This window comes from Schistocerca cancellata, chromosome 8, assembly GCF_023864275.1.
Source record: "Schistocerca cancellata isolate TAMUIC-IGC-003103 chromosome 8, iqSchCanc2.1, whole genome shotgun sequence".
Lineage (NCBI taxonomy): Eukaryota > Metazoa > Arthropoda > Insecta > Orthoptera > Acrididae > Schistocerca > Schistocerca cancellata.
This window is the reverse complement of record NC_064633.1, coordinates 304,356,197-304,428,285: the sequence shown is the minus strand read 5'-3', so window position 1 is coordinate 304,428,285 and position 72,089 is coordinate 304,356,197. Positions and strand designations below refer to the sequence as shown.

Below are 72,089 nucleotides of genomic sequence, written 5' to 3'. Positions count from 1 at the left end.
ACGTAATCAAGCGCCTGAAGATGGGATTTAAACGATGAAATACGGGTCATGTGTGTGGAATCACAGATCGATACCACCCTCACCTGGGTCTCACAGTTAGCAAAGGAAAAGAACGATTCCTACAGTCGCCGACAGCGGTCGTACGGGGCCCGGCAGATCCAATGATGTGCGCCCGCTGGGTCACGCCTTCAGCACCTCCGACTTTGATTGCCCTCTGGCGCGGCGATATACGCTATGTGATTAAAAGTATCCGGACTCAAGGCTGAAAATGACTTATAAGTTCGTGGCACCAACCATCGGTAATGCTGGAATTCAGTATGGTGTTGGTCCACCCTTAGCCTTGATGACAGCTTCCACTCTCGCAGGCATCAGGTGCTGGAAGGTTTCTTGGGGAATGGCAGCCCATTCTTTAGAGTGTGCTGCACTGAGATGTGCTATCGATGTCGATCGGTGAGTCCTGGCACGAAGTCGGCGTTCCAAAACATTTAGAAGGTGTTCTATAGAATTCAGGTCGGGACACTGTGCAGGCCAGTCCATTACAGGGATGTTATTGACGTGTAACCACTTCGCCAAAGGCCGTGCATTATGAACAGGTGCTCGATCGTGTTGAAAAATGCCATCCCCGAACTGCTCTTCAATAGTGAGAAACAAGAAGAATCTTAGAAAGTCAGTATAGGCCTGTGCTGTGATAGTGCCAAGCAAAAAAACAAGGAGTGCAAGTCCTCTCCGTAAAAAACACGACCACACCATAACACCATTGCCTCCGAATTTTACTGTTTGCACTACACACACTGGCGGATACCGTTCAATGGGCATTCGCCATACCCAAACCCTGCCATCGGATCGCCACGTAGTGTAACGTCATTCGTCACTCCACACCACGTTTTTCCAATGTTCAGTCGTCCTATGTTTACGCTCCTTACACAATGCGAGGCGTCGTTTGGTATTTACCGGCGTATTACGTGGCTTATGAGTAGCCGCTCGACTATGAAATCCAAGTTATCTCACCTACCGCGTAACTGTCGGAGTACTTGCAGTGGATCCTGATGCAGTTTGGAATTCCTTTGTGATGGTCTAGACAGATGTCTCCCTATTACACATTACGACCCTCTTTAACAGTCGGCGGTCTCTGCCAGTCAACAGACAAGTTAGGCCTGCATGCTTTTGTGGTGTACGTGTCACTTCACGTTTCCACTTCACTATCATGTCGGAAAAAGTGTGCATAGGGATGTTTAGGAGTGTAGAAATCTCGGGTACTGACGTATGACACAAGTGACACCCAATCACCTGACCACGTCCGTGGAGCGCCCCATTCTGCTCTCTCACGATGTCTGATGACTACTGAGTTCGCTGATAACGAATACCTGGAAGTAGGTGGCAGCACAGTGCACCTCATATGAGAAACGTATGTTTTTGGGAGTTTTCGAACACTTTTGATCACTTAGTGTGGGATGGCTGGCGGCAGCTACAGAGCCCAGTGTCAATCGGAGTCTTCAACACTCTTAGCCGCGAGGGATTAGCCGAGCGGTCTGAGGCGCTTCAGTCATGGACTGTGCGTCTGGTCCCGGCGGAGGTTCGAGTCCTCCCTCGGGCATGGGTGTGTATGTTTATCGTTAGGATAATTTAGGTGAAGTAGTGTGCAAGCTTAGGGACTGATGACCTTAGCAGTTAAGTCCCATAAAATTTCACACACATTTGAACATTTTTTTCTTCACTCTTAGTCAACCTTCGACAGTTCAAACAATGGTTCAAATGGCTCTGGCACTACGGGACTTAACATCTGAGATCATCAGTCCCCTAGAACTTAGAACTACTTAAACCTAACTAACCTAAGGACATCACACACATCCATGTCCGAGGCAGAATTCGAACCTGCAACCGTAGCAGTGCGCGGTTCCGACTGAAGCGCCTAGAACCGCCCTTAGACAGTTCACTCGTGCCTTAGCAATGGGACCCTCACTTTGCACGACGCTCTTTGCCTCTTATAATAGCTGAAAAATACTGCTATGCTTATGTAAAGTTCTATCGCAACGCTTGGAACAAGCTACAAGTTGAGTAAAACTTCTGGGTACTGTATTTACATGTTCACTAATCGTTTCTGCATCTGTCCAGCTTTCCTTCGACGACACCTGCTGCATCACTCCATACTGTTGTGTATAAAGTACGATTTTATCCAGCTAAAGGTTTTGTTAGCTACAAGTGGAGTGACTTTATTCATCATGAAAAATTTTAGCAACTGTTGTTAATGTCCCCCAAAGAGTATATTACACCTCATAAGTCTTCCTTGTAAAATATTGCACCCTCTGTGTTACGCCCCCTTGCAGGGTAACTCTAAGAACATTAAAAAGTCGGCGATAGCCCATTCGATCATTTCGCCTTTCAGACAAAACACCTTCAACCGTTTCCTTCATTACTTTCTCGGTCCACTACCGTCGACAGTCACTGGCACGTTTCTTCCTTATAAATCTGGAACTATATCCCCATCTGTTAAAAGAACGTGTTTTGAAGACTACCGGAAGCCACCACAGAAACTCGCTCATGAAATACAGAAACAATATAGGAATTTGTGTGAGGAAGATCGAATAAGAAGAAATTATCGATGCATGAAACAAAAAATGAGGATTCTTGAAAATTGTGCCAGGCTGGAGCAAGGATAGAAATTACGTCGGAATAACTGAATAGAGTTATGTGGGAAGTACTGAACACTGTTTGCACTACACACGCTGGCAGATGACGTTCAATGGGCATTCGCCATACCCACACCCTGCCATCGGGTCGCCACTTTTTTTTCCACTGTACCCTCCTGTACAATTTAGCAAACCGGATTCATAATCACATGCACATTGTTTAGGAAATGAAGTGAAATGTATTAATCTTCCTCATAATTTCCATTCTTTAAACCAGACACCAATAACAGTAGTCCCCTTTTGAGGATGGCATTTTCCAATTACTTTTATATTATTCAAATATTAAACTAAACTATGCTCCGCCCGAACAGGCCATGAAGGCGCAACGGTACCAACCGGCCACCGTATCATCCTCAGCCCACAGGCGTCACTGGATGCGGATATGGAGGGGCATGTGGCCAGCACACCGCTCCCCCGGTCGTATGTCAGTTGACGAGCCAGGAGCCGCTACTTCTCATTCAAGCCGCTCCTCAGCTTATTTTTCGAAAGTCTTTAGGCTATAATAAATAAATTAGAAAATTGTTACAATTTAGGGAATTTTCTCGTTCTTAACTTCAAAAGTCTAAACCAGTGATGAAAATTACACCGCTCACCAGCTTCGACACTCAAAATATTAAATTTTATTTCTGACAGAACCCCATCAGCTACATCACTGATGCTCTAGTAAACGGTGGGATGACGTCTGCAGCCGGCCGCGATGGTCTAGCGGTTCTAGGCGCTCAGTCCGGAACCGCGGGACTGCTACGGTCGCAAGTTCGAATCCTTCCTCGTGCATGGATGTGTGTGATGTCCTTCGGTTAGTTAGATTTAAGTAGTTCTAAGTTCTAAGGGACTGATGACCTCAGCAGTTAAGTCCCATAGTGGTCAGAGCCATTTGAACCATTTTTTTTTTGACGTCTGCAGTCTACTACAGGCACTTCATACGTCCGCTGTTTTGAGGCAAAACCAAGAAATATCAAGTGGTCGAGACTACTCGCCGACCCACACAAACCGTAGCAGGCCTCACAGATTTCTGCGAAAAGACCTCGTAGCTAGATGTTTCGACTATTTTTACTTTCGCGCAAGTTTATCGTGGATTTTTCAAACCTGAGCATTCTCTGACTGACCAATAGTCATGGGAAGACCTCTTAAGTAACGTTCGGACGTCGGACTCTGAAGGCCGTTGTATGTTCATCTGCCCGTACGGCACTGGTATAAGTGAGTTGCTTACTTCACGCATTTAAATCACCTGAGTCGACAGTCGATCAAGCTAAATGATTATACAGAGGTAGCGTTACGTCTGTTCGGCAAACAAATGTGGTCATCTTACGTGATATTAGTCCGCCCCCGGTAGTGCGACAGACTGTCAATCCTAAGGGCCCGGGTTCGATTCCCGGCTGGGTCGGAGATTTTCTCCGCTGAGGGACTGAGTGTTGCGTTGTCCTAACCATCATCATTTCATCCCCATCGACGCGCAGGTCGCCGAAGTGGCGTCAACTCGAAAGACCTGCAACCGGCGAACGGTCTTCCCGACGGGAGGCCCTAGCCACACGACATTTATTACGTGATATTAGATATCGCAAGCCATCTGTCATCATACGTTCAGAGTCGGTTAAGTCACGGGTAGTACAATTTTTATTAAGCATAACACAAATGTTTATACAGTGAGGAGTCAAAGAATCTGGTACACCTGCCTGAAAGCGTGAAGGGCCCCGCGAGCACTCAGGAGTGCCCCAACACGACGTGGTATGGACTCGACTAATATCTGAAACAGTGCTGGAGGGAACTGACACCATGAACCCTGCAGGGCTGTCCATAAAACCTCTGAATAGGACGTTGCTCAATAATATTCATGTCTGAGGAGTTTGGTGGGCAGAGAAATGGTTTAAACTCAGAAGAGTGTTCCTGGAGCCACTCTGTAGACCTTCTTTTCGCGTGGGGTATCGCTTTGTCCTGCTGGAACTGCCCAAGTCCGTTGGAATGTACAATGGATATGAATGGTTGCAGATGATGAGACAGGTTTCTACTTGTTGATGGTCCATGCTCCGAAGTCTTCAGCAATTTCCAGAAGCGTTGCACTTCTGTCACGTTGATCGATTCTCTTCAGTCGTCGTTGGCCCCGTTCTTGCAGGATCTTTTTTTCCGGCTGCAGCGATGTCGGAGATTTGATGTTAAGCCGGATCCTGATATTCAGGGTACACTCGTGAAATGTTCGTACGAGGAAATATCGACTACATCGCTGCCTCGGAGATGCTGCGTCTCGTCGTTCGTTCGCCGACTATAGCACCACGTTCTAACTCACTAAAATGTTGATAACCTACTATTGTAGCCGCACTAACCGATTTAACAACGGCGCCAGACATTTGTTGTCTTATGTAGGTGTTGCCGACCAATGCGTCTTATTCTATCTGTTTACATATCTCTATATTTGAATACACATGCCTGTACAAGTTTGTTTGGCTCTTCAATGTATAACATAATTCTAGGATATTACATGAAAAACTGTGTCATACACTATATCTAGCTGCAACACTCGGTAGTCATTCTCAGTATATCATCTAAAAGGACATCATTTTCCATGACCTTCGGCAAATACGTTTAAAATGGATCATGTTCCTCGTTTGTCACTGAACGGGGGGAAGGCGAATAATCCACTACTAAAATTTGACTGTATTTTCTTGTTGTGGCCGTCAGTACCGAGACTGATTAAATGCAGCTGTCCATGCTACTGTATCCTGTGCAAGAGTCTTTATCTCCCAGCACCCACTACAAACTACATCCTTCTGAATCTGCTTAGTGTATTCATCTCTTAGTCTCCCTCTACGATTTTTACCCTCCACGCTGCCCTCCAATACCAAATTGGTGATCCCTTGATGCCTCAGAACATGTCCTACCAACCGATCCCTTTTTCTGGTCAAGTTGTGCCACAAACTTCTCTTCTCCCCAATCCTATTCAATACTTCCTCATTAGTTATGTGATCTACCCATCTAATCTTCAGCATTCTTCTGTAGCACCACATTTCGAAAGCTTCTATTCTCTTCTTGTCCAAACTATTTACCGTCCATGTTTCACTTCCATACAATGCTACACTCCATACAAATACTTTCAGAAATGACTTCCTGACACTTAAATCTATACTCGATGTTAACAAATTTCTCTTCTTCAGAAACGCTTTCCTTGCCATTGCCAGTCTACATTTTATATCCTCTCTACTTCGACCATCATCAGTTATTTGGCTCCCCAGACAGCAAAACTCCGGAGTATGGATGTAGATGTAGATGTACTACTTCACGTGTCTCATTTCCTAGTCTAATTACCACAGCATCACCCGATTTAATTCGACTACATTCCATTATCCTCGTTTGGCTTTCGTTGATGTTCATCTTGTGTTCTCCTTTCAAGACACTGTCCAATCCGTTCAACTGCTCTTCCAGGTCATTTGCTGTCTCTGACTGAATAACAATGTGGTCGGCAAACCTAAAATTTTTATCTCTTCTCCATGGATTTTAATCCCTACCCCGAATTATTCTTTTCTTTCCTTTACTGCTTGCTCAATATATAGATTGAAAGACATCGGGGATAAGCTACAATCCTGTCTCACTCCCATCCAAACCACTGCTTCCCTTTCATGCCTCTCTACTTCTAACTGCCATCCGGTTTCTGTACAAATTGTAAATAGCCTTTCGCTCCCTGTATTTTACCCAAGCCACATTCAGAATGTGAGAGTATTCTAGTCAACATTGGCAAAAGCTTTCTCTAAGTCTACAAATGCTAGAAACGTAGGTTTGCCTTTCCTTAATCTATCTTCTAACGTAAGTCGTAGAGTCAAAAAAATGGCTCCGAGCACTATGGGACTTAACATCTGAGGTCATCAGTCCCCTAGAACTTAGAACTACTTAAACCTAACTAACTTAAGGACATCACACACATCCGCTGCAACCGTAGCGGTCACGCGGTTCCAGAATTATTATATAGCTCTTTAAGTCAAAGGGTATTTCGCCTGTTTCATATATCTTGCTCACCAGATGGTAGAGTTTTGTCAGGTCTGACTCTCCCAAGGCTGTCAGTAGTTCTAAGGGAATGTTGTCTCCTCCCGGGGTCTTGTTTCGACTTAGGTCTTTCAGTGCTCTGTCAAACTCTTCAAGCAGTATCATATCTACAATTTCATCTTTGTCTACATCCTCTTCCGTTTCCATAATATTGTCCCCAAGTACGTCGCCCTTGTATAGAATCTCTATATACTGCTTCCACCGTTCTGCTTCCCTTCTTTGCTTAGAACTGAGTTTCCATCTGATCTCTTGATATTTATGCAAGTGGTTCTCTTTTCGCCAATTTTAATTTTCATGTAGGCAGTATCTGCCTTACCCCTATCTTACCCGTAGTGATATATGCCTCTACATCGGTACATTACTCTTCTAACCATCCCTACTTAGCCATTTGGCGCTCCCTGTCTAACTCAATTTTGAGGCGTTTGTATTCCTTTTTGCCTGCTTCATTTACTGCACTTTTATATTTTCACCTTTCGTCAGTTAAATTCTATATTTCTTTTGTAATAAAGAGAAAAAGTATAGACTACTTTTTTCTCCACGAACCTTTGACTAACTCTACATTATTTGTTTTCACCAATTGGTACTTTTGTTACGTGCCAATTTTCCTAGAAACATGTAATGTATACAACTTCACAATCAAAGACCTTGTTGCTCGAAATATTGAATTGACGTTGAGAAATAGGATAAAAGTAGTACTAGTGATTTTCGGCAACTGTTTAATGTAACCTACGTCTTAATTTTATGTTAATTCGGATTTGCATGCCCTGTAGAAGTAAGAGAACGAAAGCATTGTGGATGTTGCAACGACAGTAAGAGTTGGGCAAAATCATAAAAGCCATTTCCTGGAAGGTCTACCAAGAAAGAGGCGAGGATCAATAGTCCATGGCCCTGCTGTTCTTTGCGACGTCACCCTGGGACACATAAAATTTCATGGACGCACAGACAGGAACTCCTCTGGTGTGGTTGGATCTTGCACCACAAACATTATACAACATGGAAAGAGGAAACCATAACAGAAAGCACTATTGTGCACAAAAGTAGAAAGCAGATTTCTTTATCGAGATGGCACTGGATGCCACAGATAAACGTCTCGGAAATGCATAAAATGGTCTCAGGTTTACATCCACGTCAAGTGATTAAAACTACACTCCTGGAAATGGAAAAAAGAACACATTGACACCGGTGTGTCAGACCCACCATACTTGCTCCGGACACTGCGAGAGGGCTGTACAAGCAATGATCACACGCACGGCACAGCGGACACACCAGGAACCGCGGTGTTGGCCGTCGAATGGCGCTAGCTGCGCAGCATTTGTGCACCGCCGCCGTCAGTGTCAGCCAGTTTGCCGTGACATACGGAGCTCAATCGCAGTCTTTAACACTGGTAGCATGCCGCGACAGCGTGTACGTGAACCGTATGTGCAGTTGACGGACTTTGAGCGAGGGCGTATAGTGGGCATGCGGGAGGCCGGGTGGACGTACCGCCGAATTGCTCAACACGTGGGGCGTGAGGTCTCCATAGTACATCGATGTTGTCGCCAGTGGTCGGCGGAAGGTGCACGTGCCCGTCGACCTGGGACCGGACCGCAGCGACGCACGGATGCACGCGAAGACCGTAGGATCCTACGCAGTGCCGTAGGGGACCGCACCGCCACTTCCCAGCAAATTAGGGACACTGTTGCTCCTGGGGTATCGGCGAGGACCATTCGCAACCGTCTCCATGAAGCAGGGCTACGGTCCCGCACACCGTTAGGCCGTCTTCCGCTCACGCCCCAACATCGTGCAGCCCGCCTCCAGTGGTGTCGCGACAGGCGTGAATGGAGGGACGAATGGAGACGTGTCGTCTTCAGCGATGAGAGTCGCTTCTGCCTTGGTGCCAATGATGGTCGTATGCGTGTTTGGCGCCGTGCAGGTGAGCGCCACAATCAGGACTGCATACGACCGAGGCACACAGGGCCAACACCCGGCATCATGGTGTGGGGAGCGATCTCTTACACTGGCCGTACACCACTGGTGATCGTCGAGGAGGCACTGAGTAGTGCACGGTACATCCAAACCGTCATCGAACCCATCGTTCTACCATTCCTAGACCGGCAAGGGAACCTGCTGTTCCAACAGGACAATGCACGTCCGCATGTATCGCGTGCCACCCAACGTGCTCTAGAAGGTGTAAGTCAACTACCCTGGCCAGCAAGATCTCCGGATCTGTCCCCCATTGAGCATGCTTGGGACTGGATGAAGCGTCGTCTCACGCGGTCTGCACGCCCAGCACGAACGCTGGTCCAACTGAGGCGCCAGGTGGAAATGGCATGGCAAGCCGTTCCACAGGACTACATCCAGCATCTCTACGATCGTCTCCATGGGAGAATAGCAGCCTGCATTGCTGCGAAAGGTGGATATACACTGTACTAGTGCCGACATTGTGCATGCTCTGTTGCCTGTGTCTATGTGCCTGTGGTTCTGTCAGTGTGATCATGTGATGTATCTGACCCCAGGAATGTGTCAATAAAGTTTCCCCTTCCTGGGACAATGAATTCACGGTGTTCTTATTTCAATTTCCAGGAGTGTACATGAGCATTCAATCAATCACTCCTTGGTCATTGTCAGGTGGAATTACCAGCCGTGTTAAGCGATTTCGGCAAGCACTCCTTGGTCATTGTCAAGTGACATACCCCTTGATGGAAGGCTTGTGTAATTTTAATTACTTGATGCGACCGGAAACCCGAGAAAATTTTACTAAATGTTACCGCTGAAAGACACTTAATTTTTACATCCCGAAAATGGAAAGGGGTCCGTCAGTTTTGCACCTTTGAAGGCATGAAATATTGCTTGACATATTAACTCCGCAAAAAACGAATATTATCACAGACATTGACTTAAAAACTACAGGCAAGAGAGAAAAGTTCGGCTGTATCGGCAAAGACTGCCTCATTAGTCACAGACATATATAGAGAGAAGGCATGAAGCAACTTTTTCTGCATACAATGACAGAAGGAACATTATTGGTTAACCAAGTAAAGGGGAGGCCGAATGAGCAATTTTGTTGCTCGGTCCAGAACGCAACCAATCTGAATTCACTAAGACATAAAACAGACATTGTGATGATTCCTCGGAGCAATCATTCGAGGGGGAATCAATCACTTCTCTATCTTCATCATCAACTTCATCTGGGGCTCTGTCTCCGACTTGGTCGGCCGAGTGCCGACATCAGAGCTGATGTATCAAGGAACTTATAAAAATACGAACTTATCAAATTTTCGGAGCAGATAAATGGAAGAAGCCGTAAGTATTTCTTAAATTTCAAATGAAATTAGCTTTGTAATTTTATTTAGAGCGAACTGTGGAAAGTTTTATTTATCGCACAAGTCTCACATTTTGTATGCCAATTACCCGTCAAGATACTGCCATTAGATTTCTTCATAGTTTCCTGTGTCCTTTCAGGCAGGATGCTTCATAAGATGTACCTCGTCTACTTCCATCAAATTCCTTCATAACCTATAACGATCTTCCCTTAAGGGACAGGAAGCCACTTGGGTCACGAATGGGGGAAGTCAAGAGAGAAATAGCTCCGGGCAGTGGCACAACAGGCGCCTACTGAAGAGCTATTGTAGCCGCAGGTGTTGGTCTAAAGTACAAAGTACACGACATATGGTTGGCTAGTATGTCAGAGACAGAGAGTACATGGGAGACTGTTGAAGGGATATGACATATTGCACGGAGTTTTGCAAATACTAGAGAAACCAAACACTAATGTAGATTATGCAGGAATAGTTTTAGGCAGAAATCCTGCTGATGAGTGAGCATTTATTGTAACATAGGAAAAATATCATGAATCTGCAAGTAAGTTGCTACCAAATAATTTAGCTGGTCAGAGAAGGGACTTGAGTTGGCTAATTAGACAGGTGGACGTGAATAGCTATTTTGCAGAATAACACGGAAGAGATATGTCTTGCTTGAAGCTCTTCAACGTCAGTTGAGCTGGCTGTAGGTGCACGCAATGAAATATTTAAGCTGACGATGATCCGAGAGTTACAGTGCATGCTGTGTACGTCCTAGGATGCTGAATCATAGTAGGTATATTCCTTAGTTGATACTCTCGTGATATATACTAAAAAATAATGATTCTACTTTCTGCCATCAGATGAAAGTATATCGCTACAAGTAGTCAGAATGGGAGACGTTTCCTGTTTTGACATCAGTATACTGTTTGTCACTTGGCAATGCGTGTTGATTTCTGTCGTGGAGTGACTTGGTGAAAATGCTTAAGAATATGCCGAATGTCAAAAAAAGGCTAAAGAAAAGATGAGAAATTTAACGGGGCGAGTGAACTAAGTAGATGGTGCAACATGGAGAGAGGGGCGGTCCATTTCCATAGCAGATGTTGATGAAGTTGCAGTAGCTATAGCCGACCACGCAGCACATAACTCAAATTCTGCATCCAGTGAACAACCTTCTTACCTTTCCGGCTAATTAGGCTTCTCCATATGACCATGTACATAAAGACGCTAATCTGTGGGGAAAAGGCATCTACTCAGAAGAATAATGCAAAACTGAGAGAAATAGCTGAAGTTATAATCGAATTGCTATTGCTCAATATTTTAGCAGTTACGATTAGAAATAAAGTTCGGTTAACTTTATACATTTTCAATTATGCATACTAGTTTTTCAATTAACAATAGTTAGTGGAAAATATGGAAAAAAGGTTTTCAAGGTATGTCATATATGAAATAACCAACGGTCGCAAGTTCCTCTACGTAACAAGAAAAATTAAATTGAAACTGAACTTTATACTCGTAAGCAATTTTAACGTAAGAATAGTTATTGGCCTCATGACGTAGGAACAGTACCTAACGCACGCTTTCAAGTAGTTCACACGACAAATGTCACAGTAGTCTGATAATAATCAAATAGCAAACACATAAAACATATTAATTTTCAAAGATAAATTTAAGTAAGATTCTTTACTGGCTGTGGACAGAAAATTTTTATAACGTTGCTCACCTTATACCGAGTGTCGTAATTGAAGCAAACAGAATGATTGTCTGAATTTAGCAGTTCAGTTACTTTTTAGTGGTAGTAGCTTTATTCATCTGTAGATCTCTTTTTACAAGATATAGGACATATCAAAGTATTTATAAGTTTAGACCAATTAAAAATAAGCTTATTCGTATACATATACATTTACAAACTTCTAGTTGGAGACAATCATTAGATTTACTCCTGGTATACAACACTTTTTTACAAATAACTTATTAAATAATGTAATGCCACACTGTTCACTCATGTCTCACTTTCAGTCACTGTACACACATTGTTCCATAACACTTCACCACTTCACTCACTACACACACACACACACACACACACACACACACACACACACACACACAGGTTGTCTCTGGGCCATTTTCTGTACCACAACTTCCCATTTGCTATCCTGAAAAACCGAGTCAGCATTCCTCTGTAATGAGTGAGATATGAGCTCAGAAAGAGGAAGAGGGAAGAGATATTAGTATTGTGCAATGCATGGTTTGGGGGTAAGTTTCTCTAGAAAATGAAAAAGAAGGAAAAATACATAGTGTGAAGGTGTTATGTGAAATATTTTATGTTTTATAATCATTATTATTATTTATTTGTATAACATTTTTTTGCCAAACCCCTACTCTGTTTTATCTAAGTAATCCTTCAATGTATAAAACGTATTGCATAAGAGGTACTTCTTAGCTGCCTTCTTAATTATGTGCATTTTTTAAATTTCTTTTATCCCTTTTGGTAATTTATTGTACAGTATTATTCCTTGGTAGAAAATGCTGTTTTGAGTTTTATGTTTATTTTTTTCTTGTCGATTGTAAGTTGCGCTTAGCTCTTGTTCCATTGTCATAGACAGAACTATTTGTGCAGTAATTACCCACAATGTTTTTGTTGTGTACAACGGACTGGTAAATGTATTCACACGGAGCAGTTAAAATCCCCAGTGTTTTGAACATATCTTTACAATTAGCTTGGCTTCCATTTTTGGTTATGATTCTTACGGCTCTTTTCTAGAGTGTGAAAATCGTGTTCATAATATGTGCATTTGTTGCCAAAAAAGAATGCGACAGCTAAAATTTGAGTGTACATGTGAATAGTATGTTACTAAAAGACACTGCATGTTATATACTGATCATAGGATTCTAAGGGCGTAACATGCTGATGACGTTTGGTATTTCTTTGTAGTAACAGTTACAAATTATGCCACAAGCCATAAATGAGAACTGTGCTTTGACAATGAAATTCCGTGTCCAAGTTACGTAAAGTTTTACTATAAATTTTTTATTGTGAAAGTTACTATGTTTTTAGAAAATGAATTAATACTGGCTAATTTCTGACATTAATCTTATTACAAGTAAATATTTCATTGTTACGTAACTGTCCAAAGGCTGTAAAATTATTTTTGATACTCTAATAAATTAACGTTCACTTCATTTTCAGTTCATTTTCTGATTATCTTGGTTCATACAAAGGGATAGGATGGATACTACATGGCTAATAACTTAGGGAAATTATTTACGTGAAAATAAGCATGAAAACAATGTTATTCAAGCAATAACATTTAACCACTCTTGTTAGTCTATTACGCTTCTAGTTATAAAAGTCTAGATCTTACTTCACTTCATGATGCCGTTAGTTTGTCATGTGGCTTCAGTTAGCGATAAATAGGGTACAGGTTGATCTTCTTGCCGTGCCATAGCCAATAACAAGGGCCCACAGTACTCTTTGTGTTATCTAAATTACTGTTGCAGCATTTTAAATGTGCCCAATAAATGCCATAGCTTGCCCATATTAAACATCCACCAAAACAACTAAGTCAGTTTTCAATGCATCGCGCTTCAGAAACAGACTTTTGGCTCCGCACTTTTGCATAGCCACATTGGCGAATACAAACAACCAACTACACCAACCGTCTCCTCGCGACTCCCAACTGCTACTTTTCTGGCGTGCTCACATGTGCAGCGATAATGCATTTAAGATCTATTACACTCTTTGACAATAGCTGTTCGCTGACTAGGCCAGCATGTTTACTTACAAAATGTTAACATTACATGGGTATTCTCTTTCTTAAATAACAAATAGCATTTTTGACTTGACAACATATTTACAAGAATAATATTCAGCAAACTAATAAAGCAAACTTGGAAAATACATGTAGAAAATGTATGATCATTCACAGACTTGTGGTATTACATGTGCCCCACGTTTGATTGATCTTCATCAACAGATGAAGAAACAAGAAAACGTCCAAACCAAAAACAGTGTTGATACCATGGCTCATATTTTACATAAATCATAAAATCAACTTCACACACAGTATCACACTATAACAATATCTCATTGCATTCCACACTTGAAAACTAATACCAGAAACGAGTAATAATCACAGCAAAATGTGTATATACATGGCATAACAACAGTCACTTCATCCTTCAAACACTAGCACGTAGAAAACAACCATTGCTTAAACATTAAAAAGTTAATATTCTCTTTCACATATCATGACATTAATCTGTGTCAATTTTCAATTATTTTAAATTTCATTTCCTGTAAAAGAACATGAAATTTTCTGTGCACAATATTGCCCTTCCTGTACGAGAGTATGGAGTTTCCTGTGCGCACAACAGCGCACCTTTTGTAATGTATCCTGACATTCTCTGGACACAACAGTGCACCTTTACACTTCACTCTGTCTTCTTTGTGATGTTTACACGGCAAGCACGTCCGTATGCACTGTGTTTCTCATTCACCCCAGTTACAATATGGGTCCTTCGTCATGAAATTAAATTGTTTCACACAACTTTCCCTGCAACTTAAATGACAAGTCTTAGTTAATTTATTTCTTATTCTTACTTCCACAAAACTTTCTCAGTACTAATAACACTAAATCATATCTACATACTCTTTAGGTACATGGATGCTTCATAAAAACAGTTATTTGTATTTTCAATATAGAAATCGTATCTAACTCTGAATCTGGGTAGGCTTATGTGGCATACGTTAATATTATCACTTCATTGAAATACCCATTAGCTATATAGTGGCAGTTCAAATAACGTTTATGTTTTTATTTTGTTTTCTAACTAGAAATGTCGGTCATTTCTGCTATTGTAATGCTTAAAGTCTACTATACTATGCACACATAAGTTTTTATTTGTCATTGGGTAAACTAGACAGAAAGGTGAGGAACGCTTTCTATTTTGAAAGGTCCAATTTAAATGAATTTAAATTTTGATATTTCGTTAGATGTCGCGTTGGATTTCTCATGAGTTTTCATGAGTACAAGGTCCCCAACCTTAAATGTTACTGACTTTACTCTCTGATCATGTCTTTTAATTCATGCCTCAGCACTTATTTTCTGTCTAAGTCTTGTCGTGGTGGAAAATTAATCACATCTTCCACTATACTTTTTGGTTTGCTACCTAATCTCAATTGGAGTGAACCCTGTAGTCTCATGTGAAACGGAGTTCATGATTTCTTCAATTTCTGAAACACACTTGCCCCACGCCCTATGATCACTATGGCAGAATGTCCTAAACCACCTACCTCGTTCACTCATGTAGCATTTCGAAGGGCTACTTTGGGGATGGTATGGCGATACATGAATAACTTCTACACCTTTTTCCTTCATTCCTTCACTCCATACGTTAGATGTAAATTGAGGACCATTGTCAAATAATACAGGGTTATTACAAATGATTGAAGCGATTTCACAGCTCTACAATAACTTTATTATTTGAGATATTTTCAAAATGCTTTGCACACACATACAAAAACTCAAAAAGTTTTTTTAGGCATTCACAAATGTTCGATATCTGCCCCTTTAGTGATTCGGCAGACATCAAGCCGATAATCAAGTTCCTCCCACACTCGGCGCAGCATGTCCCCATCAATGAGTTCGAAAGCATCGTTGATGCGAGCTCGCAGTTCTGGCACGTTTCTTGGTAGAGGAGGTTTAAACACTGAATCTTTCACATAACCCCACAGAAAGAAATCGCATGGGGTTAAGTCGGGAGAGCGTGGAGGCCATGACATGAATTGCTGATCATGATCTCCACCACGACCGATCCATCGGTTTTCCAATCTCCTGTTTAAGAAATGCCGAACATCATGATGGAAGTGAGGTGGAGCACCATCCTGTTGAAAGATGAAGTCGGCGCTGTCGGTCTCCAGTTGTGGCATGAGCCAATTTTCCGCGAGCTACGCGTGAAACTTGCCCGCACGCGTTCAACCGTTTCTTCGCTCACTGCAGGCCGACCCGTTGATTTCCCCTTACAGAGGCATCCAGAAGCTTTAAACTGTGCATACCATCGCCGAATGGAGTTAGCAGTTGGTGGATCTTTGTTGAACTTCGTCCTGAAATGTCGTTGCACTGTTATGACTGACTGATGTGAGTGCATTTCAAGCACGACATACGCTTTCTCGGCTCCAGTCGCCATTTTGTCTCACTGCGCTCTCGAGCGCTCTGACGGCAGAAACCTGAAGTGCGGCTGCAGCCGAACAAAACTTTATGAGTTTTTCTACGTATCTGTAGTGTGTCGTGACCATATGTCAATGAATGGAGCTACAGTGAATTTATGAAATCGCTTCAATCATTTGTAATAGCCCTGTATTGCTTTCAGTTTCCCTATTTGCTCAAATTAACCAACCAGTTTAATGAATACTGACTTAGGAGTAGCATTTCGTAAAGGGTACAGCTTTACAAATTTGGAAAATAGTTTCCAATACCACCAAAATATACGCAAAATTTCTAGTAGTCTTTAGTAAAGGCCAATACACGTCTGTTGTCAAAATTTCCAGGTTGCCTTTAGGTTGTATGCACTGCGTTGGACCATCGAGAGTCACATTTGTTACCTTTACCTTCTGACATTTATCACAAGTTCGTACCCTCTCGGCTACTTGTCTTGTCATATTAACAAACGTTACTGACTCTGTTATCTTATCTACACTCTTCTCTGGTCAGCAGCGGCCATATGCCGAATGAAAATAGTTAATAACTTAGAGTACGTATTTAGATGGTCAACATACTCGCCAGCTTTCCTTACCTCCATTTTTCGCAAATAAAACACACCTTCATACACCTTATAATATTTTCTTACCTTTTCTCCTTCTTCGTTTCTAGCATGGAATTTAGTTTTCACTAACTTTAAGCACTCGTCTTTCGACTGATATCGGCGAATGTTCTTAGATGTGAATCTTCCACCCACCTCTTCCCTTCAACATTTTGGAAATACTGTACTTTGAACGTCTTTTCTGTACATTCCCTATTACCCAGTCCATTTGGATCCAATGGTAACCTTGATAAAGAGTCTGCTACACAGCTGTCTGCACCTCTAACATAACAAATTTCGCTATTACATGTGTGTATGTACGTAGCCCATCTCGTAAGTCTGTCATGCAGTAGGCGACAGCTCTTCAAAAATGTTAGGGCCGTACGATTCGGTATGCACTATCATCTTGCTCTCCCGTAAAAAAAACATTTAAATCTCTTAAATCTCCAAACAGCATAGAACACCTCTGTTTCTGATACAGTATAATTATGCTCATATCTCGTAGAAGATCTACTCGCGAACGATATAGAACGACATTCTTTACTTCTTCCTACGTCTAGATCCTGAAAAATATGAACTGCAATGCCATAATCGCATGCAACTGTTCCCGTAGGGAACGGTAATGATAAATCAGGATGGTGTAAAATATGGCTCTTTATAAGTTCCTGTTTTAATTTGTCGAAAGCTAACTGACACTTTTCCGTCCATACAAATGCACTATTTTTCTTCAATAAATTACATAAATCTGGGTATTTGCGAAAGAAATTACATAAGCCAAAAAACGACTTATGCTGTTTTTTCGTCTTTCGTTGTTGGCAATCTCTAATCATCTCTAATTTCCGCGGATCTTTCGTTATTTCCATAGTCGTTACAATATGACTTATGAATTCTAATTACTTTTTTACAAATTCACATTTCTTGACTTTTACGTCATTCCATCTCGTCTCAATGCTTGAAAAATTTCTTTCAGCAACTCACAATGCTCTTCCTGTGATGATGTCGCTACCAATAAGTCATCAACATCAAAGAAATGCTGTCAGTCTCCTTGATTTTGGATGTAACGGAATTCGCCAATACCCAGCCGTCAAATCAAGACTTGTCATGTAATACACACCACAAAACTTCTGAAGCGTATCATCCAAACATTCTGTACCATAAGTCTCACGCTTCACTACCTTATTTAAATCGCTTGCGTCTATCACTAGTCTCACTCCCCCGGCTTTCTTATTGACCAGAACAAGTGGATTCTTATACTGACTCCTAGATATATCAGTTATTCCCCATTACTCCACACGATTTATTTCTCTCTGTACTGCTTCCTTCCTAGCTAACGGGATTTGATAGATTGGTCCGAAAAATGGTTCATGCTTTATAGTTTCGATTTCATATTCAAAGTCACGTACTAAACCAGGCTTCTTCGAAAATTCTTCTTTGTTACTGGATAGAATGTTGTGGAATTCCCTTTTCTGTTCTGCTGATATTCCCAAAACCTTTTCTACTGTCTTTCATTTCGTCAGCAGATGGGTACAATTTATTCAAATTTCTAACATGATAACGCTCAGCACCTTCGCCCAGACCTGCTCGCATGGGTAACTTAAGTATTAGTAAATTAACTACACTTCTTTCACCAGTTTCTACTACTTCATCAAAATACGCATTTATCTTCTCGTCTCACACTGACCAAATCATTTCCTTCCGCCGGCCGCGGTGGTGTAGCGGTTCTGGTGCTGCAGTCCGGAACCGCGGGACTGCTACGGTCGCAGGTTCGAAATCTGCCTCGGGCATTAGTGTGTGTGATGTCCTTTGGTTAGGTTTAAGTAGTTCTAAGTTCTAGGGGACTTATGACCTTATGACCTAAGATGTTGAGTCCCATAGTGCTCAGAGCCATTTGAACCATTTCCTTCCTATCACAGTTAATAATTACTTCAAGCTGAGTCAGCCTTTCCGTATCTGCAGTTATTTCAGTACTTAGCTAGGGAACCACTAAGAAATCGTGTTCAAGCAACACATTTTTAATAACCATTTTAACAACACCTGACATTTTATTGGTTTACTACAACTGCCAATAGCACCTATTATGTGAATGCCCTCAAAAGGCATTTCGACTATTTCACGTTCAGTCCTAATATGCTATAACACACACTAATCTGACTACCAATATCGATTAATATCTGAGTTTCCACACGTTGTTCATTTACCGGGCTCATTATCTGTTCACGTCGGCTCGACACATCACCTCTGTCTTCCCATAATAAATCTTCTTCCATTTCCAAATTATTGCACAATATACCACCCAGCTCAACCATTTTACTACCTTCTTCTGTTTGAAACAAAACATGTTTTATTTCCACAATATCTGTTGCATCGTCAAGCTGGCCTACTTCATCTGAACAAAATACTTCTCCCTTAACTATGTACTCATTGGAATCTTTTGTTTCGCTCACTAACCTCACCCAGTTATCAGAATAAACATATTCTTGCCCAATAACACAACTTCCGGCTGTCTTTTCTAAACAGCTGACTTCGTCGAGTTCGGGAATGGCATTAACAAACACACTGATATTTCGCACTTCACGAGCCTCACATACTTTACTATATTCACATATCTCATCAACATTATTTACTTTATGTAACACCTCTTTCAAGTTACCTGCCCCTTTCGTCTCACAAACAAAATACTCATCTTCATTACTCATCACTTCCTCATTACTTTCCGTGAAATACACGCCACTTTCTTTCTTACAGGCCTCCAACCTATAGTACATATTACTTAAATGCGTCAGCCACTCCTTATCCTCACTTATTTCAACTTCGTTTACCGAGACAACTTGATTATTAGCTGCCGGAAGATGCGCTAATTTTTTTGTCTCCGCACTTTTGCATAGCCCTATCGGCGAATACACACAACCAACGACACGAACCGTCTCCCCGCGACTACCAACAGTTACTTATTTGGCGCGCTCAAACGCCCAGCAATAATGCATTTCCCATCTATTATACTCTTTGACAATAGCTTTTCCCTGACTACGCCAGCGTGTCTACTTACAAAATGTGAACATTACAGGTGTATTCTATTTGCTAAATAACAAACAGCATTTATAACTTGACAACATATTTACGAGAATAATATTCAGCACAACTAATATAACAAACTTCGCAAAACACGTAGAAAATGTCTGGTCATCCACAGAGTTGTGTTAAAAGTACAGTGTTCAAGCTGTGTCACGGGAATGGTCTCCTATATCGCGGAATGGTCTCGCCTCCCGTCAACAATTCAAAAGATTTTTGCGGAGCATTTTACATTGGTATTACTATAAGATTCTGCATGTGCCTCAGATGAAGCCCCAAGATAGGTTTCGCTTCGTAACTTTCACCTTCGCTTTTGGAACGCATGGAAATGGATGACATGCGGCTGGGGAATATTCTTTGGGTAGGCGAGGAATATTTCACTCTGCACTGTGCCGCGTTTGCACATATCTGTCGCATATGGTGTTCTGCTCCACCACATGTTGTGAAGGAACATCCACTGCACTCAATTTATGTGAGTGTGTGGTGTGGTTTCACAAACTCCTTCATTCTCGGTCAATTTTCACTCAGGGAGCTCCCACCTCAAAGGCCTCTTAGGTATACAGTGGCATCTGCTCGTTATAAGGAGGTTCTTGTGCAACATGTGATTCCAGATTTCCAAGAACGTACCTGTGTCCACACCAGTATTTTCATGCAAGATGGAGCGACACCACATGATGCTTGTCAGGTGGAAGACATGCTTCGAGAATCGGTCGATAAAGACAGCATCATCTCCAGGAAATTTCAAGATGTTGGTCTTCCAGATTCCCCGACCTAAATCCTCGTCTCCCCCTTCCTCTCTGCCCATCGTCTCCTCCCCCCCCTCCAACTGTCCACCTTCTCCTTCCCCCTCTCTCTCTTTCACTTCTCCTTTTCGCTCTCTATGTCATTCTCTTGCAAACCCCCGTAGTTGACCCCAAGCCTTGTTTACTGTAACTGGAATATCAGAGTTTATATTAATATTCCAATCATAAGCTGATATGCCACAAACGCAACTTTCCTGTTTCCTGTGAGTACCGTCTGTGAGACAGAAAACAGCATATAATGAGAAAAAATATATATCGTAGAAATCAGTTTTAATGGTTTAAATGCCCCACTTATCGCAGTTAAGTAGTTAAAACTTTCCTGTGACAAAGGAAAGAAAGCTACACATTTTCACAGGAGTGCATTTTCTTTCTCGCAGTCAATTTTAACAGACAACACGTACATTATTCACACACCGCCACGCCTTCACTTGCCCATGTTGGGCGTCATTTTCTGCCTGACTCTTGTAGTACTATCACCGTCAGAGGGTGGTACGGGACCACAAGGTCCACCGCCACACCTCCAAAGTGAATTGCAGTGTGCAATCACTGCCCTGTGGAAGTTCACTGCCTCACCAACACAGTTAGACCGCAATAGACCGGTGATGCTGTATTGTAACATATCACACCGGACTACAAGTCCTTTATAAAATAAAGAAAAAGTCTAAATATTTTGATAGAGTATCGTTTAAACTTTGGGGTAAATTGGATTGGGCAAGACAATGTTTGATAACATTATTTCACTGTTACGAAGTTTACTCGTAATCAGGTATTGAAATACTGAGGATATTAAAATGTATGTATATACCGTACTCGTCCAAGTTTTATGAAAGTGTAAAAACTTGAAGTAAATCGTCTAGTGCCTTTTAGGAATTTTGGTAACAACCTTTCCCGTTTATACTACATATCATATATATTAAAAAGAGGTATATGAAATGGGCACGGATCGAATGCAACGTTCTGTCAAAACGTCAAATCAGGCGACCAGCTATTAACCGAATTTTGAGAGAACATATACATGAGCTGAATTTTTATATATAAATACACTCCTGGAAATGGAAAAAAGAACACATTGACACCGGTGTGTCAGACCCACCATACTCGCTCCGGATACTGCGAGAGGGCTGTACAAGCAATGATCACACGCACGGCACAGCGGACACACCAGGAACCGCGGTGTTGGCCGTCGAATGGCGCTAGCTGCGCAGCATTTGTGCACCGCCGCCGTCAGTGTCAGCCAGTTTGCCGTGGCATACGGAGCTCCATCGCAGTCTTTAACACTGGTAGCATGCCGCGACAGCGTGGACGTGAACCGTATGTGCAGTTGACGGACTTTGAGCGAGGGCGTATAGTGGGCATGCGGGAGGCCGGGTGGACGTACCGCCGAATTGCTCAACACGTGGGGCGTGAGGTCTCCACAGTACATCGATGTTGTCGCCAGTGGTCGGCGGAAGGTGCACGTGCCCGTCGACCTGGGACCGGACCGTAGCGAAGGAAGGATGCACGCCAAGACCGTAGGATCCTACACAGTGCCGTAGGGGACCGCACCGCCACTTCCCAGCAAATTAGGGACACTGTTGCTCCAGGGGTATCGGCGAGGACCATTCGCAACCGTCTCCATGAAGCTGGGCTACGGTCCCGCACACCGTTAGGCCGTCTTCCGCTCACGCCCCAACATCGTGCAGCCCGCCTCCAGTGGTGTCGCGACAGGCGTGAGTGGAGGGACGAATGGAGACGTGTCGTCTTCAGCGATGAGAGTCGCTTCTGCCTTGGTGCCAATGATGGTCGTATGCGTGTTTGGCGCCGTGCAGGTGAGCGCCACAATCAGGACTGCATACGACCGAGGCACACAGGGCCAACACCCGGCATCATGGTGTGGGGAGCGATCTCCTACACTGGCCGTACACCACTGGTGATCGTCGAGGGGACACTGAATAGTGCACGGTACATCCAAACCGTCATCGAACCCATCGTTCTACCATTCCTAGACCGGCAAGGGAACTTGCTGTTCCAACAGGACAATGCACGTCCGCATGTATCCCGTGCCACCCAACGTGCTCTAGAAGGTGTAAGTCAACTACCCTGGCCAGCAAGATCTCCGGATCTGTCCCCCATTGAGCATGCTTGGGACTGGATGAAGCGTCGTCTCACGCGGTCTGCACGTCCAGCACGAACGCTGGTCCAACTGAGGCGCCAGGTGGAAATGGCATGGCAAGCCGTTCCACAGGACTACATCCAGCGTCTCTACGATCGTCTCCATGGGAGAATAGCAGCCTGCATTGCTGCGAAAGGTGGATATACACTGTACTACTGCCGACATTGTGCATGCTCTGTTGCCTGTGTCTATGTGCCTGTGGTTCTGTCAGTGTGATCATGTGATGTATCTGACCCCAGGAATGTGTCAATAAAGTTTCCCCTTCCTGGGACAATGAATTCACGGTGTTCTTATTTCAATTTCCATGAGTGTATATTACGCGTTTATTTTTCTAAGCAGTTCTGACAAACCCGGTTTGCCGTGGGGACTGTTAAATAGCTTTCGCTGATATAGCTCACAAATTGCAATAACTGCTAAACTTTTCACTCTAATCAAGGTCGTAGAGGCATGCCTTTTTCCGTATGTGCTTCTGACAAAGGCGACTCTGGTAGAAGCTGGAACCTAAGGTTTTTGTTAATGCTGCCCTTTCTGTTTTTGTGGTGATATTTCCATAGCGACTCTGGAAGTTGAAGTCTTAGGCGTTAGTTAATCTTGCCTTTTCAATACTTGTGGTGACATTTCCATAGCAACTTTTATCCCCTAACGCATATGTCTTCGTTTCTAAACAAGAAGTCAAATAACGATTTTCGTAGGCCTAGCTTTAAAATGTTTAAACATGAGAAAATATTTTCATAGTAGTTTTTATATCCTGTTTCACCCCATTAGGTATTGAATTTGCAAAAACTCTTAAACGTGTGCTATTTTTTATTTTCATCTGAGAAGCCAAAAACTAATTTTCGTAGATTTTACTTTAAAAATGATCCCTTACTGAAATATTTTCAGTAAACTTTTCATCCCCTGTTTCACCCCCTTAAGGGCGCAATTGCGAAAAATCCCTTCTTAACCAGTGCCTACAGTACAAAGTCTTCACCCTCTCTAAATAATAGTTGTTTGAGCTGGGCAGTCTTGAGTCAATGGATCAGTCAGAACATCACCGTTTATGCAGCGTGTCACGGATGCAAATGCAGACATTTCTGTTGGTGACAGGACGGTGTACTGAACATTACACCAGTGTTTACGTTATCAGCGGGCTAACAGCTATAGCCGTTACATGTTGTATATCTTTAGGTTGGTTAGCACCTTCATGTGTATGTGGCATTAGCAAGTAATTAATGCTCACACTGATCAGCCAGAACATTATGACTACATACCTAATAAGCTGTACGTCCACGTTTGGCACGGATAACAGCGGCCATGGGTCTTGAAATGGAAGCAATGAGCCGTTTATGAGCCTTTTGTAGGTCGCTGGAGGCAGCTGGCACCACTACTGCAAACACAAGTCACATAAGTCCCGTGGTGTAGCGTATTAGCTTGTTGAAAAGTGCCTCTGCCTTTGGGAAACATGATCGTCATGAAGGAGTGTACGTAGTCTGCAAACAGTGTACGATATACTCCTTGCCCGTCATGGTATTTTGCACAAGCTCCACTGGACCCATGGATGCCCGAGGCAATGTTCTCCTGAGCATAATGGAGCCCTCGCCAGCTTGCCTCCGTTCCGCAATACAGATGTCAACGAGCCGTTTCCCTGGAGGACGAAGGATTCGCACCCTCCCATTGGCACGATCAAGAAGGTACCGGGATTCATCAGACTTGCAACGCTTTGCCACAGCGCCCACGTCTAGTGCCCATTTCAGAAGTAGTAGCAGATGTCGTATTGTTAACTCTGTCACACGCAAGGGTCGAACGCTGTGGAGGCCCTTTGGTAGGAGTGATCGGAGCTCTGTATGTTCAGACACGCTTGTGCTCTGCCCAGCATTAAACTGTGATGATAGCTGCGCCACACGCTTCTGCTCTGCCCAGCATTAAACTGTGATGATAGCTCCGCCACAGTTCGCTGCCTGTTCGGTTTTACCTGCATACCCAGCCTACGAAGTCAGGCATCTGTAATGGGGATGGCCTCCTGAACCAACAACGTCTGAACGTGGTTTCACCTCGGTTTCGTCACGTATTGAATACACTCACCACAGCACTCACACCCGACAAGTTGTGCAGTTCCCTAAATGCCCGTGCCGAGCCTACGGGGCATCACAATTCGCCCTCGGTCAGAGTCACGTAGATAGCGCGCCTTCCCCATTCTACATACATACGGGCAGCACGCTTCTTGATACTACGAGTACATGCACCGTGCTTGTGCCTGACTAGCAGTCACTTCTCGCCAGGTGACGCTGATATCGCCCATGGTAATGTTCTGCATGATCAGTGTATATTCTCCTGGGCAGCAGATCAGAAAACTATACCAACAAGTGTAGTCCACGTACTGGTGCAGTGCGGCTGTGCAAAAATCATCAGGTCGTAATGTTTGTGACGTAACTGAGGGGCAGAGAAAAAACAACCAAACACTTATGCGTGTACATATTAAGGTATCACATATAAATATACTGCACTTGTATCCAATACATCCCGTGTATAGAGATGGCCGCGTGAGGCTAGGGTCATTGTTTATTCTTAGTTTTTCCAGTTGGCTTTGTCGTCACACGCATATCGACGACATATGGTCGGCTATCGTGTTTCACCAGGAAGGAATATCGGTTGCTCCTCCATCAACTCGCAGCAATTCAAGCTCCCCTCTTTGGTTTCTGCCTAACTAAATACTCGGAAATCGCTCCATATTAGGAAATAAGGAAACAAATATCTGTCAGAACAAAGAATTCTAATTTTGGTGCAGTTCATTTAAGCTGCAGCATTTAAAGCTCTACCCTTAGGTTCCACCCTCACTACGCCCTCTGACAGCACCACGTATTCGGAAATAAAGAGCCAATTATTAGTAAAGAGGCAGAAAATGAATTTTGTTGTTGCTCGTTTCAATCACATCAGTTTAAGTTGACTTCTTAGGTTCCTACTTAACCGTGCACTCGGAAACCGCTAAATACAATCCTGGAAATTGAAATAAGAACACCGTGAATTCATTGTCCCAGGAAGGGGAAACTTTATTGACACATTCCTGGGGTCAGATACATCACATGATCACACTGACAGAACCACAGGCACATAGACACAGGCAACAGAGCATGCACAATGTCGGCACTAGTACAGTGTATATCCACCTTTTGCAGCAATGCAGGCTGCTATTCTCCCATGGAGACGATCGTAGAGATGCTGGAGGTAGTCCTGTGGAACGGCTTGCCATGCCATTTCCACCTGGCGCCTCAGTTGGACCAGCGTTCGTGCTGGACGTGCAGACCGCGTGAGACGACGCTTCATCCAGTCCCAAACATGCTCAATGGGGGACAGATCCGGAGATCTTCCTGGCCAGGGTAGTTGACTTACACCTTCTAGAGCACGTTGGGTGGCACCGGATACATGCGGACATGCATTGTCCTGTTGGAATAGCAAGTTCCCTTGCCGGTCTAGGAATGGTAGAACGATGGGTTCGATGACGGTTTGGATGTACCGTGCACTATTCAGTGCCCCCTCGACGATCACCAGTGGTGTACGGCCAGTGTAGGAGATCGCTCCCCACACCATGATGCCGGGTGTTGGCCCTGTGTGCCTCGGTCGTATGCAGTCCTGATTGTGGCGCTCACCTGCACGGCGCCAAACACGCATACGACCATCATTGGCACCTAGGCAGAAGCGACTCTCATCGCTGAAGACGACACGTCTCCATTCGTCCCTCCATTCACGCCTGTCGCGACACCACTGGAGGCGGGCTGCACGATGTTGGGGCGTGAGCGGAAGACGGCCTAACGGTGTGCGGGACCGTAGCCCAGCTTCATGGAGACGGTTGCGAATGGTCCTCGCCGATACCCCAGGAGCAACAATGTCCCTAATTGGCTGGGAAGTGGCGGTGCGGTCCCCTACGGCACTGCGTAGGATCCTACGGTCTTGGCGTGCATCCGTGCGTCGCTGCGGTCCGGTCCCAGGTCGACGGGCACGTGCACCTTCCGCCGACCACTGGCGACAACATCGATGTACTGTGGAGACCTCACGCCCCACGTGTTGAGCAATTCGGCGGTACGTCCACCCGGCCTCCCGCATGCCCACTATACGCCCTCGCTCAAAGTCCGTCAACTGCACATACGGTTCACGTCCACGCTGTCGCGGCATGCTACCAGTGTTAAAGACTGCGATGGAGCTCCGTATGCCACGGCAAACTGGCTGACACTGATGGCGGTGCACAAATGCTGCGCAGCTAGCGCCATCTGACGGCCAACACCGCGGTTCCTGGTGTGTCCGCTGTGCCGTGCGTGTGATCATTGCTTGTACAGCCCTCTCGCAGTGTCCGGAGCAAGTATGGTGGGTCTGACACACCGGTGTCAATGTGTTCTTTTTTCCATTTCCAGGAGTGTATTTATTTCATACTTCGTTCTCAGATCAGACGGAATGTAAATAACATTCAATACTGCAGAACGTATTTGAATTAGTTTCATAAGAACGTAACAAAACGCTTTAACAACGGTAACATGAAAAAACTGAATGTAATGGGATGTGAACCAACAACTTTCGACTGCAGAAACCACGAAGTTATTCGTTACCACGAGATGTTTAGCTCCGGTCTTGGTTATCAAATTCTACCTTGAAGGCCTGTATCGTTGATGCGTTATTAATTGACTTTAACGATAATGGTGATGTGTTAGTTATAAATTTTCAGTGTTCCGCTACACTGAAATGCCCTACTGACAGTTATAAGACAAGTGGGTTTCATTCTTAATTTGTAAATTATTGACGATAATAACTTACTCCTAAGAGAGCACTCTTATATGAAGGCATTAGCTGTCGATAAACTATTATGTGACATTTTATTATTGTGATGATTATAATAAATCATTCCAAAAATGACTGGTTTTTGTAAATCTCCAGTACCCGCGTATGAAATTTTGTGAGAGGTCTGTATCGAATGTTAACGAAGGTCCATAGCCCATCATCCGGTCGTCGATACTATGTGTGACGTCAAAATGGCGTCACATTTGTGGGCATTGTTATGAAACTAGACAAGCCCAAAGATGGGTATTCTAGGTCTCCAACCACAATTTTGTGTCGGTAAATTAATATTTTCACGGCAATTTCATTTTATAGCCATAATAACGCAGGTTATCTGAGTCAACGTAGAACTATACTTTAGATCACACCTTCGGCTCGGAAACACAATTTTTATCTGGATGAACATGGCACTAGAACGTATGGAAACGACAGAAAGAGGAATCTTCTGAAAAATCATACGAGTAGGTCAAATCAAGAACAAAGACTGCAACTGAGCTTTAAGACGAGAAAGGAAATATAGTTATTCTGTCCTAAAATTAGTGGTGAGATCAGAAGAAGACGTGTTGCACAGTTAGATATTTTGAGAGAATGAGGCTAGGCAGATTAACAAAGAAGATCCACATATTATTCCAAAATAGGAAAACATACGAAGAAACTGGATGGGGGCAGGACAAAAGAGGAAAAAACAAATGCAAATTGAATGGGAGAGCTTACATAACTGACAGTTATTCCAACTTTAAGTAAAGAAATTCAGTGCGAGGAAAGTCCTCCTTCTGACATAAGGTAATCAGCAGTTTGAAGCCGTTTTATAAGGGGGGGGGGTACTATTTTTGTAAAGAATCAGGAATTTATTGGTTCTACAGAGAACTGTTTCCCGTGGTTGGAAGTACAGATCACGCCCGCCTACAAGAAGCCTAGCAGAACTGATTCACAAAGTACGGCCTAATAGAGTTGATATCCACCTAGTGTAGAAATTTAGAAGAAACTGAGAGCTGAAACATAATGAAGTATCTCGATCGGAATGATCTCCATGCCAACCAGCTTTGATTCCGATAGTTCTGGTCATGACAATCTTAATCCCTATATCTCTCACGAATTCTTAACACCACAGATCAATTATTCTCGAATGGACCATCGTATGGGGTGTCAAACGAAATTAGTGAGTGAACTGAGGGTGTTTTTGGGCAGCGAGGAGGCTGCATGTTGAAAGGACGGGGGCTGTTTGTAAAAGGATATTGTTTAGGCATTTATCTTGGTGTGTTAACGTGGGATCACTTAATCTACAAAAGGTTTCTATCTATTAAACTGAAGCATCCTGATCATATCATTTATATTTATTATGTCCACAGTGGATTACAGCAGTGGCACACAAACTGAATGAATCGTGATAATCCGCACAATGATTCAATTTTGCGGACGTCACTGTCGCAATGTGATGTTACTGTCAGTTGCTGCTAAGCAATACTATATCATTTTTCTGCTGCTATTTCTCAGTTATTTATTGAGCATACTGGAACAATGTGCCTCAGAAGACAGCCGTGCGCACGGCATGGTGTGTGATGTGCAAATGGAAGCATTTTTCTCGGCAGAAAAACACTGAATCTTTTAAAGTCGAGTGGGCCTGCTTTGGGAGGAACGGACAGTACACACTGAGGTCTGACTATGACTCAGTCCGCGTCCACTGCAAGCCGGGCAGGCTGCACGTGTAAAACTTTCGTTAATTTTTGTGGCTATAGGACTAACGGCCTCAGTTATGGAGCTTGACATAGAGAACACCCTTCGTTACGAAATAAACGGGAGCAATATGAATACATTTCTCCTATACTTCTCGAATACGAAAGCTATTCACCTGAAGGACAGAAAATGTCATTTTGAAATAGTAATAGTAGCTCCTACTAGTCAAATTACTATTTTTTACTGTCCCTTTTGCACACAACACACATCCCTAACAATGCCTACGGTCATTCGATCTCGTTTGACTGTAATGTCTCTAGCTGAAGTAACCACTGATACGCTACGTCACGTTTCCACATTATTTAAGTAGGTCGTCAGTGATAACAAGGAGTACAATGTTGATATGTTATGAGATCGACGCTAACAGTACACAATGATATGAAGTTTTTCATCTTAGGCCATGTATTTCTTTCTATTTGTTCATTAAGTTCTTTTTCTTTAATCTTTTCATCTATTGCACGCTGTGGCCGCTCTACAGCTCATATTGATTAATTGATTAGGACATTCATTATCTTCTGATAGACTACAAATTTTCAGATGTAGCAGCACCACCTCGCTAGCGTGGGAGAGTCTGATGGGTTCACTACGGACATTTGGTTCAGCCGGTATTACAATCTGGATAGAGTTCGTGGCGCCTAAGGTCGATCAATCCTGAAGAGACTGCTTCGGCGGAGTGCCAATTTCGTATTCAAAAATGTGCTTCTCACACGCATAATGAGCTAAGTGGAGGTACGCTTTTACTTGTTTTTTCTTGAACTTAGTAACAAATCTGGCCCATCACTTTCGCAACAGTTTCCCATCAATGTAGAGTTCGTTATAGAGTGGGGATATGATGTCTATAAACGATTCAACGTATCATAGTAAATTAATTTCACCTCTCCCCTATGACATACGTCACCTAGTTACGACAAGAAAATCACTGGGGAAGGACTCGAGGGAGTTATGCGTGTTTGCAATAGATATCGAAAATCACAAAGCACGGGACTTCTATTACTTCTTAAAACATGAGATTGCCACGAAGCTTTGCAAAGATTGGACAGAAACATCTTCAAATATTATTGTATGGTTTACACGAATAACTACATTTTTAATTAAAAGGGTTAATGAAACCAGACTATGGGTATGGGACTACAGTTACAGGCATAGTATGTATCATATACGTGGCAGATATGAAGGATGATATGGAATTAGGATCACAGCAATATACCTGCTGAGAGTCTATCGATACTGAACTATAATAAAACAGCTAGACTCAGAGCAGGGCAGGCACTAGCAAGTAACCGACCACATACTGCGGGGACAAGGGAAAAACATTAAAATCTGTAAATGGTAAATGAGAAGGAATTCTTTACATGTGTCAGTACTCAGTATACCGGTAATCTCACATACCGCATATAACACACACATTACTACTCATAGGATGCACGATAAAGGACACGTGGGATGTTCTTTTCTCCACTGCTATGTTCAACACCGGAAAGAGTAGGCTAACTCGGGTTACATCCACATTAGAGGAAGTACGCGAAATAATTAAATTTCGACGCTGAAGGCGATAGTTTCATTTAACGAACTCGAAATCATTTTAGATTGAGTGCGACACCGTGTAACTTAACTACAGCCGAAGAAACGACATCAAAGTCACTGTTTATCACGTTAAAATTACCCGAATATTGCAAGAAATGTCTCTGAATGATTAACGAAGAAATCGATATTTAATTTAGGAATGAAACATTTCATGAGAAGCTAGTAAAGTGAATCTATGGACGCAGTTGTTTACATCTCTTCATGGACATATGATTAGACATTAAACCTCGCCCTGCTCGTAAAATCTGAATAAATCAAAGCAATACTTATAATCGCGGAACTATCTACTGGATAGCACTCCTCACGGAATCAGGTCGAAACTGAGTCCATGTTAAAAATGAAACCAGCTGTTAGGTGATTCCTAATACACCAGTAGCCTCGAAAAGATTGCCATTGTACTTACGCATCTCCGGAGCAAACGTGTTTTGCAGTTCGCAATTTCGGCTTGTCGCCTTCCCCAGGATGTAGTGGGGCAAAGTGGACCGTTAGACAGAGGCAAAAGTTACATGTTTGCTCATTTGTTTACAGCAAACTTACAGTTACTAGAATGCAGTTAAGCTGCTACAGCTATGGTTTTCTCTCTGGAAGACGGGAAGGAACGGTGGTTAACGGAGCACCAACGTATCATAAGTAAACACATTTTTCCGCTCATATTTCCTCTGGAGACTCATCGTAATAATAAAAGAGTGAGATTCCTTGCGACTCACATATGGTTCAAATGGCTCTGAGCACTATGGGACTTAACATCTACATCTACATCCATACTCCGCAAGCCACCTGACGGTGTGTATCTGTGGTCATCAGTCCCCTAGAACTTAGAACTACTTAAACCTAACTAACCTAAGGACATCACAAACATCCATGCCCGAGGCAGGATTCGAACCTGCGACCGTAGCAGCCGCGCGGTTCCGGACTGCGCGCCTAGAACCGCTAGACCACCGGGGCCGGCGCGACTCATATAAATAACACTCTCTCAAATTATCAGAGACTTGCATCACTGATCATAAATGACAGCACCGTTACAATATCTGGGATGAAGAGTCTTGGACACATGTAGATCGTCAGGCGAGAGCCAGGAAAGCGTTATGGGACCTTTGTATGGCCCGAGTGACTCCTGGCCAGGGTATTTAGGGCTGTGGGTGTCCAAGGGTGTTCTTTAAACAAAAGTGGTCTCCAAAATATTTTCTGATTGTATTCAGTAGACAGAATATGGGTGCTCCTGAGTTGCCCTACGAGGCCGTCAGCCAGTCAGGTGTAGTGTCGGAACGAAGTCCGAAAATAAGGGGAGAGCGGACTTGGTTCTGGTTGTTACTGGCTGAAAGCCAGTGCCGGAGACAGCGTTCAAAATGGAACCGAGACTCCACCAACGGACTGCAGAAAATACGTAACATCTCTCCCACACCCTCTACTGGCTATTAGAAATGGTGCATTGAGGCTTGTTTGTCAGCAGGTTCCACAGAAACAAAAAACTTCTGCTGAAGCGATGATCCTACTCGGCCCTCAGGCCACAATGGAAACTAAAATTTAAATGAAAGGTTTCACTACCCTGTAGTCTGGAGCACGACTTACACAGATACTGTTTCATATTTTTTTACTGTATTAATAGTAACCGCAGACTCTTCACAGGTGATACAGACAATATATAATGACACAATAACAAAAAACTTGATCAAATTACTAATGAGATCTTGACAAGGGATTGAAGTCGTCCAAAGATTAACAACTTGCTTAAACGTGAAAATTTTTTAGGTTGTTTACATCATGAAACGCAAATCACAGTAGCCACAGGTTATCAGTGAGTCACATTTGAAATCTGTAAACTCATACAAATATATGGTTCCAGCAGTTTGTGATATTATGGAATGCAGTAAACACACGTACTATCAGACTTCGTTTAATTATTATTATGGGAAAATGCAGTCAGTTTACATAGGCGATTTCTCAGATATTTATTACATTCTAAATCCAGTCACAGACAACAAAAGTTTATTAATCAGATAATTAATTTCGATCAGCGGTGACCATCTTCAGACTTAAAGAAATATGCAGAGTTAGCTTGATGTACAATATTTCCAAATTACAAGTATAATCAGAAACCATTATTAGCAAACAGGGCAAGATCTCTGTACCTGAGCAAATCGATTGTTCTACACTATCCATGTTTGGTACAGTCTCATTAATCAGCGATGCAAGCTTCGTCACAAAATCACTTCTGTAACGTAATTTCAACGTTTAATAAAGCCTCTTTTGTTACAAATTGTGTTAGTTGCAGCTGACAAATAAATGCTGTGTGACAATAGCGTTGATTATGTCCAGTGACATTTTTTTGGTTTCCTTGAATGTAGTTGATAGCCAGTTTGTCGGATCTTGTTTGGCAGATGCATTTTGTGGGCGCATTGCGTGCACTTGGATGAAGTGTTTTTTTGATTTGTTACATTAGCATGTTTTAGAGTTTGTTCCAATGAACGATTAAATTGTAAAACGATAATACGTAATTTGTAACACATAGTATTTTTCATAAAGCCTCTTCCGTCTTTAGGTTTTATTACGGAATATATGAGCACAGTGATCTACGTTTTGAGACATACTTGAGCTGATTCTGTGGGAAAAATTTTGTAGACTTAATCAAATAGAATATTTCTTTGAAGTTATGTGAACTGATATGCAGCGGAGACGGGTAACTGCCAGAGTGCAGGCACGACATTCTTCGCTGTATGGCAGTACACCTAATGTCCTTAAAATGTCAATATGTAAGGCATGTTGATGTGCATGGTACTGAAAGTTATGATTAAGTAGTATGTTTATTATTTTGAAGTCGTAAGAGGGTCATTATTAACCGAAATTAACTACTAGGTTAATAATTTTTTGCAATCCGTGACTGGACACGTAATAAAACAAATATTTCCAGGATCGTTGTTAAATCTTGTAGTGAGGACGTCTTAACCCATATTTTTCAAATAACTGCCCAGTTTTACCTGGAACAGCTGTTTTATTCCAGCATCTGAAGACCATATTGTCTGCACTACAAACCCTTAAGAATTCAGTTTTGTCTTAGTGTCTGACATGGTACATTTTTAAGGTGTAATATCTCTTTGCGTGAGGTCCAACGACTTTTTTGGTATCTGCTCGCCAGACACTCCTCACATAAAACATGATTTAGTCGGAAAGTTTCTTTCGTGGCGAAATATTTTTGACACATAACTCCAGACACAACTCCTTCAAACGAAATAGCACCTATTCATTTCACAAGTATATTTACCTGCTGTTACAAATTCCATCAGATGATACTTGAACGAGATATATACAGGGAAGTATATCTAATGCTTCATTCCTTTTTCCTAAACAGTTTCGTTTGACAGAAGAGAAATGCTACAGAGTTTAAAATGTCGTGTGATTTCCCTGTCATTTGTATGCATGTCCAACGGTTTTGTAATGTCATAACGGATAATGTAAACAAACTGGTAAAGAACGTTAGCAGAGAGTTTTAGTTCTTTGGGGGTCTCCAATGACATGCACACCACACGTTAAAGTTAGGGCCACGTTTAATAATTTGAAACCTTTTCAGCGGTAGACAGAATAATGATCAGCTTAAAGATACGAACATCACTTCCGTATCTGTAATGTATGTACATGGTCATGTATTTATGCGAGCTTCACTGCCAATTCAAAAGCATCGCCTATTTGAAACACAACTGAATATTAAAAGCGGAAGACTTTTACTCTATTAGTCATAATGTCTGTATGCGTGTTGCTTAACCTAGAGCTACGTTGTGCAGATGAATTAAGTAATATTTATTATATGTGTACCTAAATGCCTGTACAAACTGTTTTTTCTCAGTTCAAGACGATAAAGTAAGATCAGTACGCGCTACATGGAGAAGTTTAGATCCAACCGAGATGAACGTAGCTTTGTATATCATCCCCGACGGCGCTCATATGTAAACAACACTGCACACGTCACATCCAGCACTCCTTTTCGCTGCAATCGCTAACCACTGACACAACAATGTACGTGGCTGGCAGTCGATATCTGCCACAGGCGTGCACTGGCAGGAGAGCCCCTGCGTATCCCTCTCGATAGGCAGGCCGCAACACAAGGGCTGTGAGATGTCGCATTAAGTGGTTGGGAGCACACGAATTCCATGTGCTATTGCTAAGAGCTACAGTACTTGATCTGCGCTACATATACGGCTCTGACGTAACTTATCTTGCTCAATATGAGTGCTTGAGGTGGGAGACATTTTAAATAATTCCGTTTCTTTAAGAAATGTAAGTTTCCTCACTAACGCATGTATGGAAATAAAATCAAAACTGAGCAAAAGCACACAATACAGACGAAAAGAGCACACGTAGAAAATTTTACTTTATACGCAGAAGGGCTGAATATTTTTATCCAGACGAAAGGGGCACCTACATACAAAAGTACATAAGCAAATGACGAAGAATGGAAGATGCATAAGGAATTCAAAAGAAAAGAAAATGTCAGATGAAACCAGCAAATTGTTAGAGAAAAGAGGGGAGTTTAAGCAAACTACAACTGGGTCACAGTGGAATATAGCGCATGAATTAAAACTACCTTCAATTAAAAGTTCGCGAGATGGTGCAAAAAACACAAATTACTGAGTAGCAATCTAAAAAGAAAGACTTGTGGTGAAATTGATGATTCAATGGTAGTAGTTCATGCTCGAGGCATAATAATACAAATGGAAGTTAAAAAATTATTTTCAGAATGTCTATAGAGGAAGACAATACCGCAAAATAAGAACAACGATACGTGAGTTGTACTTTATCCTTACCCACCCGTCCAGACTTAGATTTTCCATGATTTCCCCGAATCACGTAAGGCGAAAGCCGGGATGGCTCCATTGAAAGGACATAGCAGACTTCCGTCCCCACGCCTGTAATGACCTTCTCGTCGACGAGACGTCGAACTCTTACTACTTTCCTCGTTCTACTTCACAATAAGGAATCCAGAGAAGACACAGAATTATAGGCACTAGTGGAAATCAGCATAAAGGCATAGAGATTTGTATGAAATTTGACGTTCTCGGTTAGAGTAGTTCTGCACAGTACAACAGTATGAGATCCATCATACCATGGAAACGGTTACTTTTTCGCAAAGCAAGGGTTACAAACATGCTTATCAAATTACTGCTGATTTACAGTGCCCCATACGTGCCATACGTGAACGACAAATTATGTCAAACGACAAGCGTCTTGCATTCAAGAAAAGATTACAGAAACCTGTTCTAACACCCAAACATAAACATGCTATACTGAAGTTTGCTGGAAAACGTACTCAAGGACTTCATAATGGGATACAGTTCAAAGGGTTCAAATGGCTCTGAGCGCTATGGGACTTAACTTCTGAGGTAATCAGTCCCATAGAACTTAGAACTACTTAAACCTGACTAACCTAAAGACATCACACACATCCATGCCCGAGGCAGGATTCGAACCTGCGACCGTAGCAGTTACGCGGTGGGATACAGTCATCTTCAGTTATGAGAAGAAGTCTAATTTACATGGAGCGGAAGGTTTTCAATATAACTGGCATGATCTGAAAACGGATTAGCAGGTCAGAAGGAGCAGTAATTTTGGTGGTGGATGAGTTATGATTTGGACGGCCCTCTGCGCTAAAGGTAAATCACGTATTACTCGTTTGAACACTGGAACGAAATCTAACATGTGCACCAAGATTGTAGTGACACAACTCATTACAATATACGAGGACCTAGGGGACGAAAGTGTAGTATTTCAACAAGATAATGCATCTGTGAATGTTTCTGTTACAACCAAAATGTGATATGAAAATAAAGATATTGAAGTCTTGCCCTGGCCTGCACGTTTCCCGGATTCGAACCCCATGGAAAACCTTTGAGAATATTTGGAAAGCTTGCTTATCGCGACGAAACGCCATTTGAGGGCGTATGTGAGCTGTAAACAGTGAAAGGAGAAGAGTGGGCGACCATTTTTCTGCAATAACTACAAATCCTAACAAAATCAATGTTGAAGAGACTTGGTGAATGCAAATGCCTTATTATGTTACTCGTGCTATAAAAGGAACTGTGTATTTTGTCATGATTGGTTATGTCTTATATGTTTCTATTACATTCTTATAAACTCGATATATGTATGCTTCAGACATTGTACTAGTATTTTCGTAGAAACCCTACCATTGTTCAGATTTCCACTGCTGTATGTCATCCTCGTCTAATATACAAAATTCTCACGAATATTATCAGCAACTGAATAGCAAAAAAGTAAGATTATAAAGTGGCTATCGAAATAATTGTTACACAATAGACCATTTACGAAGTCTGACGAAAATTTTAGAACAATAATTATGTATCATTTCTATGTCTGGGATTCATCAAGAATGACAAAGATTTTGCTTCAGGTCCATTAAATTCTGTTTTAGTAGTCCTTGAGGGACAGGCCATGCCTCAGTCCGAACGATGAGGAATTCACGTCTAGGAATGTCAAAACTAAGTGCCTTAGAAGAACTTTTAAGATCATTTCACTGGTTAATTGCTGAAGGAAAACATCTTAATGGATCCTACTTGAATCACCTTCAATTTTCTTTTAAGTATGTGGTCTTTCTTTATTATCCAGATGTACAATTAATGAAAAAGTCTAATAGAATTTGTGTAAGTAAAGGTCTGAAAACTAAGCAAAACGTGTGTAAAATAACATCAACAGATAGAAAATAAAATCGTATAAAGTAACAGAATTGAGGATATGTGTCTATATTTATGAGTTTTGTTTGGTAAACCAGAAAATGTTTCCACAATCTAGGGTTCTAAAGATTCCAAAAAGTCTGAAAAAGGACTCTTTAAAATCAGTTTGTGGTACCAGTTCTGGCTCATTAACGTAATAGGTGATATTTTAATGTGGATCTTTCGGAAACTTCCGTTAGGCCTGCTCTTCGACCAGTGGAGAGACGCATGATGGCAATTAATAGACGAGACAGAAACGTCAATATCAGAGAAGAGATTGACCTTGAATGTATGATAATTATTGCAAAGAAAATTTAATGCAAATGAGTGAAAGTTGAAACGAGTTATATTTGTGCAACTAATCTGCAATAGTAACAGTTTGAGCTCCGAAATAAAAACCTGCGGGCACTACCTATCCGCCGCCACAATAAACAACTTTGCATGTTATGAAACATTGAGTTAATAATTTCGCCACTGCACACAACGAAAACATAAACATATTGAATCTATACCTTAGTGTATTTCTAAGTACATTTGGTAAATAATGGTCGTCAAATCGTCGGAGATGTTGTAAGAGGTAGGGGTGATAAATGAAACTATTTCAAAAAACACTAAATTTTTATTAAGATTAAAACTACATGGAGCCTTATAGCAATGTGCCTTTTGAATAACAAACACAGAAAACTTCTCTGAAATACTGAAGTTAATTATGTAGGACTTGGATATCGTTAGGAAGACTGAAGGAAGAATAAATTCAGAGATCCTCGTCCACACAATTCGTATTTTCAAATAAACAAGAGAAATAACCCAATGAACCCCGCATCTATTAGGTCTACAACTTTGCTTCCGCCGTTTTTTCTCGAAGTTCGGGGCTTTATTGTGAAAACCTTATAGTAAAATTATAATTCATAGCGTTGGCCATCGCTGGCCACTAAATTCTCCCCTCTTTCGGATAGCATACGAATCCCGTGGCGGTAGAATTGGACGTCTTTTGTGGGGATCCATGAATTGATTCAATTTTGCACTTGTTCATATGATCGGAAGTTCACGTCAGCCAGACCCTGTGCCACCGATCGAAAAAGGTGGTAGTCAGACAGAGTAACGTAAGGAGAATACGGCGGGAGGGATAGGACCTCTCATTTCAACATTTCCATGTATATTTTGACGAGTTTTGCGACATTGGGTCGAGCACTGACCTTCTGCAAAATTACCTTTACGTGTCTATCGCTGTATTGCGGCCGTTTGTGTTTCAGTGCTGGGCTCAAACGCATCAATTTCTTTCGATGATGATGTCCTGTGATTATCTTCCTCTGTTTCAGTAGCTACGAAAATATTCTGTCTTCCATCGCCATGCCTGTTCGGCATCAAAATCACCGTTCTAAAGGCGTTGAAATCATTCTCTGCAAGTTCTTCCACTAATAGTTCCCTCATGAATGGTCTTACTCAGCATTTTAAGAGCCACAGCCGGAGATTTCTTCATGTTAAACAGAAAATTTAAACTTCCTGCAAATGGCGAGAAATGGGCACGTAAGTTAACGTACTTAATCGTGAATAACCTTATGATGCAATCACAAATCGACTAATGTTATTATGTCATTACGTTTACAGATGCCTAAGCTTATTGTATTACACCTATGACCAACTACCCTAACCCCACTTGCCAGTACTGCCGTCTGCTGCAAAATGGCGGAAGCAAAGATGTAGACCTAATAAAATGAACGAACAACCAGATAAATGCGAGCTGCTCGGAAATACGAACTCTGAAATATGAAGCTAACACATGCTACACCAAAATGCGACACTGATATCAAGACCGTGAGCACGAGAAGACAGCCAAGATGCAAATGATCAGAAACTTATTGTAACGTATCTACAAGTCATCTTTTATTTTTTTATTTGAAGATTAATAGAAAGGAGTATCCTTAAGTGAACGCGAGTGTCATTTGCACTGACAAATTACAGTTAATGTAGTTCCATGAGTTCCATGCATAACAGTCTCTTTGAGCAATAAATATCTCAGTCGATACACAGGAGCCATGTGGGTTACAAGTGGCGCAACTCGCTGATGAGTAACGCTAACGTCTCCTAAGCGGCGTTGTGGCAAGCTGTACTCGGTGGTATGAGTATTATCAACGTCGCGTCATTGTTAGCACGCGTTATGTGGTACGAAAGTTACCCAAAGTAAAATATCGAATTTTCCTCAGTTTACTTAATAGTTTAAGTATTTCTGATACTTGTAAATGTTACTTGTAAATGTCGCTGTGTTGTCGTATCTGCTGTGATCCGCTGTTTAAACCCACATGATTAAAGAGTGCGACAGAGAACATTCGAAGTGCTATTGTTCTTCGTAAATGGATTAAGAGCAGACAGACTGCCGAGAACGGGAACACTTTCAAAGGAGTGAAGACTTTTAAGATTATAAGGGGGGGGGGGGGGGCATAACGGTTGATGAAGGCTAAGGACTCTCATGGATAAGGTAGAGGGAATAACAGAATGTTAAAGGACTGCACTGCACAAATTAGACCTGTACTTAACATATTTGTTACTTTTCCTTTAAGATTGTTTAGTTTTCTGAATGACTGAAGTACTTAGTACTAAAGCCGCTTTAAGAAAGGGAGAAAGTGATAATGTAGACAATTTTGGATCTATTTCTATGTCATCAGTGTTTGATAAAGTCACTAAAAAGGCTGTGTATTTAAGGGTAATTGATCATTTTATATCACACAATTTGCTATCAAAAGTACAGTTAGGTTTTAGAAGTCTTTTATCAACTGAAAATGCTATGTTTTCTTTTCTCTGTGAGGTACTGGATGGATTAAACAAAAGGTTTCGAACGATGGGCATATTATTTGATTTAAGTAAGGCGTTTGATTGTGTTGATCGCAAAATATTGCTCCAGAAGTTTGACCATTACGGAATACAGGGAGTATCTCACTGTTGGTTCACCTCTTACTTTAACAACAGACAACAAAGGGTTGAAAATGTGTTGAAAGTGTTGAAAATGGCTGTGATATGGGGTCCCAGTGAAGTACAGTCAAATGGGGGGTGTCCAAGGGATCAGTGTTGAGGCGACTCCTGTTCTTTATTTATATAAACGATATGCCCTCTAGTATTACGCGTAATTCTAAAATATTTCTGTTTGCTGATGACACTAGCTTGGTAGTAAAGGATGTAATGTGAAACATTCGCTCGGTTTCAAATAGTGCAGTTCATGACATAACTTCATGGCTTGTAGAAAATAAACTAAGGCTAAATTACAGTAAGGCTCAGTTTTTACAATTTGTAATATACAGTTCAACAAAACCCAAAATTTTAATATCACAGAACGGGCATACCATTAATGAAACTGAACAGTTCAAATTTCTCCGTGTTCAGATACACAGCTAAATGTCGTGGTAAGCCATTTTCAGGATCTTGTTCAAAGACTTAATGCTACCATTTTTACTATTCGAACGGTGTCTGGAAGTGATAGTTCGACATGGAAATTAGTCTGCCTTGCTTATTTTCATTGGCTAATGTCGTATTATATTATATTTTCGGGTAACTATTCCCATTCTAAAAGGATTTTTTTTGCTCAGAAACAGGCAGTTCGGGCAGTAAGTGGTGTAAGTTCGCGAACTTCTTGTCGACCCCTGTTCACTAGTCGATATTTTGACGTTGGCCTCTCAATATATATATTCTTTACTGTAGTTTCTTGTTAACAGTATCATCTTATTCCCAAGAATTAGCAGCTTCCACTCAGTTAATATTCGGCAGAAATCCAATCTGCATTTGGATCGCACTTCGTTAATACTTGTGCAGAAAGGTGTGCAATATAGTGCTGCATTCATTTGCAATAAGCTACCACAAAAATTCAAAAATATGATCAGTAATCCAAGCGCTTTCAACTCGAAACTGAAGAGTTTCCTCATGGATCACTCCTTGTATTCTGTTGAGGAGTTCCTTGAAAAATTAAGCTGATTCTTATGTTATTTTGTTGATTGCGTTTACTTAAACTTATGGCTTGACTTCGTTGGGTTCATAAATATTTTATCTGTTATTACTTTTATGTTGTAATTTCATGTACTGAACGTTCCATTACCTTGGAGATTTACTCCTCAGTTTGGTCCTGCGGAACTAGATGTGTAAATAAAATGAATAAAAATTTGAAAATATTGAACGGGCAAAGCAGTATGCAAATGAAAATGAAAATCAAGTAATCATGGGTGACTAAAATGAGCTTGTAGGGAAGGACTGGACGAATAGCTTATGTGAGAATATGGACTAGGCAGTATCAATGACATTGGAGAACGACTAACTGAGTCTGTGTACACATGGTAATAGCGAATACTCTATTGAAAAATCACAAGGAGGTACATTTGGGTAGTACCTACAGGCAGAGGAAGATTCCAGCTGGATTACATCATCGTCATACAGTGTTTCCGAAATCAGGTTGTGGACTTTAAGGTGTATCCTGGTGCAAACATAGACAGTCAGAGTAGACTGAAGTTTAAGAGAAGTGTCCAGAAGAATCGGTGTGCATGGAAGTAGGATACTGAAGTACTGAGGAACGATAGACGCGTTCGAAGTTCTCTAAGGATGTGATACAACGATCAGGAATATCAGGGTAAGAAGTTAAGAGTAAGAAGTTAGCTGGAACAAGACTGGACACTTGTAAAAATGAAAATCACAGCTGGTCGATATCCAGAGTTACAAGGAAAGCAACTCTGAGAAGAAGCTTAGCTAACAGATTACATGCTTCAACTGAGAGGTGAAAGAAGTAATCAAAATATAATGGAATACTGCAATATAAAACACTAAGGAATGAAATAAGTATAATGAGCAAGTCACCCAAGGCGAACTAGCTGCAGGAAATAGAAAACGAAATGACTGCCGGGAGCACCGATTCAGCATATAAAAAGAGAAATCAAACTTTTTTGAAGTTAAAAGTAGGGATGGTAAAATTCAGAGTGCAACGGTAATTCCACGGTTTAACGAACAGGAAAGAGCGGACAGATGGAACGAGTACATTGAGGGGAAGGGATTGCTGGAAACTTGATACGAAATGAAATTGCGGTCGATAAGGAAGAGGTAGGGGATCCAGTATCGGAGTCAGAATTTAAAAGAACACTGGGAGACTGTTGTTGTTGTGGTCTTAAGTCCTGAGACTGGTTTGATGCAGCTCTCGATGCTACTCTATCCTGTGCAAGCTTCTTCATCTCCCAGTACCTACTGTCACCTATATCCTTCTGAATCTGATTAGTGTATTCATCTCTTTATCTCCATCTACGCTGCCCTCCAGTACTACATTGGTAATCCCTTGTTGCCTCAGAACATGTCCTACCAACCGATCCCTTCTTTTAGTCAAGTTGTGCCACAAACTTCTCTCCTCACCAATCCTATTCAGTACCTCCTCATTAGTTATCTGATCTACCCATCTAATCTTCAGCATTCTTTTGTAGCACCACATTTCTAAAGCTTCTATTCGCTTCTTGTCCAAACTAGTTACCGTCCATGTTTCACTTCCATACATGGCTACACTCCATACAAATACTTTCAGAAACGAATTCCTGACACTTAAATCTATACTCAATGTTAACAAATTTCTCTTCTTCAGAAACTCTTTCCTAGCCATTGCCTGTCTACATTTTATATCCTCTTTACTTCGACCATCATCAGTTATTTTGCTCCCCAAATAGCAAAACTCTTTCACTACTTTAAGTGTCTCACTTCCTAATCTGATTCCCTCAGCATCACCCGACTTAGTTCGACTGCATTCCATTATCCTCGTTTTGCTTTTGTTGATGTTCATCTTATATCCTCCTTTCAAGACACTATCCATTCCGTTCAACTGATGTTCTAAGTCCTTTGCTGTCTCTGACAGAATTACAGCGTCATCGGCGAACCTCAAAGTTCTTATTTCTTTTTTCTGGGAGACTAGAGATCAAATAAGGAAGAACTGACGGATAAAATTCCATCACAGTTTCTAAAATCATTGGGGAGAAGTGGTGTGTACAATCTAAGGGACTATCAACGTACTATCAGACATTCGGAAACATATCACTCACACTATTCGGAAGATAGCAAGTACAGATAAGTGCGAAAACTGTCGCACAATCAGATTAACAGCTGATGCATCTGAGCTGATGACCAGAATAATATACAGAAGAATGGAAAAGTAAACTGAGGATGTGTTAGATGACATTCAGTTTGGTTTTAGGAAAGGTAAAGGAACCAAAAGAGCAGTTAGCATGTTGCACGTAATACTGATAGCAAGTATTACGGGAAAATCAAGACACGATCATAGAATTCATCGACCTAAAAATGGATTTGATGATGTATAATGCTTCAGGATGTTAGGTATTTTGAGAAAAAAATGTGTAAGCTACCGGGAAAGATGGGTGATATGCAATATGCGTATACAAGAACAAAGAGGGAACAGTAAGACTGAAAGGACACGAACGTAGAAAACCGGAACAGAAGACAATCGAAACCTTTGAGATGTAGTGCTACAGGAATGAAGTGGTTCTCCGTAGAATCGCCAAAGAAAGGTCAATATGGAAAACACTAACGAGAGGGAGCATGGTGATAGGACAAGTGTTAAGGCATCAGTGAATACGCGCAATGGTACTAGAGGGTGAACACTATGGGGGAAGACAGAGATTGTATTATATCTAACATATAATTTAGGAAGTAGGTTGCAAGTACTTGTCTCAGATGAAATGTTTGCCGCTGGAGAAGAATTCGTTGTGGGATGGATAAAACCAGTCAGAAGACTGATGTCTCAAAACAAAGCAAAGAAAGTTCCTGTGATATTTGTTTCAGGCGTGTTTCATATGCCCCACAATTACTGGAATTAGAACAGTTCACGTTACAGTCTTTCGTGGTGTTTCTTTAGTAGCTGCTTACCTCCAGATATGGTTGCAACATTTACAGCTTCTGTTTTCCGTCGCTTTAACATATTGGAAGTATTCAGTATCTTTTAGTCGCTTCGTAGTATGTGATACGATCTGACAAGCTCCAGACGATTAGCATTAATAGAATAATCTGATTCAACAAGCCATTATCTGCTTTCGTGATTACGGCGGAAAGAAATAATTATTATCTAGTAAGAATTATCTAGTAAGAAGCAGCCAGTACCATGCATTGTGATTATTAAAGAACACAACAGTCGTTAGCCGCCTTCCTGTTCTTGATCATGTCAATGACTTTTAGAGTTTTTGTTTTTAGTGGATCTGTATTGTCACGAAATTCTGCTACGTTTGGCCTTGTGTCCTCGTTACTGGATCACAATTATTTGAAATAGTTTTACGAAGATTTCTCTGGTATCTCATTAATCGATACGCATGCGATTACATGCGCTAGTTTCCATGTTCCAAAGAGCCGCACTTTAAAATGGGATTTTTTTCGCGGCTTTTATCTCGGGTTCTGTTGGTGAAAGAAAAATAGGGTCAGTGGAGATGTACAGCGTTTGGGCTAGGGACCATATGTGTACGCACCAGAGGGATCCTCGTACTGCACCTTTCCTACAGTACAGGGTCGAAGTCTCCAGCTTAGATAAATGGAGGAAATCGGTAGCTTATTTTTCCATTATATGTCGTGTATGGTTCACCTTAAGTGGCTTGTGGAGGTATATTTTTCTTCGTGGGCAGTTACCGAGAAAAAATGAAAAACATGGTTCTTAACCGAACCGTGAATTCCAAGACGGTTATACATAGCAAATTTCTGAAATTTTTGTGGTATATTTATAAGATTCCGATCTCGAACAAACTTGAAAATTTTAGTGACATCTTTATCCTTTTCGAAGATATAGAGGTTAAAAACTGCTCTATTTGTACACGTAAAATACACACGTAATATATGGTGTGAGGTGGTAAAGATAAGATAGCACAGAGGAGTATGCTGTGTCTCCATTACCATCATAAGTATTCTGGGAACTCCGTTCTGTAGCAATGCAGCACATGTAGATTTTTTGTGCACATAACCTTCAATATGTTGTGTAAATTAGTTTCGCGTTGTTTCAGTTTCACGTAAGTAATCTATCAATATTTTACTGATCCATAAAATTCTTTTCCTATGTGTGACTTGCCCTGCTGTAGCAGAGAAACGTAGGGAACCAGTGGAAAAGTGCTCCTATCAGAGACAAAACGGGATAATATGCTCCAGCTTTAAAGACACTGACTGAAAAGTGGACCTAGTGATGTGGCGCAGTGTTTGGCCCACTGCAGTCGCAATCGGGCGGACGACAGTCCAAACCCGCGTCCAGCCATCCTGATTTAGATTTTCCGTGATATCCCTAAATAGCGCCAGGCAAGGGCCTGGATGATTCCTTTGAAAGGTCATGGTCGACTTCCTTCCAAGTCCCTTTAATTCGTAGGGACCGAAGACCTCGCTGTTTGGTTCCCTTCCCTCAAATCACTGTACCAGCCGAAAGGTGGAGTACCAGCTGCCTATTCTACCTTCCTCAGGATCTTTAAAAATTGTCCCAAAGACTTTGTCATGTTAGCTTGTTTGTTCCATTTTTCGTGGAGGGAGAAGGAGACAGAGACACCGGCAAAGAGACGGAAAAGTAGTAAATACTGGAAGTTTTTGTGTTATGGAAAGAGCGAAGAAGACAATGGCAGTGTGGAAGAAAGAGACAGTGGCAGTGGAACGCACTTGTCACTGGCAGAACAGTACGGAGTCTGTGACAATGCCAACGAGGAAGAGAGTGATAATCACAGTGAGAAGAGACAGCAGCTGTCGGAAGGAATGAATTACATAGTAAAACTAAGAGAAAGCAACTGGGAGACAGTGCTAATGAGACAGAAACAAGGAGATTCTGGCTGTGAGATAGGAAAGAATGCCGTTAGAGAGACACAAAAGTATAGTGACAAAGAACTGTGCAGAGTGAGTGAGAGAGAATGGGTGTCGGTCACTTACAAAATGGTGCAAATCGCTCTGAGCACTATGGGACCTAACATCTGAGGTCATCAGTCCCCTAGAGCTTAGAACTACTTAAACCTAACTAGCCGAAGGACATCACACCCATCCAGGCCAGTGGCAGGATTCGAACCTGCGACCGTAGCAGTTGCGCGGTTCCCGGATCGAAGGGCCTAGAACCACGTGGCTACCGCGGGCTGCGGGTGACGTACAGCGATGGACTAATGGGTGTGAACGAGTTACAGTTATGGGAGTTTGTGGGAGCTAGATGTAGATGTTTAAAAGTGTGTTCGCATGGCAAAATTTTCAACGTGCTAATGAAGGTAGGACGATGCAGCTAATATTCCACTTTTCAGTTTTTTAATAAACAGGAATATAATAGCTCTTTTGTGCTCCTGAAGGAGCATTTTTAGCTGGTTCAGTATTACCTGTATTTCCTTTACTTGGAACTTTCGTTATTTTCACAACTTTTCTTTTCATCCAGTAACAGCGTTATAGATTAGGGTGTGGATGAGCACAAGAAACCATAATTTGACGGAGAACCGTCTGAGTTAAGGAACCGTTTAATTCCAACGTAAGTGACACCCGTTGTGTAGATTCGTGTTACGCGAATGGTCAATGGAGCGTAAAACCGCATTGTTTTGCTGCGCTGGCAGTACAAGCTTTTGCGATTGACAGTACTGATCCGCATTCCCCCCTGCATTTCGGCAGAGGGTGAGGCGACAAAAATAGCCGTGTTCTCGCGCCGGCTCTCTCTTCCGCCAGCGCCAGCCACGCACATGTCGCGCCGTGTCTCCGTGGCGGTGAGCGGCCGAGCGGTCCGCCCCAGGGAGCGGCCGGGTTTTTGCAGCGCGCTGCGCCCAGCCGCCCGCCCCGCGGGCCCCGGCTTTCCTCCTCGGGTCTTTCCGGTCCCACGGCGCGCTGGAAAGCCTCCAGCAGAGGAAGCGGCGCCGCTGGAGAGGAACGCGCCGCTATAAAGCGCGGCGGCACCCGGCCACCGGCAGCGGCGACTGCTTGCGCTCGACGGTACGACGCCACAAGACACAGCGAGACACACAGGGATGGCGGCTGCTACGGCAACCAGAGTCGCTGCTGCGACAGCGGCACTTGTGCTGCTGCTGAGCTGTGCAGCAGCTGCGCAGGAGCTGGTCGAGGACATGCAGGTGCGTCTGTGCATGCGGCCACCCTACACTCACCAATACATCCGCTCACCCCCAGAAAGCTTACCAGCCTTGCCCATTTTTCACGTATACACTCCCTCTCCTAAGGGCCGACTGCACCAGCATAGATTAAAATGCAATATAACTTAGGGTCACGTGATCGCGGTTAAAAATTGCGATTATGTTGACTGTACCAACGTTAAATGTCGGTTATGAAAACGCGTTCAGCTACCCAGAGATTCTACCACTGTTAACTGATTGTATTACACAGGAAAGCGCCCATTATATAAGCAAGATCATCACAATCGGTGTCTGTGGTCCTTATCTCTAACCTGTTTGTTCCTTTTGTGAGATTGTAGGGTTGTTATTTTAACGTAGGTATTCTTATTGGGCTACACAAACTTTGGCATACTAGTTAGATGCCAGTCGGAAGCAAGTACTAGTTTTACAAGCTGTGACGTAATCGTGAATAAGGACAGTTACCCATGTAGCACAGGATTTGTTTCTTTCATTCCAGTCGATGGTTAAAAGAAAGGTCTCCAGTCCATCGGTTGCAGTCTATAATGACCACTTCCAGAAATAATTAAAATAGCTGAAGCCTTATACAGGATGGCAAATGATACTTCTCTCACCTTATGATAGGCAGCCCAGCATAAGCAGCTAGGGAGGATGATGTAAGCTGGGCTATCTTAACGCAAGTGAAATATTTTCCAAGCCTATTTTATTTTGCCGACCCTGTGTTACCTTAATATTTAGCCAACGTATCAGAATCAAAGTAATAAACCAAGTTAGCCTAGTATTGTCTAACACATATAACGATGAAGTGCAAACTGTGAAACAATGCTGGCGGAATCTTATTGTGGAAGTTACTTTTCTTAACAACAAACTGATGGTGTCACAACGGCACACTAATTTGTTTGTCGTTGATTTGTTTTACGGAAGGTGGTTTTCGACAGCTCTAATATGTCTAATAGGATTTATGTACATCAGCTGCTATATAATCTCTACTGAAATGCGCTAGACGATTCCCTACATGAACCATATCCAGGCACTGTCGAGTGACAGAAGATGGCCCAATTAGCCATACTAGTAGCACAGACGAATAACGTTTATACAGCAGCCATAAACATGTATTTCATTAAAGAAATTTTACTTTTTGTCCATTTACAGGATAATACGAAGAACAGATTATTCACTTCCATTTCTGACAGCAATCACATCTGTAAGCCAGCTCGGAATCTAGTCGAACTAAGCTTGATTGACAGATATGGATATATCATTCCACGCTGCATCGGTCTCATGCCAGGGCACATCATTTGTAGTGCATGGGAAGTGATGGTGAGCCACTCTCTCGCGCAAACCATGACGACATCATATCAGTGGGCGTGGGCGAGAGAACTGCAGATACCGGCAAATATAGTGCCCATACTACCTGTTTACCTAAGTCAGGACACCACACCACAGACATCACACTGTCTGGAGGTATCTTGTTGGATTACGTCACAGGCACGTCGAAGTTATAGCACAGAGTCGGCTTCACCACTTCATAAATATCAAGGTTGTGGTCCAAATTACCGGCTATGCAGACCATAGGTGATCGGGTTGTATACACAGTAGCATACCACATTATCATCACAGGTACTGTGCCGGTGTGGAAATAACTAATGCAGTCTGGCAACATTCACTCTCCTCACAGTATCCACACACTGGTATATACATCCTGATGCTGCAGAAAGAAATGGTACCCTTCTGAAAAGACGAAATGCTGCTACTTCTACGTTCTTTGTTGTCAATGCGTGCAACACTATCGACTGCAGTGTCGAGGGAAGCTGCAACAACACACACTGGGCTGAGAATCAGCAGCACTCTAGATGTAACCGCATTGTCCATGTGGAGAGTTTCCTTGCTGCAAACAAATCCATTCTATTTTGGCAGTTGAGAAGTGGTTGTTCGATCCTGCATGGTCGCACCAACAACATCTTGGTCTCCTCGGGCGGTTGAGAACCATCATGAAATTATGGCCTTCCATGTTTGCATGATTGTCATTGAATCTAGACTGTGAATAAACCATTGTGGAATGCTACATAGTAATCTGTCTGCCTCCATGTCGGAGTAGTCAGCTTAGATGGCTGTGATCTAATGTTCGATTCCTAGTACTGCCAACGATTTTTGCTTGGCGGGTGGACGGATATGGGGTGCACTGAGCCTCATGACGCCAATTGAGGAGCTGCTTCACCGAATAGTAACGGCTCCATGGTCTAGGAAGTCTAAAAAAACGGCCAGGACAAGTCTAAAAAGCAGCCACATGGCTGTCCAAGCCGCATATGCATGATGCTGCAAGGTAATTGATGACATAGCAGCGGGTAGACACCCCTTGGGCCTTCAAGGACTGGACAGGAGTTCTTCAAACCTGTCTCATATGCCACAATCCTATATATATATATATATATATATATATATATATATATATATATATATATATATATATATATATATATGGGTCAAATATTATAATCACTATTGTGGAAGAGAGTAGGCTGGGTCAACTGTATGAGTGGCAAAAAGGCAAAACCCATTGACATAAGTGACTGTCACCAAGCACAAGTTGCTACGACTTAATGTCTGCAAGTGAGCATCTCGGAATTGGCTCGTGTCGTACTGTAGTGAGCATCTATGGAAAGTGGTTGAAGAATTGTGAAGTATGAGGATGGGCCAAGGTGTTGGACATCCACAATGTTCACAGAACATAAAGTTTGGAAGCTTTTTCGGCCCGTAAAGTAGAACAGACATCGACCTTTGGCAGATATAAAGCACAAGTGCTTCGTAGCACACTATTTAGTGCACCTTATAGAACTTGCGGATCTGCGCAGATCTACCCAGCGACGTCGTCATCTACGACTGCGGTGGTATGAGGCATCGGCAATGAACCGTGGATTGATGGAAATTTTCTCGTTGTCAGATAAATCAAATTTCGAGTTACACCAGATCTATGGTCATGTACAAATGCACTATCATTCAGACGAACACTCTTCGGAACATGCGTTTCACCATGGATTCATGCTGATGATGGCAATGTGATGGTATGGAGAACATTCAGCTTGGCGTCCTTGGCATCTGTGAAAATTGTTGACCACCCACAATCTTCATGCTTGATGTCTTCTCCAAAGACAGAGGAGGAATATTGTCCATACAACAAGACCACAGTTGCGATATAATGTTTTGAGGAGCTTGATAGTTAACTCCCGGAGTCTTGTCCACCAACTTCGCCTGATCTCACACCAACGAAACAACACCTGCGAAAATAGTGGGGCCAGCCCCTTGACCACGAACGACTAGCCCGCACCTTACAGGAATTACAGCATCTGTGCGTAAACATCTGGTGTGAGATGCAACGAAAGTCTTGTCGAATCCATGCAGAATCTATCCTGTATTGCGTTATAACTGTAGACCAACGCCCTATTAGTCACGGATCATAGAATTTTGTCGCCATGTAGTCGGTAGACTAACAGACCGGGAGCTTCCAGGGTCAATCCCAGATAGAGACGGAGATCGTTCCTCCATCCAATCCATCCAGGACGGCTCCAGATCCACAGAGAATCATGGACCTTCCTCGGGAGCAAAAAGTGGCCCGATACGCTTCCTCTCCTAGTGCTGCAGCAAAAAAAATTCTGCACTATGTTGTTAGGCAATAGCCTGAGCACATTCTTGTACTTCAGATTTTACTTTTACGGCAGGGTTTTGGCTTTTCAGAGGACAATGTAGTTGGCGATGCTGTTAACTACCTCGTGTGGTTGCACTCAGTGCTAACCACTGTTACGTCCGAGCATGACAAGCAGATGCATGTTGAATGCCACCTTTGTGTGTGGTAATTTCAACGGCCAGCAGCTGAAATTAAAGGAAGAGTTGTAGTCTTGCCGAAATTGGACTCATCCACTAACAGGTAGAAACAGGCTGCTTTTAAATTCCGTCGCAGTTACGGCGGAAACATTCTGGAGGTATCATCTGGTGTCCTTCATAGAGCATTCAGAAGCGGCGACGGAGAGAAGACGAGCAGAGCAGTTGTGACTAGGAAGGGTCATTCGCGGAGACGCTGCCGCACAGTGGCAGCAGCTCCTGCCGGTCACGGTGTGGTTCCAGCAGCAGCGGTGTTAATGACGGCTGGCTTTCACAGTGCGCCGCGCCCCGTAATTACGGATTACCTCCAGAGGAGGCCACAGCGCGAATGGCAGCGCCGCGACGCCTAAATGGCCGACGGGCGGCGCCTTATTTACTGGCAAACAGCGCCGTAGCCGCTGCCGCAACATCCGCTGCTCTCATCTGGCCAGAGCGCCGCGGCGCACCGTAATTACTTTGGCGTACCGTTTCCCGCCCCCCGCGGCAGCCTGGCCCTTCGCTCTCCAGGCGTGCTGAGGCTCCACGCTGAGCAAAAGAGACGAGACGGGACGGGACGAGATGGCCGAGACCGCCGCCGAGAATAGGAGGGCTGGAAGGAGGGAGAGAGGAAGGGAGGAGGGAGGGTGGGAGAGGAGGTCTGCTCCCGTAATGGTCGGCCTCCTCCTCTCTTGCAGAGCAGTGCAGAGCAACAGCTTCTAATGGGCACGACGTCGCCCTCGCCATGGCGCACCATTTCACTATGTTTCTTGCTTTCCTTAGTTCTCGCAATATGCTCACAGCCGTGTCTACCTGTCGACAAGTTTGTCCTTACGTTCTGACCTAACTGAGAGGTCAACTTTTTGTTTTCAACGTCCGATCTGTCATGACATTACAACTACAGGGAACATCCGCTGATGCCCTGTGCATAAGTGTTGCGCAGTGTCTATTACACCCATCTATCACATCACATCGCACTTTTCAATTCTGAGTGCACAGTGAGTGCTTAAATATGGCTCCAAAAAGCAATCTCAAGCAAGCGCGAAGTGCCTGCTGAGAAGTTTCGCCTGATTTCAAGCAACCCACGTAACGTAGCTGTCACGTGTCTCCTTCTTCTTGACAATTCTGGGTCACATACTGCAGGTGCAATGAAGATGCTCCTGCAGGGTTTTTGATGGGAAGTGTTTGACCACCCTACCAAACAGCCCGAATTGTATACCCTCCGATTTTCATCTCTTCGCTCACATGAACTGCTGGCTATGAGTACAGCATTTTGGCACAGACAATGAGCTGTAGACCACTGGAAGCGCACCCCGTTTGCCAACAGCACTCGGCAGACCGAATGCTCATCCATCCAAGTGCTAGCCCAGCGCTGAACTTGGTTGATCTGAAGGGAACCGATGTTACCACTGCGAAAGGCTGACCATCAAGACTGATGACATATAATTATCTTAGACTCTAGACAGGTTAGTCAGAAATGTGATCCTGCACACAGATGCTTGCTCGCCAGGTTTCGAGAGGGTGCGTTTCTGGATGAGGTATCGAATATATTGCTTCCCCCTACTTATACCTCCCGAGGAGATCACGAATGTAAAATTAGAGAGATTAGAGCGCGCACAGAGGCTTTCAGACAGTCGTTCTTCCCGCGAACCATACGCGACTGGAACAGGAAGGGAGATAATGACAGTGGCACGTAAAGTGCCCTCCGCCACACACCGTTGGGTAGCTTGCGGAGTATAAATGTAAATGTAAATGTAAATGTATATCGTTATTGGCTGTCGGAACTAGTGGTGGCAGTAATAGTATTATCATTATACAGAGAACATAGTGTATTACACAGGACTTCAGAAAATAGCAAAGGTTTAGATAAACTGAGACACTGGGAGCTGCCAAAAATATTCCTTTACATAGACTCGAGAAATCAACTAATGTGTTTCCCAACGGCCAGGAATAAAAATTTGTAGTCGTTAGCACTTCGAAATGCCGCAGTATCAGAGAAAAGAGTGTCCACAGATATGGTGAGAAGTGAATCGCGTAATAAATATAACGTGAAAGGAAAAGACGAACAGAGTTCGTGGGAACCACTGTAATTTTGATTAGGTGACCCTGGAAACTTGAAAAACGTTATAGAGCGTTGACGTTTTGACACCTATCTGTTACTGTGGGCGTGTGATAAATCCCATTTAATGCGTAACGCAAAAGCCATAAGATGCCTTATTGGAATTTTGTCCTCTTTCATGTAGCTGAACTGTCGTCGACAGGTAGAAACGACAACATCATTCTTTTTAAGAATATAAGTAGGTAATTTCGCTGCATAAACCGAGTCCCGAACCGTCCTGATAGGAAATTAGGCAGAGAAAGGATTCCGCTTTAAATGGCGAGGTGTAATTGAAAGGAAATAGAGCAAAAAAGCACAATGAACAGAGGCGCTGCCCAGTCATGCTTCACTTCCAGCTCACGCCTTGCTGGATCATACTTCCTGCTCCCTAACACTCGAACTGTCGATGTTCCCTCATCCATGCAGGCGACACGTACAACGGCGTTCTTCTCTGTTTCTCACAAGCATCTTGGTAAAAGCCATTCAACATATTTCTAGGTGGCAGCATTTTGTAGCTTTCATACTTTAAGAGACAGGCACAGTGAAGCAAAGAGTAAGTGCTTGCAGTTCAGAAAAGAGGCGAGTGAATTCAGAGAGAAAGTAACAGTTTAACTCGACAAGGTAGAGAAAGTAAATTGACCAAGCTGTTACTCGCCTACACTGATACAGGGAAACCGTGTAATTCCGAATAACTATTGCCTAACAGTTTCGAAGCTCTCTCTCCCAAGTTCGCTGGGCCATCTTGCTTGCTCAGTTACAAAACTTTTCTAAATAAGGTTTAATAAAAGTGGTTCATAGTAAATAGTGATAATGTGAATATGATTTTAAATATCTGATACGACAATAGCGTTATTCGAATATTTGTCGTCGTTTTTGAAAGAGAAAACGAAAATCAAGTTTGTGCAGGCTGCACGCACACTACCGTACGTCATACTGCGGTGGTGCAGCGAAGTGAATGATTCATGTAGTGAATAATTTCTGTACCAATGTAAAACATACAATGGTAAGCCACAGAAACTCTGGGACGTAGCTGCCTCTAAAGTCGACAGTTGTCGCGTAACAGGAGGGTCACTTAGGAAATAATCTCAAAATTGGGTAGTCACAAGCGGTAAAATGATTACAAAAAAGTGTTCATAATCGACATCTGCATTTTTTGGTAGTGTAAGAGTGGAATATGTGTGGTTCAACGTCTGTAAGTGTTTGAGAGCAGTTTACAACATATATACGTCGATGTTTCCAAAGAGAATAATCCTGAGACATCGTTGCATTGATTGTCACTGGAGAAGAGTTAGTTTACTTAAGGAATTTTGATGGAGGACGCAAGCAGGGTGCCTGGTTGTGTTCTTCGAACAAAATAAATAACAGATACGGAGTTCAAAAAGATCCAACATGGATAAAACAACAGTTGGTTTTCTGTTAATACCCGAGCGCACCACAGTTACGCGTATACCAACCTGATGCAAGACAAGCAGCGTTCTCCACCTAAGTAAATTCATGTACAGGTCACTGGAACCAAATACCAATGCTTCGTGATATATTATCAAGAGAAGAAACAATTTTTTTTTCTCCTGAAGATATTTGGTCTAACAGTAAGGTGACCGCGAAATTCAAAACCCCGTGTAGATTGTAATCTCCGATACTGATTTACTTTTAATTCTATTCGATATCTATGTTCTTCATCCATGGTGTAGAAATTTATTTACTTCGGCATTGTTTCGTATAATAGAAATGGACAACATCAGTGACAAAGTATGGTTTATTAAAATGGTAACTAGTTGTAACAATTTGTCAGGAATCAGCTAGCATGGGCTCACGTTCGGTCCCGACGCGGTTTTTGTTTGCTAATATATACAAAACATGGAAAATTAAACTCTGGAAATGTTATATGCCTGAGTATATCTATATCAATTTTTCAAGAATGAAACAGTCTCTTCTAGTACCAATTTACAGATATATTATTACAAATACATCCTTACAGCCAAATTAATTAAATGGAAATCTTCCCCATCAAAATGGAAGTGTTTCTCGTAAGATAGACTTTGGCTCTATGGCAAACTGTAAAAAATAAAGGCAGCACATAACTGAATAGTTTTTGGCCGTTAGTTAAAACTTCACCTTCCACCCACAGATAACACTGCTACTCCAAAATATCTGAAACTTTGCTGTACTTCCATTAGAAGACGTATACAGTACATTCATATTTTCATCATATAATACGTATGGAGGTAATGAAGTCACTAAGAAATTATTTGGCTGACTAAACAAAATACAAAGATACAGCTCTTCCTTAAAAACCAAAATACTGGCAGTGCCTACTGTGAGAAATGAACACTGTGAATAAATTATTAGAACTTAGTCATATGTAGGCCACAATTCGAAGAGTAAAGAAGAACATTAGATGCATCGACCAATAAACAGCATTCGTCCTCAATTAGCTAAGACATTTGATATATACTGGAAGTGTATGCAAGCTGCCTAACCTAAAAGCTACTGACTACTGAATGAATGCCACAGCCGAAAAAGTGACCGATACATTTCCGGGTATTTTCTATGAGACTAACATTATCCGAACAGTTCTAAGGAGACCTGCCTTGTGAGGAACAAATCTTGAGAATCTCATTTCGAACGACCACTGCCCTGTTCGAATACAGCCCACCAATGGACTCATGAATGAGTGCTAAAGACTCTACTACTTGACTCTTCAAGTACTATTTGCAATTCTGGAGGGTAGGGGGTTGGGTCCATTGAAACGTACCCTGTGACGTTCTTCGTTTTTAATTCCTCTTGTTTAGCGCCTGAAGTGGACACTAGGGAGGCTGGGGAGTCCATAAACATTGTAGTCCATGTTGAAGTGACGTTTACTGGAGATGTCGATTCGTAGATAGCAGGAACGACACTGCTACACAATATAATAAATATAGTTGAAAACATCTTTGATATGGAAAGTACAGTATCTTTCGCAAATGACCTGATACACGCAATCCAGACGAAGAAGGCGTCCGCAGTACTGTGATCAAATTCTTCATTGCTGAGGCTCAAATCGTTGTCGGTCGTCCTGAGATAGATATACTGTAGTTCCTCAAATTTATTTAGGTAATTACCTAGATAATTTCTTAAACACGATGGAATATTGTCTTTGGAACCTCCTCTTATTCGTCTTAGATCACCATTTGCTAAAACCTCCACGTCGAATATGAATTTTAATCTTAATTTATTTATTTTTATGGAGACATCATTTTTGAACTGTCGAATTTGCGTCTTAACTAGTTCTCTTTGAGGCAAGTTTTCTACACAGGCACCAGCATATCAATACAACGCATAGAAACTGTAATTTATAGAAACTAATAAACTGTTGCCCAGGAGGCTGCACATACGCACTCCGAAACTTGGTCATGCAGTGTCATTGGGCGGTAGAGAAAGCACACTTGTCTCTACTGTTCTGCTGCTTTAATTGATACCCAAAGAACGATACATAACACTCAATGTCCACAAATAGAGTGTTACAGCTAAAACTGCAATTCGATTTCTTGCTCTGTAACTCGTCACTTTTTAAATGACCTGCAATTTCATTGCGCTCCGGTTTCAACAAACTGTACATTATTTTTATAATCATCATCATCATTATTATGACAAGCGGGTTTAAGCCTTCAGGTCAGTTACGGGTTCTTATTGGTCTTGACGTCTTCTGCAGTTGCGTCTCTGTCTCTGTTGACCTGCGGATTTGTAGTGTCAAAGTGTTTTGGCTATCCTTCATTCAGGCATTCAATCGAAGTGCTGTATCCAGTATTTAACCATTTTCGATGAGACGTTCAAATCCTAGCTTCTGTCGTATGACTTCATGGCTTTCGTTGTTAAGTAGTGAATCGACCATCACGCATCGCACGAACTTCGTTTCGGTTGGTGCTGCAGTATTTGTTCCGCCTACGGTGAATTTAGAGTACAGTGTACAACACCACACGACAATAATGGTAACGCAGCTACTGCATATATTGCCTAAGTAAAGTCTCGTTCAGGGACCGATGGCCGTAGGAGTGTGGTCCCTTTAATCCCACAAACCAAGCAAAGTCTCGTTGCCTCTTTTGTGGCCCGGTGTCCATTACACTGTTCCAACGAGACGTGTAAATCCTCTACGCTGATATAATTTACGACATGTTATGTGAAAGCCCCAACTCAAATATTTGTCAATTTTTTTGTGGTCAATCTACATTTTTACACAAAGTGTTAACCTTGGAAGACTATTACGATGGTTTTCGTCGCAAATACATTTTTATTGTACATTTCCTGACAACATCGTAACGCTCCGTTTTGTATATCATCCATTGAACGATCTGTGAACAGCAAATAGCACTGTTGTGAGGTTATGTCGCCTATTTCTTTAAAATTTTCTGTAACCTCGTGGTGACTCCATTTACATACATTCAAATAGTGTTGCTGACAGACGAAATCGTTTTCTGACCCTGTCAGAGTAATTTAAAGAAGATGGAAAACTTGAGAATGGGTTGTGTTAATGCTTGTGTGGCCTTCAAGCTTACAGGTTAAAGCGTGGTTATTCATTTGGAATGAGTATGTGATAGTATTTGTTTAGTTACGGAATTAAATTAAATACTAAAATAGGAAACCTGGACTACCGATATTCTATATGTCCCCGAGACGAGAGCGAAACCTAAATTACCTCTTACGTTCTCCCGTGAGCAAGAGTAATTTTGGGCCAGGTTAATTCTAACGCAAAGCTCTTTGAAATGTATTTATTGACGGGGCCCTCAAGTGTAGTGCCCGTTAGAGAGGTTCTATGGTGTGTTGAAGGACGCCAGGAAGGGAGGAATGCCTTCCTGGAACGTATTTGGTGATTTGAACCAACCAGGAAATAGCAACTTAACAGAACTCGCTTGTCCTACGGCCGCAACTTCTTGTAGGAATGGTCGTTTAGGGTGTCGATAGAACATAGCGCCTACTATTAAGGTCGGTGTCCTAGATGAGTCATCAAGTAGCGTCAAAGTCCGTCAAAGAGGACCTCTGAGTAGGCGCCATGTTAGCGAAACTGTGGCTCTGAAGATTCACGCTCATGATAGCTAGTAGTGATAGCTCTTGAAAATCGAGTATGATGTCTACAATTCGCGAGACGTAAATGGTCAACGTGATTAACGTGATGAAAAGACAACAGCCGGCCTCCGTCTGCAAACCACGGCCTTATGCTACTGCCTACAGGCTGGGTAACAAGCCATCACGCTCCACTGTTGCTCCACATATATATGTGTCTCTTCCCTCATGACTGCATAGACCTCCCTCATTTCATTTTATAACTTTTATTTGTAGTTGATGTTTAATCAAATGTGAAAGGTGATAAAGAATATTAGGGCTCAATATAGCTTTCCTGTTTGTCAGTAAATGCTTAATGTGGAATAAATTCAAATCATAGACCTTGATAGTGTGCAGAAACGCAGTAAAAGACTCCCAAGTTATTCTTGCTCTTGTAACTTGACTTTTTCAGCCAAGAATTTTTGTTGAACGAAATTTGACGTATGCCTTTTGATATTTCATCATTTTTAAAGGCTACAAAGAAGGATATACGACGTATGATATATACTGTCCCTATACTATACTCACGTCTTCCCTACCTCTACCGCAGTTCTCTTCCCTCTCCCAACCCATCCTTTTATTTATTCCTTTACCTCTGTGCGTTATAGCGACTTTCTCGTAACTTCTGTCCTTTCATTTTAAATACACATGTAAAACAGTATGTATGAAAATATACGTAGCGTTTAATGCACAGCCACTGGGAGATACGCAACTTTTATTGTTAATTAACGAATTTTATATAATTCAAATAGATTCATAATATCGTCCATAACGAACTACATAGTATAGTAGTCAGTATTTACCATAAGGCTACTGTCACATACAGTTCATAAGTAAAGTCAACAACTTTGTATCTACTACAATATTACATCCATGTACGTCGTGTGAAAAGCTACGCTGTTACGTCGATCTGTTAAAGAACATGTAAAGTAACTTTCTCATTTAATCACTGCACGTTTTGCATTCGAGTTCTGTTACTTGCTTTTGTAAATACACTTAACTGAGAGATGCGTTATGAGATTGCATTGCCTTATGCGTACACGCTGAACTTTGTCTATCGTTTTATGATGTAAATCTGTTAGTACTTTTCTCCCTTAATTCTTTTACAATGCTGTTACATGTTGGAAGAATGTAATAGACAGTTTATCAGTCTTGCCATTACTTGGTTAACTTTTTTGAAATTTCGTTGCACAAGTCTATAAGCAATTGGTTGACATATAACAACACTTGCACCCGCTTTTCACTGGCTACAATTAAGACCACGTAGCATTACATCAGTTTGCACTTGGCTGTGGTACATGCCAGACGACGTGACAAAATGTACCCATATGTCAGTATTATCAACACTATATTAAACTGAAGATTTTTTATTTTTAATATTTGGTTATGTATCCCCATATACCTCAGCAGATTCATTGTGACATCAATACACCCATTATCTACCGTCTTGTATATACTTTTTAGTAGCCTTTGAAAATGATCGGAAAGCATAAGGCAATTTTTACCCGGTAAGAGGTGTCGATGAGAGAAGTGAAGTTTCAATTTAAATTAATGAGTCAAATTAGGAATGTTCCAATTAAAGTGATTGCGGTACTGCCTTTGCTATTCAAATTAGCTGTCTGAATAACGCCAATAAGTAGGATCGAGACAGAGGCTTGTAAGGGCACACGGACATCATTACTTTCATTGAGTTCCACTTGTTTGAGGAAGTCGGGTAGCAGCGTTGGGGATGGGGGAGGGCGAGGTGCACCACTACTAGTAGCTGGAGGAGGAGTACCGACCAGCAGAGCGTGCTCATGGGTGGCGGTGTTGGTTTCCGGCGGCTGCAGATGGTGTCGTCGGGACAGCGGGAGCACTACGTGCACAAGGACGGCGGCGACCACGGCAACGTCGGATACCTGCGCACCAAAGACAGCCGCGGCGACGACGGCTACAAGAAGTTCGACAGCTTCCACAAGAAGGACGGCGACTCGTACGGCTACGAGCACCACACATCGTACGGCAAGGCGGGCGGCGGGGAGTCGGGCGGCTCGCACGGCGACAGCGGCTCCTACAGCCAGGTATTCCCCTCACCATCCACCCAAAACCCACGGCAGGAGCAGGCATTTTCGGGCGCGGTGGCCGGCGGTGTAACTGAAAGAAATCTTCAAGCACAAAAGTAGCTTTGTGGGTATACCACTGCGGGCCCTATAGCGAAATTACTGTTCACAATATGAGCTCAGCAGACGAACTATTAGTCAGCATTTTAATGTCGTACTGGTCGTTTTAGAACAGCGTGTATTGTCTAGAGAAAGCTATAGGGGAAGAAGAGTAACACAAAATATGTGCAAAACTAAAAAGAGAATAAAAAGGAGTGGAAGACCGGATAATACACATTATGTACAAGATCCGAGAGGGAAATGTAAGAACAGAGGACCAGGGACCAGTTCCTCCAATTAGAAACGATGTGAGACAGGATCGGGTCTTTTGGCCCTACTATTCAGTCTGTACATGGAAGAAACAATGATGGAAACAAATTAAACAGTCCCAGTGAGATTAAAATTCAGCATGAAAGGATATCAGTAAAAGGCAATCCTCACTGAAACTCAGGAAAAGTTGCAGGACCTTTGAAATGGAATGAACAGTCTAAGAGCACACTCTATAGATCTGTAGTAAACTGAAGGAAGATGGAAGTGTTGAGGAGTAGTAGAATCGAAATTAGCAGTAAAATTAATATCGAAATTGAGGACTATGAAGAGCAGGAAAGAATGAATTCTACTACATTGGAAGCAAAATAACACATGACGGACAAAGCAAGGAGAAAAAAGTAAATGCTATCACAAGACGCCTATAAGCTTCAAACGTCGGCCTTTCTTTGAGGAAGAAATTTCTGAGCTTGCACCTCTGGTGCTGACTGCTGTACGGTAGTGAATAGTAGTGAGTCACAGGCTGTGGAGAAAATGGAAACGGAAAGAATCGAAGCGTTTCAGATATGGTGCTGTAGGAGGTTGTTGAAAATAACGTCGACTGATTAGATAGTGAATAAGAATGTTATACACTGAATCGGCAGGGAGAGGAACATGTGGAAGATAACGAAAACTAGAAGGGACCGGGTGGTAGTATCGCTTTAATACATCAAGAAATGACTTCCGTGGTGCCTGAGAAAGCTGCAGGGGACAAAACTGCAGAAAAGACAGAGATATGAATAGATCAAACTAATAATTGCGTATGTTGGGTACAAGTTCTCCTCTGACATGACGTGCTTATTTCAGGAACGAAATTCGTGGTGAACTGCATCTAACTAATCAGGAGAATTGTAAAGGAAGATTGTATAACTTGTATAAGGCGGTCACGTGGCGGTTAACTTGTCACTATCTGATGACACTAAGGTAGTTTGTTTGTTCCAGTTAGGACTATGGAATAAGCGTAGTTAAGATGGGTCCAAGTGTTCATTTTGTTCTGAGCGGTCCTGGAACTGTCTTGCCATGGATATATCCCCACTTCTTAATTTTATTTTTGTATTTTGTACCGTCTTCGGTTTACTATTTATTTATGGCAATTTCTTATAGTTCTTCTGGCACCTCTCCAATCAGTTTGATTGCCCTTGAATGTTTCTAAATATTATAAACATTTCTTTCAGTTTTTTAGAACAGCTTCTACTGTGTGTCTCTGTCAGCGATAAGTCGAATTGGATCACAAAATTGACCGTGAAGGTCTGAGGATTTCGAATTTTTCTCGAGAATCTTATTTACGAGTTCATATTTCAAAGACGAAAATTGTTAGTGTGTTAACAAATGGGTGAAAGCCTAAAAGTTGTCGTAAGCCTTCGAAGGAAGTTTGCAAGTATAATACGGAATGTACGTGGCTCTATTACCGAAAACAATTAATGATATCCCTGCAGCAATAAGGAAATCCATACAGATAGCGTGATGGCTAGGCTCCGTACGAACACGTGGTAAAAATTCCGTCTCCATCAAAGGGTACTTCTGACAATAGAAAAACCTGGTTGATCAAAAGAAAGATGGTTTAGCGAGGTTTCAAAGCAGCTGGAAGTAGAGAAGTTACATGACTGAAAAAAGGAATCCTAATAGCAAATCAACAATGAGGCGAATGGCGCAGAGTACAAAGTCAGCACTGAAGTGCTGAGCTGTATCATAGGACATGGAATGTATAAAGAAAGTCTTGTTCTGGTAACGGTGGAAATATGTGACTGCGTGAATCAGAAATGACGGAGCAGGAGTTACGTAACGAACAGATACGTAAGTCTTTGTAGTTGGGCCACTACGAAGCATTAATATTGTAGTGAGACAAATTGGAGGCGAGTTTAGTCAATTCCAGAAATTGACCATTTCATGGAATGTTTGTAAGTAATGCGTTATCTACTAAATTCTCTTTCCAACATCTACTCCAGAAATGCATATCAGGAGTTGTGGAACGTTGTTTGCAAGAATTCTAGTTGGTACAGTGAAGCCCTTTATTAATTCTTTTTCACTAATAACACATTCAGTATATTCCTAGTGTGTGGTGGATCAGTATTGTATAGGAATCTCTCTCATCATTTCTAAGTATACACCGAATTTAAAGTTTCCTACGATATCAGTTTTCATGTATTGGCTAGAAAGTATCGACGAGCTTAAAACTCTACCCATACTCAAGTACAGACAGAAACTCACAACCTGCGGTTAGTAAGGTAGTGATTCTTTCCCGAGACTACATAAGTCGTCAAAACCATTATCTACTATAGTTTAACGTGGAAATACCTGCCTAGATTTCTGGCGCATGGAGAAGTTTTCATCACCTCGGTGGCTGATATGAATAACAGGAAAACTTCTGTAAGCATTTTGACGAACAGAATGTGAGCTCAAATCCAGGTCTTAATCCGAAAACTCTTACCACTAATTTATGATATCATGACATTTGTACATTTTGGTGGTTATTCGTCAATCAAATACCAATGCCAGGCCCCTAAGCTGATTTGATCGTGCTTTGAAGCTGTACACTACCTTCGGGCAGAGTGTTCTGTCTCCTGCAGTTCCGCCTCTTCCCTTTTCTGATTTCCATCTTTTGTGTAGTAGCCTGTCTCTGTCAGATAACTGATGACAACAGTGTAGCGTGTAGAAATGCGAAATGACACTATGGAATGCTCATTACGACGACGAACAAGAACCGATCAACACCGACAATCAAAGCCAGAATCATCGCAAATCTTCCACAATTAGAGTTCCAAATTCGAAGGTTTGGCCCATGAAGGGAAGTTATAGCTGCATTTTCAAATCGTCACTTAGAAACTTCAACATGAAAATACCATCTGCAGATCCAGTCACCAGGACGTGTGATTATCTCCTGCATCTGACCAACAGTGATACCACTGAGCATGATCCGCAGCGACTCTTGAAGTAACGGTTGTATACACCGGAAACGATTGCTAAACGGGAGCTGTCGCACACACTTTTGGTCAGTTTTCATTCGGATGAAGTGGTGGAATATAAGATCACTTGTAGCACAAACTCAGCGAACAGCCTCCAATTACGTATCACACCTCCATGACACATCTCACACGTCACCAATGTGCTGCAGCAAGACGTTGCATAAATATCTCCAGTAGGAGTTTGCCAAGAGAATAGTCTGTGATTCCCCACATTTACATTTTGCTCATTGATGCAACTTTATATTTGCTTCGCATGAATATAAAAAGATTCAGTTCAGTCAGAAAATATAAAACGTACGAAAGGGACTCAATATGACCAGAACTCATAATTCGAAATACTCTGTTGAAGTCATTAACACTTGAGCGATAGATCTGCCATTATTTAGATTAGAATTCATATTCTTCTTTTCGCAACAACCCACATACACATTCTACAGTAACTGCAATTACTTGTGATTTATCTAGTATACGTTACAATATTTTATCTAAAAATTGAGAATTATCTGTTTCATTTGTCACTGAGATAACAGCAATCAACGTAATGTATACAAAATGCTACAACCAATCCTGCACAAATTTATATGTAATGTTATCATAAATATTCGTCATTGTTTGTTTTCAACGAAGGGGCACCTGATTTATGTTGAGCACAGTGCAGTTGATTTGTAAATAATTGTTGGTATCGACATCTGCTTATAGACAGGTACTCTTAATCAATATGATATGTCCAACTAAAATATGTTTTAGCTTCCATAACTCTTGTTGGGATCTGTATGAGGCACTATGTAGATCTTTACAGTTTTTAGCATTCGTAGACGAGTCTGATGCTACTGGGGTTTCGTTTCTTAGTTAGGTACAAAGTGATTCTGTGTCTGTTGGGTTTTTCTACTTATTACCGAGTTTGGTAGTAAGTCATGCCAACGCAAGACTACAGAATCAGATTGCATTATTTTTCATCCTAACATGTTGCTGACCCATCAGATATCAAACCACGAATTTAATTACAACATGTTCTGTGCCACGTTTAACTATAATATATATAGTTTGTTTGTTATATAGAGTGGTTTATTGATCCATCTCATCTGTCACACGCATGTCTAAAAATAAAATCGTTTGACTTCAAAATCGAGCATGTCATTTAAATACTACCAATTAAACAGCTGAATGAATTATCCAAGAATAATACATACACCTGAATACAGCTACAGTTTTAGGCATGGAAATAAATCACACCAAAATATCTACTAGATCAGTCTCGAAAGCGAACTCCTTTCTAACATTATATTCGACTGCATGTATTAACTTATCTCAAACAAATTAATGGTGATACAAATATTCCCTGGACAATGTTTTCAACATTATTTTTAGGTCCCTTTCAGTGTATTTCCAGTATCAAATATCAAATTTTCGATCCTTTCCTGAAGCTTGGACGAAGCTTGCTGTGGCCTTTGTGTTACATACATCTTCAGTATGATGCTTTTGTATATAAACTAGACTCTTTCCTAAGTTAATCGTGGCTGTTTCATTACTATCATTTCTATACGTTATTGGACTGTCTCTTCCCATTCACCTTGCTCTTTGTGAGATGAAACTTCTCATTCATTTAACTTCAGGTCTTATTTTAGTATTATTTTAACAGGAAGAGACTACGAAGTTAATGGGAAAAACTTAAGCACCGAGTTGCTCACAGGAAACTGAGACAGAAATGTTAACAACACTTGACCAAAAACACACTTTTTAAATTTTATTTTACGTTATCAGAGGTTGAGTTGTTGATGACATCGTTACATTGGTAATCAGTATGAAGAGACTCTTTATCAATATATTATCGACATTTGAAAAATGTTTAGAGTTTTTTTTTCTCGGCATTTGCAAAACTTTTCAACTCTTTTTAGGTGTTCTAGAAAGGAATATTTCAGGCTGATGTAGACTTGATGACGTTGAACATAAATTAAATGAACAGGCAATTTTAAACTGGTAATTCGCAATGGTACAAGCTTTGTGAATATTAAGTGAAAACACGTGGAGTTTGCGGACTTAACCTGACAGTTTCTCTGTGTCGGACACTTCTTGCAAGTACAGATTTACAGTTGCTTCTATAAAGAGGCGACAGCGCTCTTAGCCAGTGCATGCATGCTCACAGGGTGACCACCACGGTGCCGGATCGGAGCACTACCTGCGCGCCATCGACGGCGGCGATTCGTACGACCACGGCGGCGAGCACTACGAGTCCCTCGGCGGCGACTACGGCGGCGGCCACTCGGCCCACTACAGCAGCGGCGGCGGCAGCGAGGGTCACTACGGCGGCGCCGGTCACTACGAGTCCGGCGGCGACGGCGACGGTGGCCACCACTACAGCGAGCACTACTACTCCAGCGGTGACGACGGCGGTCACTACACAGGCGGAGAAGGCGGCCACTACTGAGCGTCGCTAGCGATCCGCGACACCTCACGCCACCTACCGCCGTCTACCGGCGCCACGCAGTACTACTCCACGCCGAGTGTTTCTCTAGATAGCCTCGTGGGGCAGTGGACTTTCCTGTAACTTGTACAGCAAGCAACTCTCTAGGAAAGCACTTTTAAAATACGGTTCAAACGAGAATCAACGGCTATTGTCACAGCATGCTAGTTGTGATGCAGTAAAACACTCTAAGCTCTTAGAGACGCTGTTCACCAAGTTTACTAACAAATTCGGACTTGTTCAGCTGCAGCAATTTTTAAAGCTAACTACACGCGCTACTACAGAACCAGAATGTGGCATACGATCTCAGCTTAAGAAAACAACACAAAATCCACCACATCTTCCTCTCTGTTTGGACAATTAAGCTCCATATTAAATTTATCCCAAACATTCTATTCTCCTCCTTTTGGAAGTCTAGTTTCAGAATGGCGTATTCTCTTCGTGGTCTACAGTCCCGTTCTGATATTTATGTAAGTGAATTTGCATAACACCAAAGCTTGGATCTCGTCCAAATCCCTCCGAATGGTGGCAGCTGACTACATCTTCTCGTTATTTATCTTGTGCTCTAGTCCCTGATTTACACAAACTCAACGAATTAATGCGTTTCATCGAAAATGTTACACCAGAGTGGCCCCACAAAGCTAGCTTCACTTCTTGCAGTACTGAAGTAACTTTCAAATTTAGTTGACGTTTCTGGAGTAGTATTTAAGTACTGTCTCTAACAATAATGTTGTTTGTTATTAAATTGTTATCTGTTACTAATAAACTTTAAAAATAAGATCATGGTGTCTACATTCATTTACTCTCTCAAAGTTTACAGTATTACAAATAGTGACGATAGAAAGGCAACAGTAAATTAGGCACACATTACCGCATTTTACACACGCTTGAGCGTTTGGCTATTAAAAACTTCAAAAACGGAGAAGTAGCTAAATATCACGAAAAAACTATTTTGGAATTCTATACCAAGCATTTCTGTTGCACACGTAATTGATTTTATAAATTAACAACAGATTAATGGGTAGGTACTGTCATAATGTTCAAAAATGCAGTTCTCACTTTGGCTGACGTACCACTTATTAGTTACAAAACATCGGTTATAGATCACAGAGACGGTGTCTTTGGTGACAGCAATCTACAATGGAGGAAAAGTTATTAATTTTACAATGCATAAAACAAGTAAACCAAACTGAATGTATAAACGTTCCCTCAATAAACATCCCCCTTCCTTGCTCTCGCTCTTTTATATAAGACCAGTCTGTAGTCGTTTTAGAGAAGCTGAATTTAGTAACCTTCAGAAAATTTTCGTTTAGATTCTCCGTGATTTTCCTACGCAACTCCTAGTTACGGGTTTAAGCAAACAGCTCACAGTTGATTTCTGCCCATACCCAAGTTCAACCAAGTTCCTGCACAGGCTAATAACGGATCTCATTTGTTAGAATACAATATTTACCCTGTTACGTAAGAAAAAATAAATGCATCTCCATCATAGTAACAGGGAAGTATTACCCTAATAACATCTCACATAACGGAAGGAATATGTCTTACGTAACGACATAAATCCGACCACATACTTCCCGTGATGTCAAATGGAGCAGTGTTGCAAGAGGCCGCGCATGAACTGGCGAAATTTGTCATCGGTGTCGGCTGTACTTCCCGGGAGCCACAACGCTCATCACTTATTCAGGTACGTAATTTGAATTTTAAGACTACGCAACAGATGATAAAGGAAGAAGCCGTCGCAAATGGCAAAATCAAAGATGTCGGTGGCAAGCATTATCCAACTGTAGTTATAGTTGTTGTTACGGTTTTCAGTCCGAAGACTTGGATTGACGCAGCTCTCCGTGTTAGTCCTTTCTGTGCGAGCCACTTCATCTACGAATGACAACTGCAACCTACATTCTTCGGATTCTGCTTACTAAATTCATGTTTTGGTCTCCCTCTATGATTTTTCCCCCTACTCTTCCCTTCAATACTAGACTCGTGATCCGTTGATGTCTCAGAATGTGTCGTGTCAACCGACCCCTTATTTTGGTCAAAGTTCTGTCACAAATTTTTGTCCCCAGTTATGTTCAGTACCTCTACATTAGTTACGTGATCGATCTATTTAATCCTCAACATTCGTCTGTAACATGTTTCGAAAGCTGCTATTCTCTTCTTGTCTCAACTGTTTTTCGTCCACGCATTCTACACTCCAGACACATAACTTCCGAAAAGTCTACCTAACGCTTAAATCTACATTCGATGATAAGAAATTTCTTTTCTTCAGAAATGCTTTTCTTAGCATTGTCAGTCTATGTCTGTATCTTCTCTGCTTCGGCCATCACCAGTAATTTTCTGGCCCACATAACAGATCTCATCTACCACTTTAAAAGTCTCCTTCACTAATCTAATTCTCTTAGCATCACCTCGTTTAATTTAACTACCTTCAATTATCCGTATTTTGTTTTCGTTGATGATAGCCTCCTTTTAAAACACTGTCCATTACGTTGTACTGCTATTTCCAGCCCTTCGCTGTCTCCGGAAGAATGAAATGTCATTGGCAAACCTTAATGTTTTTAGTTCTTCTCCCTTAATTTTAAATCCTGCTCCATTTTTTTCTTTGGTTTCCTGTACTGCTTGTTCTCTGTACATATTGAACTACTTCGAGGATCGGCCACAACACTGTCTCACTCTCTTCTCAACCCCTCTTTCCTTTTCATGACCTTCGGCTTTTATAACTGCCGTCTGGTACCTGTACAAGTTTTAAATAGCTTTTCGCTCCCTGAATTTTACTCCTGCTGTCTTCAGAGTGAATATTGTCAAATTCTTTCTCTAAGTCTACAACTGCTATGAACGTACGTTTCTCTTTCCTTACCCTATCTTCAAAGATAAGTTCTAGCGTCAGTATTTCCTCGGGTGTTCCTACATTTCTCCGGAATCCAAACTGATCTTTCCGAGAGTCGGCCTCAACCAGTTTTTCCATTCTTCTGTAAAGAATTCGTGCTAGTATTTTGCATTCATGACTTATTAAATGAACAGTTCGGTAATTTTCACACCTGGGAGCAACTGTGTACTTTGGAATTTCAATTACTACATTCTTAATGGCGTCTAATGGTAATTCGGCTGTTGCATATACCTTGCACACCAAATGGAAGTGATTTGTCATGGCTGGCTCTCCCTAGGCTGTCAGTAGCTCTGAAGGAATTCTTCTACCCTGGGGTCCCGTTTCGACTTAGATCTTTCAGAGCTCTGTCACATTCTTCTCGTCGTATCATACCTCTCATTTTCTCTTTATACACGTCCACTTCTCTTTCTATAATATTACCTTCAATTTAATCTTCCTTGTATAGACCCTCTGTATATTCTTCGCCCTTTTGCTTACAATGTTTTTGCATTTGAATTCTTGATATTTAGACAGCTGCTTCTCTTTTCTGGAACTGTCTCTTTAATTTTCCTGTAGGCGGTATCTGTCTTTCCCTAGTGAAACATGCTTCAAATTCTTTACATTCGTCCTCCAGCCATTACTGCTTACCCATTTGGCACTTCCCGTCATACATAAATCGGATTTTAAAACACTTATAAGTTAGCAGCAACGAACGGAAATATCGCTGAAATGTCTGACTCTCAAATCTACTGTCATCTGTAGTACAAAACAACTGCAGTGACCATCCCGTTAGCACTGGACAGACCTGAAATATGAGTTAAAAGTATTCTGTCGGCAGCATAATTACTAAATACTTCGTACAACCAACATGGGCATAGCCAGACAGTAACAAAAACCAAAGACGCAATGTACATTAAATCTTTCGCAAATTGGCGTTATTATTCTTCACAGCCCCGATAAGAATTTTGAAAGCAGTTGAGTAAGGAAACTCTTGCCTCCAAATGCTATTGACTGAGATAATGTAGATTGTTTTACGTGTTTTGAATGCACAATGAATCTCTAGGAAATTCATAAAAATATGTAGCGAACCCCAAAAAGTTAGTTAATGTAAGGATAATTCATTCCAAACTAAGAAAGAGGTGTCGGAACTTTCCTAATGACCGCGTGTGAGCAGGTTCACAAAGACTCATCGAGAAGCTGAGGTAAAATTCAATTGCGAACTACCAAAAATTAATAATGTGCTAGGAATTCAAATGAAATATCAGCCTTAAGGACCCGAAAAACAATTGATACCTAACTTCATCTCTTCAGCTTTTGTTCAGGTTAGCCATCGGAACGAAAGAAGAGCTTACCCTCTCTATGTGCGGTCCCCACCAAGCCAGAGACCAGTGTGACTATGTCAGCTGTTTGCCCTGCGAGCGCCCCTGCGAAATACACTCCTGGAAATGGAAAAAAGAACACATTGACACCGGTGTGTCAGACCCACCATACTTGCTCCGGACACTGCGAGAGGGCTGTGCAAGCAATGATCACACGCACGGCACAGCGGACACACCAGGAACCGCGGTGTTGGCCGTCGAATGGCGCTAGCTGCGCAGCATTTGTGCACCGCCGCCGTCAGTGTCAGCCAGTTTGCCGTGGCATACGGAGCTCCATCGCAGTCTTTAACACTGGTAGCATGCCGCGACAGCGTGGACGTGAACCGTATGTGCAGTTGACGGACTTTGAGCGAGGGCGTATAGTGGGCATGCGGGAGTCCGGGTGGACGTACCGCCGAATTGCTCAACACGTGGGGCGTGAGGTCTCCACAGTACATCGACGTTGTCGCCAGTGGTCGGCGGAAGGTGCACGTGCCCGTCGACCTGGGACCGGACCGCAGCGACGCACGGATGCACGCCAAGACCGTAGGATCCTACGCAGTGCCGTAGGGGACCGCACCGCCACTTCCCAGCAAATTAGGGACACTGTTGCTCCTGGGGTATCGGCGAGGACCATTCGCAACAGTCTCCATGAAGCTGGGCTACGGTCCCGCACACCGTTAAGCCGTCTTCCGCTCACGCCCCAACATCGTGCAGCCCGCCCCCAGTGGTGTCGCGACAGGCGTGAATGGAGGGACGAATGGAGACGTGTCGTCTTCAGCGATGAGAGTCGCTTCTGCCTTGGTGCCAATGATGGTCGTATGCGTGTTTGGCGCCGTGCAAGTGAGCGCCACAATCAGGACTGCATACGACCGAGGCACACAAGGCCAACACCCGGCATCATGGTGTGGGGAGCGATCTCCTACACTGGCCGTACACCACTGGTGATCGTCGAGGGGACACTGAATAGTGCACGGTACATCCAAACCGTCATCGAACCCATCGTTCTACCATTCCTAGACCGGCAAGGGAACTTGCTGTTCCAACAGGACAATGCACGTCCGCATGTATCCCGTGCCACCCAACGTGCTCTAGAAGGTGTAAGTCAACTACCCTGGCCAGCAAGATCTCCGGATCTGTCCCCCATTGAGCATGTTTGGGACTGGATGAAGCGTCGTCTCACGCGGTCTGCACGTCCAGCACGAACGCTGGTCCAACTGAGGCGCCAGGTGG

At 42.3% G+C, this 72,089-nt stretch overlaps 1 protein-coding gene across 2 annotated transcripts; it reads left to right on the top strand.

Annotated features, from left to right (window-relative positions):
- Positions 1-47,579: 47,579 nt before the first annotated feature.
- On the top strand, positions 47,580-67,326 carry LOC126095077 (uncharacterized). 2 transcript variants are annotated; one of them, XR_007521906.1, is made up of 2 exons: positions 47,580-47,723; positions 60,594-60,708. XR_007521906.1 is itself a non-coding variant. In XM_049909759.1 (2 exons), the coding sequence occupies exons 1-2, from the start codon at positions 47,622-47,624 to the stop codon at positions 66,594-66,596; spliced, it is 384 nt and encodes a 127-aa protein (XP_049765716.1). In that variant the 5' UTR covers positions 47,580-47,621; the 3' UTR covers positions 66,597-67,326. The 2 variants fall into 2 exon arrangements, 1 of the variants encoding a protein (XP_049765716.1); XM_049909759.1 differs by lacking the exon at positions 60,594-60,708 and adding an exon at positions 66,315-67,326.
- Positions 67,327-72,089: the final 4,763 nt, after the last annotated feature.

Bases quoted from the DNA above. Each gene is read 5' to 3' on its own strand.
- LOC126095077 (XM_049909759.1), top strand. From the start codon at position 47,622: ATGGCGGCTGCTACGGCAACCAGAGTCGCTGCTGCGACAGCGGCACTT. The intron at 47,724-66,314 runs GTGCGTCTGTGC...GCATGCTCACAG, and splicing joins AGCTGGTCGAGGACATGCAG to GGTGACCACCACGGTGCCGG.